The 72,089-nt window shown below is 37.5% G+C and overlaps 1 protein-coding gene across 1 annotated transcript; it reads left to right on the top strand.

Annotated features, from left to right (window-relative positions):
* Positions 1-37,595: 37,595 nt before the first annotated feature.
* Positions 37,596-40,599, top strand: LOC143558477 (nuclear-pore anchor-like; the record flags this gene model as incomplete). The annotated part of the gene is given in 3 exon segments (XM_077047309.1): positions 37,596-37,613; positions 37,763-40,328; positions 40,331-40,599. Coding segments are annotated over 3 exon segments (2,853 nt in total), but the record flags the coding sequence as incomplete, so codon positions are not given.
* Positions 40,600-72,089: the final 31,490 nt, after the last annotated feature.

The following is a 72,089-nucleotide window of genomic DNA, read 5'->3' as shown; positions in this document are numbered from 1 at the left end:
ATCATCAGTTATAATCAAACCATAAAATAAAGTTTCAAAACCATGAAAACGTTTACGAGTAATTAAATGCGGAAGCGTAAAAATCTTTAATCAAAAGTTGCGTCACGCAGGACGACTTAAAACCAACGATAACCGTTAAAAATAAGTTTGCAGGACAAAAGCGTTTTCAATCAATGCATGTTCCTAAACCGCGCGCCCGCCTCGGATACCTGAGAATAACATACTAAAAGTGTCAACACAAGGTTGGTGAGTTCACAAGTTATATAAAAATAAATCGTTTAGCGTTTGCGTTCAGCGTTACAGCGTTACAGCGTTTTGCGTTAAGCGTTTTGCGTAACAACGTTACGGCGTTTAGCGTTACCAGATAGTGTTATGTCAAATTATATATCGATAGGTAGCTAGTCTATACAACAAGTATTACTAAGTGTTCGACACCGAAGCTGACTCGTTTAGTAAGTGCCTTGTCACCAGGTCCTCCAGACCATGGTACGTGTTAGCCAAAATTACACCCGCTCGACCTCCAGTCGAGTTTAGCGTTGGGTGGGGTTTGTCAAACCCAGTAGTACTACTCAACAGTGACTCGCTATTCTAAATATTAACCGGTTCAATGTGTAGGACTTCAAATATTTCGTTTGCCACTTAGCCTTTACAAGTGATATATAATTTATAACAAAATCTTAAATGCGTTGTCGAGTATGTTATCTCCCCCAAGTGAAAAACGTTTGAAAACAGTTTAAAGAGGGGAAAGTGAAACTCACAGTTTGCGAAGAATTTCCCAAAATAAATCACCAAGATGCGCGTCACCGAAAAACTCTCTCTAACGTTCTAAAACAACAAAGAGATTTTTCTAAGTGTCGGAATATTATCGAGTCTCTAGACCCGGCACATAATACCTATGCACATAACATGTTTCGTGTTTCGTTTGTGAATCGTGTGTGACATTAACAAGTGTTTTTGTGACACATCACATGTGTAAGCAATCATATACGTGTCATGTATTTATAACGTACATTACTAGCAATTATTCCCCGTAAGGGCATTTTGGTCAACAAATAACAATTAACTAGCCATTATTCCCCATAAGGGCATTTTGGTCAAATTATGACAATCATCTTGCAATCATTCCCCTCAAGGGCAATTTGGTCAAAACATGATAATAAATTAGCAAGTATCATATTTCATGCATTTTCACAAAACTCAGCAGCTAGTTTCACCGAGACAGAAATCCTACTAGAAAGATTGTACTATTTCACCGATCATAGCGTCTCAATTAATTTACCAAAAATCATCACAGAAGCACATATGTCTTAGGTTTCCAGAACATATTTTATTACATTTTTATTCCTCATAGTTTTCTCACAATCATCAAATCATTACAGAAAACTCATAACAGTCAAATTTATGCGCAACAGAATGTTATTTGCAATTCCCATTAAACGAAAAATCCAATAAATGCAAGACCACTTGGGTTTGGTTTCTAACTCAATGAGTCAACTTCCAGAAGTGGAACCAACCCAATTGGTCTCGTAGTTCATGAGATATAACATTTACAACATAACCTAACAGCAGGTCTAACAGCTCAGCTTTGCACAACGTTTTTGTAAAATCATAAAAGTTAACTTCTACTTGTCCAAAAATTACAAGTTTATATTCTTTAGAAACTAGACTCAGCCTAGTTTACTGTAGTACCAACAATCTCAACCAATTTTCATGTTTACACTTCGTTACAGTCACTTAAACATCAAATACACATTCTGTCCAGAAACTGTTTGCATCCAAACTCAATATATTAACAACCTATGAACTATCATGCATTCATATGACCCTCTAGACTCCATAAACACCATCCATGCACATCAATTACATATTACATACTTGATTAGGGTTTGTGTTTGAACTCAAATCAAAGACACAACAATCAACATGCAACAAGATTCAATCTAGTTATCAAATCATCATTCAATCAACCACAATCATATTAGCTATACACACTCATAAAATCGGCTGCTAGGGTTTGTTATTAACCCAACAAACATCAAAATCAAGCAACAAGAATGTAAAGGATGATCAATTATACCTTCCTAGCACCTAGTTCTTCAATCAAACACTTGATTTGAGGATTGTATGTGTGCATAAAGTGGACGGCAGCCGTGAGGGATGGGGTGAAGGGTTCCGATCGGGATCTTGGGTTAATAATAATAATAATAGTTAGGGTTAAGTTAATGATATATTTATAGACATACAAGTTACACTCAAGTCCCTCTACTTTCAAGTGTTGTTTTTCTAACTTAACTAACTTAGTTCTTGTTTCTTGTCTAGCATTACACACAATATAATCAAGTAACACATATGTTATCACATAATTATCACATAATTATTATGTTGACGTTTTTCGTTTATTCCTCAATCGTTTGCATCAACTTGTTTGCGTTTCGGTGCAATTCCCAAAAGACTACACATGTAGTAAGTGTTAAGCGTCATTTAAACCCTAGTTTAAATGTAATGAAGTGTGCGTTATAGATTCAATGATCTTAAGTTTGAATTGACGGAGTTGAGTTAACGGAGTTAACCTGAAATTGACGATTGTCACATAGACATGGGTTCCCGATACTTAGTTGTCTCGGGAAAGTCGACCATAAATCTAGAAAACTTGATTTTATTTCTTGAAAACAATTTATTTCTTGGCAACTCATCGCTTGAAGAGCAGTCCTTAGGAATCCAAGCACAAACTTGTTCCTTGGTTTTGACAATTTTGGACTTTTGTTTTCCGAATTTTAAAATTGTTTTTGGTGAATCCTCAGACTTTTCAGTCTTATGATCCTTTTTGATTTTATCCTTTTTAGTTTTCCAAAATAATTTTCTCTTGCGTTTTACTTTATTTACTTTGGATCTCACATCCAATTCACTGGCTTCACTATCAGCTTGATAAGTCCTTGAATCTGGGCTACTAAAAACAATTTTTGGGGACTGACTAAGCTGCCTTTGAATATCAAGTTTTTGCTTGAACCAGTTCTTGCAATGTCTTGCAAGGTGAGAAGAATGACCACAAACAAAACAACATTTTCTCCTACTAGCACTATAGAACTCGTCAGAACTATAAAAAGGTTGGTGTGGTGGGAAAGGTGATTCGTGGAAAGGAACATGATTATAAAACACATTTGATGATTGACCCCAATCATCAAAAACATTCGTGTAATAATGACCATAGTAGTTATCAAAACAGTTGTATGACTGAGGATTTTGTGATTGATTAGTTGTTTGAGAAAATGATATTTTATTTGGTGGCACGTATTTACATGAAGTACTCTGTTGATTATCATTTTCAAACACTTTTCTTTTATTTGAATTATCCTCAGTCTCACAACTTGATAATGAACAACTAGTTATGTTCACCTCAACAGGCCTTTCCACCGACCCACTTTCTTCTACACAAACTGCTGAAGAAGATGAACTACTATTAGAACTAACTGAAGGATTAATTGGATCAACTGTTTTGGGAATAGCAGTAACAAATGTTTTTAGTTTTGGCACGTGACCAATGCCATAGAACATTTCGTCCTCAGGTGGGGAATTAAAGCTAAAGTGAGGAAGGCTAGTATAGTTGTATTTAATTGGAGGAGGAACTTTGGTACTATCATAGCCTATTCCTGTTTTTATATTTAACCCCATATGTTCCCCAATTATTTTATTCAGCTTCTCAGATGCTAACTCAAAGTTTTCTATGGTAATTTTTCTTTGGGCTAACTCATGTCCTAAGTTGACAATTTTAGCGTTTAGCTCAACTACATGTCTTTTATGATGTTCAACTAACTTTTCAACAATAACAACTTTTCCCTAAGTTTAGCGATGTCATTACCATGAGTTTTAATCCTAGTAGCATAGATCTTTTCAGCCTTTTTATATTCATCATTCTGACAGTTGATGCTATGTATTTGATCTAGAATTTTAGCATTGTGATTTCTATGGTGTAGGACTTAATCAATACAATCCTGTGTGCAAAGTTTGTGTACCTCGGGAATGCGAGAGGCATGTGTAAGTATTCCAGCAGTGGAGCTTGAGGAGGTGCTTGCTTGACTACTACCACCTGCAGTACACTTGGGGATGATACGACTTGCTTGACTACTTACACCCGCAACACTTGTCTCATCTCTATTTTCTTTGCACCAAAACTTGATGGTAGAAGTCAACTCTGAGAGTGTTAAGGTATCCAGGTTTGTCGTTCTCTTGATGGTAATCACACTGCTATTCCATGCGTAAGGCAGTGAATCCAATAACTTCATGTTGATCTCAGACAACTTAGGGATGATACCGATACTTCTCAATTTAGTAACGAGTAACTCAAATCTGTTGATGAGAGAGGCGATCGATTCTCCTTAAGTATGTTTAAACATGTTGAATTCTTCTTTTAACATTTCCTTTTAGCCTTCCTCCATGTTGAGACTTCCTTCAAGCTTAGAATTGCAAGTCATTTTTTTTTGGGTCAAAGTCAACGACCAAAAAGTTAAAGTCAACGGGTTAAATTCAAACTCGATTACTTTGAGTTAAACTCAACTCAATTAGTTTGAGTTAAACTCAAACTCGATTCAATTAGTTTGAGTTAAACTGAAACTCGATTAGTTTGAGTTTAACAGAAACTTGATTAGTTTAACTCAAACTGAAACTCGATTAGTATGAGTTTAACTGAAAGTTGATTAGTTTAACTCAAACTGAAACTCAATTAGTATGAGTTAAACTCAAACTCGATTACTTAAACTCGATACTTTTGACTCGAATATTTTTGACTCGAACACTTTGACTCGAATACTTTTGACTCGAACACTTTGACTCGAACACTTAGACTCGAATACTTTGACTCCAATACACTTTGACTCGAACACTTAGGCTCGAATACTTTGAGTTAAACTGAACCAAACTGAACTCAATTAATTTGACTCAATATGAAACTCAACCAGTTTGACTCAAAGTCAAACTCGATAAGATATTTTTTTTAACGGTTCAAAGTCAATGGTCAAAAACTGCTCAAAAACTAAGTACAATGTATTCTAATGTAAATTATATTCTAATGTAACAATGTTTCAATTAGAATGCAATTGACTTAGAATAAAAAGGACATCCAAAGGATTGTAATTGAGTGAAAAAACAATTTCCTAAGTTAAATGTATTTTAAATGGAAGAAAATAGAATACAAATGACTTAGAATATTTTAGACTACAAATTGTAATTGAATGGGAAAGTTTTAGATTACAATTGTAATTGAATGAGATGAATGTAAGGGAGTCTGAAATTGTAAGCGAATGAGCAATTGTAAGCGAGTGAGCAATTGTAAGTGAATGGGATTGTAATCGAGTGGGATTGTAAGCGAGTCTTGATGTGAGATAGTGATGATTGTAAGCGAGTGGGATTGTAAGCGAGTGTGATTGTAAGCGAGTGTGATTGTAAGCGAGTGTGATTGTAAGCGAGTGTGATTGTAGCGATTGGGAATTGTAATCGAGTGGAATGTAAGCGAATGAAATGCAAGCGAATGGAATGTAAGCGAGTGGAATGTAAGCGAGTGAAATGTAAGCGAATGCGATGATGTAAGCGACTAAAGATTGTAAGCGAGTGAAATGTAAGCGAATGACACACTTGTAATCGAATATGAGATTGTAAATGAGTTACAATTTGTATTCGAAATTTTTCAAAAGTATTCAACTCCAAACAAGGAAAGTCCCCAGCTTACTTTCCATCACCTTTCTCAAACACACATACTTGCATGTATAACACAACTTTTCAAGAATACTTTCACATGCATCCAACCACAAACACAACCTTTTGAGATTCAAACACCAAAAATACTAACTTTTCAACCAAAATTTATCATCTTTAACATGAACACACTTTATTTTCTTGAAAACTTGAAGAACACATGAACCCGAAACCCACTTATTTTCTTGAAAATTCCGTCTTTTCACACACAAAACCAAAATCCAATGTTGTGACCCAAGATCTACAACTAGTAGAGCCTGAAAGCTCTGATACCAATTGTAGGTCTCGTGACCGGATCAAACAACACAACAAACTAAGAACTAGTTGTTTTTGGATCAACCTCTCAACTAGTTGGCGGAAACAACTAGTTAGGACCGAGATCTCAGATCGTGTGATGGTGTTATGTTTGCCGAAAGTTAGAAGGAGGGAGGGAGAGTTTAAGTGCTAGGATAGTATATTTGCAAAGGGTTTATTTTCAAAGGTTGTTGGAGAAATGGGTTAAGTGACCCTTTATATAGGGTCCCCCATTTCTCCAAGTCTACATAACATGATACAAAATAAACGTACTGAGGTACGTATTACACCGACTTTTAGCGAAAATAAAGACATACACAATCCTAAAACTAATATAGAATATTGGTCCTACATAGAAAAATGCAATTATGCCAAATATTAATAATACTGAACAATACCCCAAAATAAGAGGGGATCGGAATATATAGAAAACAAACATATATTAATTACAAGTTACATGAAGATTTAAAATAAATACATCATAAGTAACAAACCCCCCCCCCCCAAGTAAAACGGAGTTGGAGAAATTTGTAATCGAGGCCGAAAATATTCAAATTGCGGCCGCGGAAGAATGTTTATAAATATGTTGGGTGAAGCCGTCCCGAAGCAACAGGCTCGTGAATAAAATGATAATCTAAGTCTATGTGCTTAGCCCGTTTATGGGAGGCCGGGTTTTGAGTTACAAATAGGGCACTCTGGTTGTCACAAAATAAAGTTGGGAGTTTGGGAGGAAGAGCATGAAGCTCCCGAAGTAAGTGAGTGATCCAAATGATTTCAGCTGCAACATTTGCCATGACATGGTATCCCTACTTGCAACTAGACCGTTTCTTGGCACTAGAAGAAACAAGGTTCCCACCAAAAAAAATAGAATAAATTGAGCACGAGTTTCAAGGCACCGATCCTAATCCGCATTGTGAGTACCTGAGGAGTCGAAAGGTGGTTTGATGAAGTGGAGTCCATACGTTAACATACCTTTCACATAGAGAAAAATTCGTTTAACTTGCTGAAAGTGAGTGATAGTTGGAGCCTGTAGGTATTGACTTACTTGGTTCACCGTATAATAAAATATCCGGACAGAAGGGAGGGGAGGAATTAGGATCTAAAAGAGGTGCATAATACCATATCAATAATATTGAACTCAATACCCCAAAACAAGAGGGGGTCGGAATATATAGAAAACAAATATTAATTACTAGTTACACGAAGAGTTGAAATAAATACATCATAAACATACAAGATTATTGAGCTAACTAATTTATGTTAACCGTAAATACCCTCTGGAATCAAGTCTTCAATTAACAAAGGATTGAAGTCAACCTTACTGAATATAGAAGGTATTGGAGCCCTAAGAGTCTTTTAAATTCAAGACCGGTTCATGAATTGGTAGCTTATATAAGTTTCTCAGTTGGCGCAACAAGCTGGTTCATGGAAACACCAAAGGAATGCCATATGCAGGTTGTAAAACAAATCCTAAGGTATGCAAAAGGGACATCTAACTACGGACTAATGTACAACAGAAAAGGGGGAATGAAGAGATAGCCAATGTTTTAAAAAACAGCTTTTACTCGCACCCGTCGGCTATACCGTTTGAATAGTTTACCTTGTAATTTCATATAATGCACTTTAACTAAAAAATAACTCAAAAGTACATGATTCAATAATAAAAAATAATCCATAACAAAAAAATAATCCAAAAGCACTTGACTTATAAACAAAGTTTTAAAAGCATCAATAGCTATTTACTATTGTGTTCACATTACTCATAAGCTTCGATAGCATGTCTTTGGATCACCTGGAAGGCGGTTATAATCGCTAGGGTAAAAGTTTTATTTATTTTTTAATTTTATTTTAGTAAACTGTAAAAAATCACTTGTGCTAATATCAATATTTTAGAAAAGATCGATAGTTCGAAACCAGGCTCAAAATACCAGGCCCGTGTACGAAACCCGGATACATGTTCTCAATAGGCTAGTTTGAACTGGTTTATAAAACATTGGAGTTATATCTTCTTGTATCATGGAGTTCTCATAAATAAAAGACGGCTGCTCTTTCATGTTAAGTAGAGTTTATTGAAGCAACGTTAATAGTATGGCAAGCTGTTATGAACATTTATGCAAGCTGAATTGGCATCCCAAGTCAAGAGACAGAAACAGGCCCAACTAACAAGCCCGGTCAAGTAGGCCAATAAAGTGAACGGATATAAGCAAAGAAAGAAAAAGAACAGAGCATGAATGAATCTTGTTAGAATGTTTGACTTCTTCTTCCCATCCCATACTTTGTGAATTTGTTCTCCCATCAATCTTGTTAGAATGTTTGACTTCTTCCCATCCCATACTCTGTGAATTTGTTCTCCCATAATCTATGAATTTGTATCACCTTTGATTTTTCTATCTTGTAACCGCTCGGTTAAGACAATAGATATTTGGTTAATTCAATAACAGTTAATTTACTAATTCTCGTTGTTAAATTACCATTCACTTCACAAGCCTTTTGGTTAAAGAAGTTTATTTAAGGGTTGACATTTAACAAATATAGAAGAAACATTGGGTTTTAATCCACCTTTTTTAATCCCTTGTTTTGGGCTTGATCAAAATTATAGTGCTTTATGCTTCTGTTGTTATTGGGTCAAACTTTATGAATGTAATGGGTCAAATGATGTTATGGGATGGTTGTAAACTAAAAGCCCAAGTCTATGTGATTTGCATAAGATTTATAGTATCTTTGAATATGAATCTTGTTCATTAAATTGCGTGTTAAGTATGTTTGCAAGCAATCAATTTAATATTGAATTATTTTATAGTTTCTTGCGATGAATGAACCAATGGGTTCTACAAAGACAAAAGAAGTTATGGATACGTTGACATTGAAAGGGAGATTAGATATGAACAAGCTGCAGATGTATGCAAGTTGGGTTATAACCCGATGAGCGATCAGATGCATATCACCGGAACTCATGATAAATTGCAAAACCAAAAAAACTAATAATATATGATCAATAGATTTCTTATTGAACTAAATTGTATTACAAACTGATCAACAACAGTATAATATATACCTAATATATACCTGCCGGAAAGTTATGCTTCCCATTGATACAATACAAATTACATAGTAACTGATCGGAATTAAACACAACATTTCCCAAAAACATGAATAATTAAAGAGTGTCTCCAAATCCATATAGTGACACTAAAAGTAGATTTATGAGGCCTTGTTTCCACTTCATTGAGATTTGTTGTATTTCCGGATGTCACAAAACTAGAGCTCTCCATAGGATTTCTTTGAGTAACCGCATGTCTAAACCAAGAAACAAAAAAGTTTTGGATAAGCTCATTAACAGTCAGATAACAAGATAACAGACAACACTACCTTTTTGAATAAATAGGTTAATTGGACTCACCTCACAAAATCAAGTTCCATTTACATACTTTAATAGCATGTCTTGTAAAATGCCAGTGCTTAAACGCCCACACTCGGCATCCTGTTACAGAAGTACATAAAATTTAACCCCGTTAATGAAAAATCCAATCACGATATAGAATATGAAGCTTTTAGAAATATTACTATATGGATACTGGTTGATTAAACTTGTAATTAATGAATACCATACTGCCAGCGTGAATATAAGATATTTGTCACAGGGACGAAATATAACAGTTTGATAAAAAAGCAACACTCACCTGAAAGCTTTTAGCAGCTTCATCAAGCAACGGTTTGTTTTCTTTAAAGCTGGCATGCTTGCCACGAACAATACGCCACTCAGCGTCACAATTTGTTGCATAATTTCCCATCAGAGAATCCGGGATCTTTTGTGGTCCTGAAGCAACCAAAACCTTGGCAGCATGATTGAGTTTCCCGCATTCGGAAGAGTAGAACCAACTGCCAGGTGACAATGCCTATAACACAAAGGATATTAATATTAAAACTCAAGACTAACTCATTATCACATGAGTATTTACTGAATATTATAAAATTATCCTACCTTCAGATCGCCTTTGCCATGCGCCCTCAAGCAGCCAATGTGAAATTCTATTTCACATTGATCACACACGATGACTTCCCCACCATCGGTGGGCGGACACAAACGCTGGTGCAACAGTCGTCAAAGCAGGACAGGCCCTCGCTTTTGGAGGACGACCACTTCGCTTCGACGAAGCAGCCACCTGAAATACATAAAACATTATTTCAATCAACTAGCTAAAGAATTGGACGAAGCCAACAAATCGCTGACAAAAAACCCAACTAAACTTAATTCAGTTTAGGGGAGTAAGTAGAATAACAATTAACTTGAATATTTAGTAGTTAACCTACGGTTTTTGGCGCCAATCACCATGTTAACCACTAAATCTTTATGTATTTATGCGTTCCTAACTTTACAAATTGTTGTACAATCACGCCGTTAAATCTGATCGTTTTTTATCTATCATTGGGTGTTATAAATGAGAGAATTTGTGGATTATCTTCCGCGGCCCCTAACAGTCTATTATCTCCTTAATAGCAATGAAAAATATAAAAAGCAGATAAGATACTTCGATTTTATGTAAAAAAATATACACATATTTCTGGTTACCCAAACGGGATAAAAATGTTCTTTCCATAAAAATATTTAAACACAAGTTAATCCCAAAAATCGCCTCCCAGTTTTAGACTCAATCTTATAATTGTTATATCCTTAATTACTCAAAAGTTAAAAAATTTAAATCTTGCTCAAAATTTCATCTTACTCTTCAAAAATTAAATAAAAAACCTTGTTTTCACTAGATCTAAGTGATGAATAAAGAGCTGAATTTATTAACAGTTACCGAAGGAGATGTCTAATTCTGAAATCCTATGAACAATCACCGATCGTTCTTCAAAACCCTGCAAGATGATACCGATTCTAAGTTAGCATGTGATCATGGTCATGAAAAAACGAATAAAACAAGCAGTTTCTAATCACAACTCTGAACAATAACAAGATAAAAAAAATGACCAAAAGAATTTAAAATCAATTACCACTAGCCGATTTTGTGAGATCATCAGGAAGCCTGTTTTCATTACACATGGATGATGAAGCAGCTGATCGATCTAGGTATTCTTAGGGCTGCGGCCGTCTATTGAATATTGTCTGACAATGAGATTGAGAATAGCATGCAAGGGTTTTATAATATGATATTCACATTATTTTTTCAATCTAGCCCCTCCTTGTATATTTTAAAAGAGTTAATATTATGCTCGCCCAAGTCCCACTAAAGAATACACAAATGGTATACATTAAATATACATGGGTTGTTAATTTATTCCAAGACATATTTTTGTGTAACATCACGACTTTTGAAGGTCGTTATACAATCGGGCTAAACCTAGCTTGGGTTCATTTACAAAGCAAGTTGGCTGGACTCGATTAAATACGAGTTTTTCAAGCAAACTTTAAGCGAGTCACGAGCTTTCTGAACAACACTAACCACGGTGAATGTTTTATCCCAAATGTACTAAATAAGCTGTTAGTCACATGTACAGTTCCTCCTTAGCAAAGGGATTGGTAGGGGCAAGATATCCATGTCTACGTCTATAAAATTTTACCAAATTTAAGTATCCCATTGCATATATATACATTAAAAGTTTACAAAATTAATAAATTCAATAAATAATGAATCAATACCTTGGCATTATTTGGATAAGCCCTTCTCCACAATGGTTATAAGCAATAGTCACTTGCGTTAGTTTATCTCTAGTATAAGAGTCACTATGTCCCAACAACATAACCTCATTATGATGTGTGAAGTAATACAGATGTTGGAGAAAGTTGTTGAACGGTTAAGAGAAGATGTCAAAAAGGGTAATGAAGAAGTCAAAATTGAAAAGGCAAAGAATCAAAAAACTGATATGGAAAAATAAAAATGGCAGATGACTTGGAAAAACATAAACAGGCTTTAGAAACAATCTCAGATGAAACTGAAAAACTGAAGCATGAGGGTGACTCGTTTGATGACTTGGCTGCTGATTGTCTTCATGCTGTGGAATGTTTTAAACACGTGGAAAGTCAATTATCACGTGCCGCCACAAACGAGGTCGTTACTACTACTACTACTACCATAGCATCGGCAGTACCGCCAGCTCAAGTTGCATCAAAACTGTAAGTCCCGAATCTGGATCACTACAATTATGATATCAATATAACAAGTATAGGTGCGGAATACCTATACTCGGTGATTCAAGAACACGTATTAACACAAGATGGTGACACAACATTGCTTCAAAACACACGTATATTAGCAAATACGTTTGGTGCTTAAGCACTTACAATGTATACGAATGTGAAAATAAACAACTAGTCAAAACCAACAACTTTAACCCAATACACAATATGACATATATATTGGTAAACCAACACTGGCCCAAATGTAAAAAGCCCACCGAGAGCACAAATGTGTTCTCGGTTTACATAGAACCCGCACCCAAGCCCATTATAACTCTATTAAGTACAAACCACATAAACTTGCCCAACAATCTCCCCTTTGGTTTGTAGCTTTATCTTTAATCATGCTCCATGTAGTCTATGTCAGCATCCTTCAACACTCCAGCCCAAAATTTGTTGTTGATGATAGACGCGACCATGCTCGTGTATTCTTTGGCGGCTGCTTCAAAAAGTGGATCAGCTGTAATCTGAAACATGCTGAGAGTCTTGATATCCTTTTCTCCAAATTTCAACAAATCCTTAGAGTCAACGAACCGGTATTGACCTTTCCCTTTTTGTAGCTTGATAATGACCGTGGCAGTGAAAGAGTCATAGAACCAGAATCTCATGTTCTCCAATGTACCATCAGGAATAGCATCGGGTACAGGAATATAAGTAGCTTTCTTTGTGGGAGGCCACATCACATTCACCATTGTTTTCCCAGTCGTTGGATCCAAGACACCTTTTAAGAAAGATTCAGCAGTTGTCATGTTTGGAAAGCCTTGATCAACTTGACGTTTTAGAAAATTCCAGAAATCTATTCCTCTTTTGTCATTAGATGGATTGGTGAATGGAGAATTGATTAGATCACTCAAATCCACTTTAGTCCTGGAACCAAAGTCTTTCATCTTCTTATAGTACTCAGTTGCTCCTGACTTTCTCTTAACCCACCACATACTCTTGTCTGCATCGAAACCCCAAGATAGAACTCCAGATCGATCACCGTATTTGTCAGAGAATCCCTTTTGAAACGTAACAACAAACCTGTCTGGGTGATCCATTGATACAACATTCGGATCTGAGTTCTTTATCACCAGCAGTTTCTTCTTTCCTTTTTCAAGTAGTTTCTTCTGAAATCTGCCTGATTTCTCTTTGGTGACCGGTGGTGCATCCAGGTATTGCTTTAGAGACTCTGATTCCTCTTGTCGACTAATACCAATGTTGTTGATTGGACGAACAGTAGAATCTTTGTCTTGATCAACAGTGGGAGTTTGATATACTACATCTTCATTACTCTTGAACTCATCTCCAAATTTTTGAAATAGCTTTTGTTGGAGATCGAGATACATTGCTGTTAAACCTCCCATGCCAGACTGCAACTCTTTAATCTTGGAGTCTTTGTCTGAGTTGCTAGCCTCAAGTTCCTGAATACGGACATCTTTAATCACCGAATCCAGCTCGAGTTCAAAGAGTCGTCGTTGCAGTGGCTGAACATCTACAGGGGCATTCTCAAGAACCACACCTTTTCCCTTGTTCTGAAAGTAGCTCTCCTGCATAGCAAGGATTTGGGCAACCTTATCTGAAGTACCTGAGCTTGATTGACCCTGAATAGATGGGCCGGATGAACCAGAGGGAATATCTTAAGGGTTTGAGCATGGAATTTCTATCTCAAAATCAAAATCACTAGACAACAAATCCTGGAAAGATGGTTCAGCAATAGGTGCATTTGGTTCAGCTTGCGTTTCTTGAGCATACGATTCTGGTCGATCAGTGTGTTGTTGTGGGCTAGTGGTTGAATTTGGTGCTGGTGTGGGTGTTGGTGTTGGTGTTGGTGTTGGTGTTGGTGTTGGTGTAATAGTGGTTGTTTCGACTTCACTATCCAACTCGCTAGATCTCAAATCATCCCTTTTTCATTTACGATAGATGAGATCAGCAGCTGGTTCTTCAACATAGTCTTCCTCAATGTTTTCAGTAACTGTCTGAGGAGGCTTCAGAGCAGTTGACTGAAATAAAACTTTAGCAGCTTCAAGGGCTTTCAACTTTTCATCATCAGTAAGAGTGTTTGACTGACGGTGTTCTTCTTCACAGCACGTGGTTGAGCGGGTGCCACGTGCTTGTCAGCAACCTGAGCTATAACAGGCTCAGCTTCAGTCTCAGCAAATCGGCCGAATTTTACCCGAGCTTTTAAGCCCCTATAAACCACTTTGGCTCCCTTCCTCGACTGCTTCATCAACCTAAAGGAGTTGGGTCCATAGACTTCATGTCCAAGGTCTCAACAGATTTAACCAGGTCGGTGTAGTGAGAATCAAAGATCATCTATAAGAACCTTGGATACATTAGGAACATCTCCTTCTTCTTTGCTCTTAGGTTGCTCATAATTTCATTGAAAACGAATTTGGAATAATTGTAATTCCAATCCATGATCAGAGCAGCAATAGCAGACATCTGAGTGTGGCTGATCTCATCTGATCCTCCCTTTCTTCCTGAGATACATGTAAAGAACGTGTGCAATAGGTATCTCCAGTATGGGTGAAACAACTTCTTGATTGCTGGAGGATAGGTACCTTCGTAACCCATTCTTGTAAGAACCTCAGTAACTTCAGCAGCAGAGTACTCTGTTGGGTAGTCGAGTTGAACCCCAAACAAAAGCACTTCTCTGATGATGGCCTCAGTAACAACGACTGGCTTCTTCTGTACTTTGGAATCAATTGACATGACTCCGTCTGGCCCTCGTGGATTAATTTTTGCATTGTTCCAAAAATCGGTAACCATCTTCTTGCAAATGACAGGGTTCTCTCGAAGAGCCTGGGAGATCCTGCACGTGTTGAGTCCGACTATCATCGACTTGAATTCCTTGTGAACCATAGTTGGATCATACAAATGACCAGCTATGTTATGCGTATCAACAAACTTTAACGGATTCTGATCAGCCATTTCTGCACCAAACGTATCAAGTTAGACAATATATAGAACAAGTTTGATAAAATTCTTACAAGAATTTTGGGCTAGAGATTTAAAGTAGGCCCAGATAAGAGTCAATTGAGATCCCACAAGGATCCATTAGTTGGCCAATAAAACAACCCAGTAGTATTGGCCCAACAGTGAGTAATAAGTCCAGCAGGAGAGATCTCGGTCAATAGGGAGAGTTCTCGGTCAACGAATGTCAACGAAGTCAACCGAGAACCAACTAGGGTTCTCGGTCAACATTTAATCGAGAACGGGGTTCTCGGTCAAGTCTTTGACCGAGAACGTAAGTTCTCTGTCAAGACAAGGGGTTCTCGGTCAACGAAAGTCAACCGAGAACTCCTTGACAGCTGGGGACAGAGAACCCTTGGGTTCCACCTTGGGAAACGTGCAATCATCTTCAAGCCACCGAGATCTCTACAAAACCTCCATTAAACCTGCAATTAGTCAACAATAATCAACCGAAAACACTTAATTAACCCCTAAGATGTCCATCAAAACCCTTAAATACTCATGAATCAACTTTTAACTTATTAACCCATCCATGAAGTTAGTTCATGGCAACATCAAGTGAGCCTCTATGAACACCTAGATCTCATATTACCTGTGAATCAAACAAGTAAACACTAATAGATGATTAGTGAAGATGATTCAATTTTTGGCTAAGGCACTTGTGAGAGAAAAGGTAAGGTTTTTCTTTTAATCTGATGAGGGTAGTAAATATGATAAAAGAAAACTTGAGAGTATTTATATTGTTACCGAGACAGGCCGAAAACCCTTAATGGGCTCAACTCAGTGTGCAGCCCAAGTAAAAGCAAACCCAAACAATAAGGTGACCCAAAAACCTTCAAAGCCCAAATTGAGAATAAACTCAATTTATACAAACGTTTCGAGGAGAGTAATTTTGAGAATTAAATAAATAAATCAATAAAATAGGCAATACAAAACAAAATAAACTTAACCAAAAACAAGAAAAATAAAGCCACATTAATATACATAATAACTCCCTTGAAATTTTAAAAACGGGATCAAATTTCAGTTTTTAGTAACAACACCGCCCTTTTATGAAAAGATCCGAACATGGAATCATATCGTTTAAGAGGTTGTCAAAAGGATTCATGTTCAGCATTATTATGACATAAAGAGACAGGTTGATAGCAGGTATACCAAACTTAGCATGATTTTCATTGCATCAGTGATATGATTAGGGTTCAGTTTAGCATAAAGCTTAGATGGACATCACTCATGGACCTGTGATGCCTCCTATCTCTTCTCAAAGCGTATCTGGCTTTCCCCATATCACCCCAATTTGACTCCAACCCCCTAGTGCTTGATCAAAAGATTTTATATAAAAGCAAGCTTAGGCTTTAAGGTTGAACGTTGGAATTAGTGACAGTAAACTGACAAGCCTTTCATTCGAGACATGACAGGACTTACTTGTCCCTTTAAGCCTTGTTTATAAAATATTTTTAATAGTTTTAATAGCAAGAAGTAAACGCAATCACTATTTTTTTTTGCTTCAATAGTAATAGAAATAAAAGCTTGACGATACAATATTTTTGGTGATCAAGACACTAACGGGCTCGTGTATGACTGGGTAATTGCTTTTATGCCTGTCATTCGGAGAGATGGGAGACATGCACATGTCTTCAAAATGACTCTCCACATTAAGTTTAGCAAATTTAGTTTATATCACTTTAACTTTTACGCATCATGGAAAGCTACCATACTCATCAATGACTGTTCTAGAGCCCTTTAAGCTTAATGACTTCACCCGTTAAGCACACAGAAACGATTTATCTATCATTTTCCAAAGGTTGGATCGATTCTCATTTTGAAAAAAAGTTTAGGCTTCTAAAAAAACATTTAACTGAATAGTAATATCACTTCCCAGTGAGTTAAGAAAAACACACGTGTTAAGAATTCAGTCACCCCGGTCACTTTAAGCCTTCAGGTAAATGGCTATCCATTGTAACCACAGGTGGTTAACCGGACCAAGCATGCATGAAAACACATGTCCTTCCAGCTCAGAGTTACCGACATAATTTTAAGTGAAAGAATACGAAACACAAAACACATCATAGTCGCCCCGAGTGCTTTCAGTTGTTAGGTAAATGGCTATCCTGTGAAACTACAAGTAGAACACCGGACCAACCATATACAAGTATATGTCCTTAAAACTTAAGCAATCGACATAATTTTAAGCGAGAATGAATCAGGAAAAGCAATTTTTTTAATTTTTTTAATAATAAAAACGCACACACACTTTTTTTGTCTTTTTTTAATAATAAAAACGCACACACACTATTTTTGTCTTTTTGAATTCCCCCCCCTAACTTTGTGCAAGACTAAACAAATATGTACAAATTTATACCCAAAAAGACTCAATCCTCAAAACGAAACATTTTAAGAAACCCACAAGCACATTAAATTTTGTCGTTCTGATCGGTTTTGTAAATAAGTCTGCCACATTGTTGTCGGTGTGGACTTGTTCAAGATGAATCAATTTCCGATCGAAACAGTCACGAATAAAATAAATTTTAATATCGATGTGCTTGGTTTTACAGTGTTGAACATGGTTTTTCACAATAGCAATGGCCGCATCATTATCACATAAAATAGGGGTGTCAAGAAATTCCAAATTGTAATCCAGCAACTGGTTTTGCATCCAGATAACCTGAGAACAGCAAGCAGATGCAGCAACATACTCTGCTTCGGCGGTCGAGGTGGACACTGTTTGTTGTTTCTTACACTGCCATGAAATAAGGCGATCTCCAAGAAATTGACAACCAGCTGACGTGGATTTCCTGTCTATGTCATCTCCACCATAATTGCTATCAGCAAAAGCATAAAAATCAAATTCTGATTGTTTGGGATACCAAAGACCTAGCTTTGGTTGTCTCTTCAGATATCTAAAAATACGTTTAACAGCAATTAAATGATAGAGTTTAGGGTTAGCCTGGAAGCGAGCACATTGACAGACGGCAAACATGATGTCAGGACGGCTAGCTGTGAGATACATCAGAGACCCGATCATCGATCGATAGTACGTTTGATCTACGGGACTCCCTTCAGGATCAGATGACAGTAGCGGTCTCTCTGCCATTGGAGTGTTATCACTCTTGGAATCTTGAAGTTCAAACTTTGCCAGCATATCTTAAACATACTTTCCTTGATGCAATAAAATTCCTGTTGGACTTTGGCGAACCTGTAAACCAAGAAATGTTGTCATTTCACCCAACGAGCTCATTTCAAATCTTTTCTTCATTACACCCTCAAATTCTTTGCACAAATCATCACTGGTGGATCCGAAGATGATGTCATCAACATAGATCTGGACCAGAATCAAATATTTTTCGACAGTTTTTCAGAACAATGTTTGATCAATTGTTCCACGCTTGTAACCATGATCAAGAAGGTGTGCGGTCAGTGTAGCATACCACGCCCGAGGAGCCTGATGTAGCCCATACAAGGCCTTGTCTAGCTTGTAGACATGATTTGGTTTCTTAGAATGAACGAAACCCGGTGGCTGATCGACATAAATCTCCTCTTTGACCTCACCATATAAGAACGCGGTCTTGACATCCATCTGATATACTGTGAACCCCATATATGATGCATAGGCCAGGACAATTCTAATTGCCTCAAGTCTTGCCACTGGAGCATAGACCTCTGTGTAATCTAACCCTTCAACCTGACGAAACCCGCGAACTACCAGTCGTGCCTTGTTTCAAACAATAACCCCGGTGTCATCTTGCTTGTTTCTAAAAACCCATCTTGTATTGAGAGCTTTCTTTCCTTCCGGCAGTTTAACCAATCTCCATACCTTTAACTTATCAAACTGATTCAGTTCTTCATGCATAGCATCAACCCAACTAGGTTCTTGAAGAGCCATCTCAACATTCTTTGGCTCGATTTGAGAAATGAAACAGGAAAACATACAGCTGTTTATGTGTCTGGTCTGACTTCTGGTTGACACACCTGCTTTAATGGGACCTATGATGTTTTCAATCGGATGATTTTTCTGGATTCTTGATGGAATTAAATGATCGGAAACATCACTGTTAGGTTGAAGATTTGTCACATTCTCACCGGAATCAGTAAGAGGATTCTTCCAGCCAGATGTCGCCATACTATGAGAGTACAAAGTGCCAGCAACGTATTCGTCTGGAATGGCGTTGGGAAACCGTGTGCTCCCGAATATCTGACGGACGGAACTCTCCCCCTCAACATTGGCAGTATCTTCAGACGAGTTTGGTGAACAATCGGTCTCTGAAAATTGTTTGGGCTGATTTTCAGTTGTGGCCGAAGCACTGCTTAACTCAGCAACATCATCATCCAGTAACGGAGAGATATGAGACAGTGCCTGGGAACTATCTTTTGTAACTTCCACTGTGGGACCACCTTGAGAGTTTGTGTTGATGACCGGAAATACATTGAATGGTTTGAAGAATTCATTGTAATCAAATAACCAGTCAGGGCCAACACGAGCGTCTGTCTCATTTTCTTCTAACCAACAAACTTCATAGGATTCAAGAATCTGTGTAGTTGACTTGTTGTAGACCATGTAGGTTGTATTACCTGCATAACCGACAAAGTAGCATTCATCAGCCGCGGCTCCGAACTTCGGAGTAGATTCAAGATTCAACAAAGTGCATGGACAGCCAAACGCTCTAAAATGTGCAACGGTGGGTTGGTGACCATAAACAATCTCATATGGAGTTTTCATCTTGGACTTGTTGATGATAACCCGATTCTGAACATAACATGCTGTATTGATAGCTTCTGCCCCGAAGAACAATGGCATTTAGAGTCGCACAACATCGTTCTTGCTGCCTCGATTAGAGTTCTGTTTCTTCTTTCAGCTACACCATTTTTTTGAGGCGTCCGTGGGGCGCTGTACTGACGAAGCACCCCCTTTTCTGAACAAAAATGATTCAAGACTGCATTCTTGAACTCTATACCATTGTCGCAACGAATTCCTTTCAGCTTTAGATTCAGTTGATTCTCCATTAACACCACAAACTTCTTGATCAGATCTGCAGTTTCACTCTTATTTGACAAGAAAAATACCCATGTAAAACGTGAGTAATCATCAGTAATAATCAGACAATAAAAGCTACGAGACAAACTTAAGACATGAACCGGCCCAAAGAGGTCCATATGAAGTAACTGAAAAACTGACGAGATGGTATTAATTAACTTAGGCTTATGAGATTTTCGATGGTGTTTACCCAAAGCACAAGACACACTTTTCAATAGTTACAAAATCCTTGATTGGTAAACCACGCACCAGATTATTTTTTGCAAGACGATTCAGGTTTTTAGTATTAGCATGACCAAGTCGACGATGCCAAAGCATTGCATTATGTTCTGGCACTTTTGAAAACAAGCAGGTTATTTCTTCAGGAACATTTTTGTTCATGTCGATCACATACGCATTATCTTTTCGTTGTGATGGAACAAGAATCCAGTCCTTTGGTATGATTATACCAGGTTTTAAAATCAAATACTCTTTCTTTGTAAAATGAGTTGAAAAATCTTTGTCACAGATTTGTGACACGCTCAGCAAACTGTGCTTTAGTTCTGGAACGAATTTAACATTTTCAAATTTAAGAACACCATTAATTACAGTACCCTTTTGAGTGATCTTCCCCTTTTCTTCTCCTGCAAAGGACACATACCCACCGTTAAAGGTTTGAATGTCGTGTAGTTGGGCTATGTCTCCTGTTATGTGCCTAGAACAGCCACTATCAACATACCAAGGTCTGATGATATTCCTCCATAGCTGTCCCTTCACAAAACGCGGGATTAGTTAGTTTTTGGTACCTAGTCCATACTTACACAGGGTGACCCTGATTCATCTACAGTTGTCACGGATTTCCATGACATATCCTTTTGATCATCAAAGATAGATTTTGTTAAAGCTTTCCCCGGAGATTTAGGCAACCATCTATGTCTGTGAGACTTGGAGTTATATGTATGAATGGTTGTCGTAACCTCCGGTGATTTGGATGTGGGAGGAGACGAATCCGCCCTTTTCTCCTGTTTGGGTTTAGTCTTAGTGTTTATATTCGAATTTGAATTTGAGACATCTTTTCTGACCATTCTTTTGGACATGTTAGGTTTGGTCTGATGAGGACTAAACCTGCCAGATTTGTTTCGATTCTAATCATCGTCAAAGGAACTAGCTGGATAATGCCTGAACCCTTGCCTGCATGCATTATGAGGCACATATGGCATATTCCTTTGATAAAATCAGTAGTAAGGAATGTACGGACGATATGGACAATTTCTGGCAATATGACCAGGAATGCCACAGTTAAAACATGTCTGACGTTTTATGAAAAATTCATTCTGGGCAACTCCTTGTCTGGACTAGTTGTGTGGACCAGTCTTCTTAGATTTGCGAGAATTCATGTTCCAATTTTGAACTTATCACCTTGTTTGTTATTAGAGCATCCCTCCTTAACAAACTTAGGTGCAGCATATTTTTCTGATGTTTTTGAATTTTTTGAAATTTTAGTTTTATTAGAAACCACACTATTAGAGTTTAAAGATTCAATCGAATCAACCACACAAGTATCCTTGCTCTTTAAAACAGAGCCCACACAAACAGTCGGAATAACATAATTCAAAACAGGAAGTTCTATAGAAACATTAGAAACAAAACTATTATCAAAATCAAAGCTAGGGTCGTCATCGTCATCAATCCACTCCTTCACAATTACTTTTTCTGCACATGAAGTAGACACATTAGAGTCGTTCATATTTAAAGTGGACGGACCAGCACTCGCAGAGCTAGTCCCATTACCTTTGTCTTGTTTACCATACTTCATGTCCTTTATTTTCTCTTCATGTTCCTTGGTGACAGGAGTAGGGACATAATTATTGTAAGGTGGGGGAACTTGACTGTATCATATTCCCTCACCTTCATTTTCTTTCCACCACAGTTGGTTTTCAATCATTGAATTGACTACTTTACTGGAACCCTCAAATTTTTTGAAGTCTAGTTCGGCCCTTTTAAATTTACTAGTTAGATTTAAGATTTCTAACTTGGAAGCTTCTAGTTGAGCAGTTAACTCAGCAATTTCTTGTTTGGCATCTAGATAGTGACAGCCTTTTATACTAAGATCAGACTTAAGTTTTTTAAAATCCTTGTTCTGAGCTTCTATTTTGTCTAGAAAACCCTTTTCATTCTTTTTAAGTCTAAAATTTTCTGATTTTATTCTTTCCATATCTCTACTTAGGCTATCATTATGAAGCTTATACATTTCTATTTTCTCACCACAATTTAAAGAACATGGTTGAAAAGGTACCTCAGACGAATCCGGAGAAGTGAACGCCATGTATGCAAACTGGAGCTCCTTGACCTTCTAATCAGCAGTGTTTTCCTCTTCAGAGTCTTCAACAGTTGCGAAATTTGCAGTCTGATTTCCAATGTTAAGCGCAGCCATCTGACCTTCCCACGAAAATGTTTGAGCAACCATACCTCTTTCACCATTACCCGAACTACCTCCAGCTTCACCCCAAGCATTCCCAACTGGAACCAAAGCCCTTTCCGTATTCCCATCATTAGCTGGATTAGTGCATTCACGAGCTAAATGACCCGACTCGTGACAGTTGTAGCACATGCGAGTCTCTTTGTTAAAGCCCACCTTTTGATTATTTGGCATGTTCCAGTTATTTCTACCCGTCCTCTTAGTAAACTTCTTTGCACGGAAAACTGCCATGGCAATTTGCCACGAGATGTCCATTTCTTCAACGTCATCGGGATGAATTTGATCTAGTTCAGCAGTAACCACCGGTTGAACCAAGTGCCCGGCTAGAAAAGCATGATAACAATTCATAAATCCCGCCATTAGAGCAATATTCTCTTGAGTTTCTTTAGGTATGGTGGGAATCTGACTGAAGTTTAGACTGGGAATAGTTTTACCAGAGTCATTTGAGGACTGAACAGACTTGGTGAAAAATGTTGGGGCTGGTTTAGGCGAATTTGATGATGATGATTGACCTAAGGTAGATGAGAAAATTTGGAAGTTTCCTTGAGGTGGTTGTTGGGTATGCTTGAAAAGTGAGAAACTATCTTGAGACATAAGAGCACTGTTAGAAGCTACGTTGTATCCAGCAGCACTGTAAGAACTAGCATGATTTATTTCCCGCTGTTTATCATCCATGTCACAAGCTTTAATAGTGGCTATCATTTCAGTCATGCCCATTCTGTTGAGATCCTTTGTCTTTTTTATAACCGCAACGTTCATGTCCCAACTTTTCGGCAGAGAATTGACCAACTTATTGTTTATTTCTAATGTTTGCAGATAAATTCCTGCAGTTCTCATTTTAGTCACAAGAGATATGAATCTTTGAAGTTGAGCTTCCAATGTTTCTCCCAAAACATGATTAAACATATTAAACTTTTGTCTCAGCAGATCTTGACGGCTTCTCTTCATGTCTTCATTTCCCTCATAGACCTCTATCAGTGCAGCCCACAACTCTTTAGCAGACTAAAGTTCTCTAAACTGAAGGGAAATCTCAGGTGAAAGTGCCATGGTTAGAGTGGAAAGAGTTCTCTCATCTTCTTCAACTTTAGGAGAGTCATCATCATCATATTGAACAACTGGTTTCACAAGAACCTCATCAGAACCATCCTTTTGATAGGTGATCCTTTGAGGTCCCCTTACAATACTTTTCCAAATTTTTGAATCTTTCATCTTGGCATAGTGTTCAAAACGAAATTCCCATTCACTGAACCCCTCATGGGACAACAAGCGGGGTATACGAGTGGCAGTTGCCATGATGGAGTCACGTTCCTGATGAAGTGACGAGTTGGTTGAGTTACTGTTGGTGCATTTTGTGACCGTCGCTATGCAATTCAGACCAGCGGAGACGCCATAGGCGAAGTTAGAACAACTTCGCCTTAGGCGAAGTTAGAACAACTTCGCCAACGGCGAAGTTAGGACAACTTCACCTTAGGCGAAGTTATCACAACTTCGCCATAGGCGAAGTTATGAACAACTTCGCCTACTGACGCCTACTGAAGTTTATATATATATATATATATATATATATACGTGTGTCTTGTTTAGGTTAAGAATCCAGAAATCAGAGTATTGTGTGATAAGATTAATTAGCTAGAGAGAAACCGAGAGAGTGAGCCGTGTGGGACGGCCTGAGGTAGAGCTCACCTCTGGTCGGTCGTGTCATTTGTTTTCATGTTTGGTATGTAAGTGTTTTGATTATCATATAAGAATCTGCGGATTTGATTATCCCGTTCTTGTATTTGTTCGTGTATTTGTTCGTGTACGTGTTTGTGTTCTTCATCTTGTACACCATTAACGAGTCTAGGAGGATTCCGCACTCCTAGACCTCGTGCGGATCTCGTATCGATCGGCGACGCCCCAGGGGGGACCTACATGTGGTATCAGAGCCATAGGCTCTTATGCTATGGTTCGAGATCTGCGTTTTGGTGTTTCTGGCACGTTTCTGTGCGTTTCTGGCCGAACAGAGCCGCAGGCGAAGTTATTGTTCATCAGGCGAAGTTGCCGTCACTGTTCGTAGGGTTTCAGCGAAGATATAAGGTCTGGCGAAGTTATGGACAGGCGAAGTTATAGCCATGCGAAGTTATGAACAGGCGAAGTTGACTTTAGGCGAAGTTAAAAAAAAAAAAAAAAAAAGGAGTATTTGGAGTTTTCGTCTGTATGGCCAGGTGTACACGATTATTGTGAGACCGAAGACGTTGTTCCGTCAACGAGTGAAACTTGTTATCTCTTGGTCTTACGTGTGAACAAATACGTGTCAACTCTGGATATGGAGTTGAGTTTGTGAATGGGATATTAATTGAAACTGGATATTGACACATATTTGGGTGTTTGTGGGCAATGAAATTGTTGTTCGAGGTTGACCAGCTGAAGAAAGTCAAATTGAACTGAACGTTTTCGTCATTACTGGATTGCGGTCAGAGCATATTATTTATGTTATTTTCAAGGCGTTCGAGAATTGGATCCTGAAACGTGATGCTTATTTATTAGAGTGAAAATTCTGGAACAAGTTGGATTTAATCGGGAACTAAAGTGTTTATGTTCTTGATCGTTATCCCTGGTGATTGAAGATGCTTCGGATTAATTAATGGTCATGTGTTAGATTCTGTCAAGGTGGTTTTGTGATGAAATTGATCACTTGATGTTGAGTAGTTGAAGATTAAACCTTATCGTATGCCGACGAGTTGGTGAAGTTGTGGAGGAAGCCCAACTTCACGTGTTGGTGAAGTCAGATGGACTCACGTGATTGGTTGAGATGATCTATTGGCACAAGGATGCATGCATTTCAAAGACCTCAATCATTATAGTCGGAGAAGCTTACACTGAATGGGAGATCTGATATGGAAGACGCTGGGTGATTGGTAGATTTGTGAAGCTACAGGACAGTTTCAGACACGGCTGGTTGAAGGGCAAACAGAAGATCATCAGTTAAGAGGGAGTCTGTTGGTGCATGTTTTTGTAACAGACGATATTTCGTGTTTGTTAGAATTGAGAGCAACGGTCAAAGGGGAGTCTGTTGGTGCATTTTGTGACCGTCGCTATGCAATTCTGACCAGCGGAACGCCACAGGCGAAGTTAGAACAACTTCGCCATAGGCGAAGTTAGCACAACTTCTGCCATAGGCGAAGTTATATCAACTTCGCCATAGGCGAAGTTGTAACAACTTCGCCTACAGGCCCAAGTCCGTGAAGTTTATATATATATATATGTGTGTCGTGTTTAGGGTTAGAAATCCAGAAATCAGAGTATTGTGTGATAAGATTAATTAGCTAGAGAGAAACCGAGAGAGTGAGCCGTGTGGGACGGCCCGAGGTAGAGCTCACCTCGGGTCGGTCGAGTCATTTGTTTTCATGTTTGGTATGTAAGTGTTTTGATTATTATATAAGAATCTGCAGATTTGATTATCCCGTTCTTGTATTTGTTCGTGTATTTGTTCGTGTACGTGTTTGTGTTCTTCATCTTGTACACCATTTCTACTTGTAGAATATGCGGATAGCCATTAACCAGATGACTGAAAGTGACCGGGGCGGTTTATGATGTGTTTTCATTCTTTCGCTTAAAATTAGTCGATCATACTTAGTTAGAAGGACACGTACTAGTATGTGGTCGGTCCAGCTGATCCATTGGATCTTAGGGATAGCCGTTTACCTGAAGACTTTGTTTTGGTTGGGGCGATTGATGTTAAAATTTTTCTTTTTGGGAAATGAAATTATTTTTCAAGTCTACTACTTCGTAAGAAGTTACTTTACTATGTTTAACAGAAAATTGATCCAACCTTGGAAAATGATAGATATACTGCTTTGGTGTGTTTAACTAGTGAAGTTATTAGGCTTAAAAGGCTTTAGAACAGTCATTGTATGTCATGGTAGCTTTTTATGGTGCGTAAAAGTAGATGTGATACAAACTAAATCTACTCGATTTTACGTGGAAACTCCTTAAGAGTTTTGCATGTCTTCATATATATCTTTCCGAATGATAGGCAGAAAAGCGATTACCCAGTCATACACGAGCCCATAAATGTTCTGATTCCCGTAAAGATAGTGTGTGAAGAAACTGCAGTAATCCAGATTCGGGACTTGCAGTTGTTTACTACTCTAAAGTCTATGTATATGTTTATCGTAAAAAAAAAAAAAAAAAAAAAAAAAAAAAAAAAAAAACTTATGAGTTATTGAAACATTCTACAGCTGACAATGTCAAGACTTCTCAATCATGGAGTAAGAAAGAGAACGGGAAGCAGATGAAGAGTACTTACAAACTTAACCAGACAATATGGGTCGAAGTCAATTCGGGGTGACTTGGGAAAAGCCAAATACGCTTTGAGAATAGATAGGAGGCATCATAATCTCTGAGTTGTTGCCCACTTAAATTTTGAGGCATAATTGAACCTAACTCGTATCACAGAAATGATGAAAACCATTTTAAGTTATTTACCTGCCTACAACCTGTTTCTTTATGTCATAATACAGCTAAACACGGATCTATGTGACAGTCACGTAATTAGTATGATTCATGTTCGGATCTTTTCTAAAACGTAGTAGTCCCTTGTAAAGACTGAAATTTGATCCCTTAAACTTTAATTGTTAAAAGTTTTCTTTTTATGTAGTTGTATGCTTTTATATCTGGTTACTTGGACTTGATCGTGTTATTTTATTCTTAAAGGGAAGTTTAAAACTTAATTGCAAAATGTTCAAACTATAGGGGTTTATTTAGTAAAATCGGCGAACTTGTGATTAACTTCGCCTGCCCTAGGCGAAGTTATCCACAACTTCGCGTGTGTAACTCCGCCCCTATATAAAGGAATTTTTAAGGTCAACAGTTTCATTATTTTCAAACTCAGCGAACTTATCCTCCGTATTTATCGGCGAACTTATCCAGTTTTCCGGCGAACTTGTCGTTTATTCCGATTCCTTGTTCTTTTTCTCAGTTTCCGTTACGATTCAAGGTTCGTGGTGTCATTATATCGTATAATCATTGCTCTCCGATGTTAATCAGTGGTCGTTTTGACCCGGTTATGGACCTCCGACCGTCGGATGTTTGAATTTCAAAACTTGTCTCTAAGTGGTCATGAACGAACTTATCGTCCATATTGTCTTAACATCATGTGTTTCGGAACCCTCAATCGTCAAACTAACCTAAAACATCAGATTTTTCGAAGTTTGAATCTGCTTACTGTCGCCGATTCAGATTCAGGCAAACTTAGGGGTTGGGCGAAGTTATCCGTAACTTCGCCTGAGGTTTAACTTCGGCTGAGGCTTAACTTCGCCTGAGGCGATGTTGTGGTAAGGAGAAGTTATCATTAACTTCGCCTGGACCTTTTTACTTATTAGTTATTAGACGAACTTAAAGATGAAGCGAAGTTTTTCCCAACTTCGCCCCACCTTTAACTTCACCTATACAGATTTCATCACAACTTCGCTCATGGTAACAAGCGAACTTGTGTTATGCCTTAACGTTTATCTAACTTGGTTCGTTTGTTGCAGATATGGCTGCTGTTGCTGGTGCTGGAGGTGCTGGTGGCGATGACGGGGGAGATAACCAGAGACAATTCTTCCCTGGGCACAACATGTACATTACCTTAGACCCAGATGCGAGTGGTGTGGAGGATTACCGCGAGATTATTACATTCCTCCTTCGCTCGCGGATATTCCACGCGATCACAACTACTCTGCCGATATCCTTACCCAATATTGAGGATTTTTAGCAGACGGTGGAATACGATTGCCGCGTTGAGCCCCCGGTTATGCGAGCAACCGTCAACAATCAAGAAGTTCAGTTCTCGTCTGAACAAATTCGGGTGGCTTTACGTTTTAGAGAGGAGACTAGGGATGACCCTACAGAGTTTGTTGCTCCGTTCCGTGATGGAGCATTTCTACGAATGGGCTATTCTGGTCCATTGGGCGATACACAACGGAGGAAGGGTTTCCTACTTGATCAGTGGCGCTTCCTCATGCACGTAATGATTGTCTGCATGTCTGGGAGGAAGGCGGGCACTGATGGTATGGGTGCGACCATGCAGTCAGCAATGACTGCTCTGACTTATAACAAACGTTATAGCTTTAGTCAGATGGTCTTTTATGAGATCGATAGACAGAGGAGAGCGATGGCTCGTGAAAGGTTCATCATGTATCCAAGATTCATTCAGATGATCTTGAATCATGTTGCTCCCACGTTGCCTCATCGACGTCCAATAAGATACGTGGAGAGTGTGAGCAAACGTATCTTCGCTCAATGCCGAACATCCAGCGCGAGGAGCAAGCCTGAACTGCGTCCAAGGCATACTCCACTCTTTGGGTACTTAATAAACCAGGGGTATGTGCCAGCTCGTGGGGATGAGTTCAGAGACCCGGCACCACAACAGGCAGGAGCATCTCAAGCTATATGTGTTGCTCCTGTTGTGTCACCGGAGGAGGAAGTGGACCTTGATGCAGAATTCGGAGGTCAAGGATTCTTCGATATGGATCGGGTGGATCCAGAGGAGAACGTTCAGATCCCAGTTGACCGTGTCTCGACTGTGCGTGTTACTAGAGCAGCTACGACGGTGGCTGACTCAGATCTTGATGATGTTATGGATGAGGCGAGAAGGATGTTGGTGGCTCAAGAGAGGACGTTTGGGAAGAGAAAGAGGACAGATGATGTTAGTGTGTCAGAAGAAGAAGAAGAGGATATTCACAAGTTGATTAGACGTTCAAGACGGGAAAGGACAGGTGCAGGTATGGGAGCTGGAGAGACTTCAAGAGTTGTACGTTTCGCTCCGCCCGCACTGTCAGGTATGTCGATTGTTCCTACATCACTACAGGTCACAAGTTTAAGCGCCACCGATGTACCCGTGGTGGCTACAACATCATCTGTTGGCCTCCCGTCTATCACACTCCAGCTGACGACTCCAGATATCGTATCGTTGCCGCCTCCAACGCTTACTCCGTCGGAGGTTGTTGCACAATTTGTTGAGTCGACAGTCGTTGCAACTGCAGGGTTGTCGGTCACGATACCACCTGCGGTTACGTCCACAGCTGCTTCTGATGTCCCGGTTTCATCGGAAATCCCTCCTCAGTACACTCACGATTTATCGCATATGAGGTTCGATTTCGATGCAACCCTATCAGACTCGGAAAGAATAGCCGCACTGGAACGGGTCGTGGCAGAGCAGTCAAGGGTGAATCTTATCCAGACCCAGTCTATTCAGCGCCTAGTAGCAGAAAATCAACTACTGTCGTCCCTCCTGGTTGAACATGGGAAAATTATAGATGCTATGAAGGAGTTCTTGGCATCTCAGGGGGAGATGAGCTGTAAAGGCGACGAGCTCAGGACAAAGAAGAGGAATGACAGAGACGATGATCCCAATGCATCGAAAGGTGCAGGTGGTGAGTTGCCAAGAACTACTCAAGCTCTTGGGACTTCAACAGCTCAGGGGGAGTCTGCAAGCGCAGCTGGCGGTTCTGGTGGTGATGAGGTGGTGATGGTTGATGACGAGGAGATGGGAGATGATGTGATTGATGCTTTGAAAGAATTAGATGATGATGTGTTGTTTGATGATGATGTGCTGCCAATTGAGGAGATTGAGAAGATTGGCGCACAGATTGTGATTGAAGAAGATGTTGAAGAAGGTGAAATAGTAGAAGAGAATGTGGTGCATGACATTCCAGGTGTGGAGAAAGCAGATATGGGTAATGAGACAGTAATCGATGAGACTGAATGGGAAGAGCAGCCTAGGTGGAAGGAAGGCTTGGCTCAGTGGTTCGTCAAAACGAAGAAACCGGCGGTCCCTACAATGTTTAAGAAGAGTTACAATATTAAAGGTTATGCTGAAGCGAAGAAAGGGATTATTTGCTGGATCTATGATGAGTAGTTGAAGCTCTTTGTGATTAAACGGTATGACGGCGTTCAGTATTTTAAAAGAATGTTAAGGTCGTTGAATACACTGCCGGAATGTGAAGTGAAAGACTTAGCCAGATTGGGGTTAATCAATCGAAATGACGATAATATGGCTAGAGTCATTGGGAAAATTGTATGGAAAGAGAGTATAAAAGAGAAGAAGTTTGAGCTGTTGAAACCGCAGAAGGGAAAACTTGTTGAAGATAAAGAAAGGGGAATGAGAGCAGATGGCAAGCCATGGATGGTGATGAAATACAAACCGATCCGATGCATTAAGGAGGTTCCAATGAAAATTATACCTCAAGATGTGTTGAAGAATCTTAAATGGTGGTATGTTGATTGCCAGACTGCTGAAGCCGTGATGGAAGATGAAGACGAACAAGAAGTGCTGAGGGTGTATGATTCGATGCATCTTGTTAATTTATCGAAAGCTGATCTGCAGGTGTTAAATGAAAAGAAGATATTTTATATTCCTGCTTGGAAAGACGAAGCGAGGAAATATCAGCGAGTAGTCACGGTATGTGTGAGAGAAGGAGTACATGCATGAAGACAAAGAGATTGAAGGTTACAAGACACGTGCTTGAAGATCAAGACATGAAGCTACTGCCAAGGGGAAGTCTGTTGGTGCATTTTTTTGTAACAGATGATCTTTCGTGTTTGTTAGAATTGAGAGCAACGGTCAAAGGGGAGTCTGTTGGTGCATTTTGTGACCGTCGCTATGCAATTCTGACCAGCGGAACGCCACAGGCGAAGTTAGAACAATTTCGCCATAGGCGAAGTTATAACAACTTCGCCATAGGCGAAGTTAGCACAACTTCTGCCATAGGCGAAGTTATATCAACTTCGCCATAGGCGAAGTTGTAACAACTTCGCCTACAGGCCCAAGCCCGTGAAGTTTATATATATATATGTGTGTCGTGTTTAGGGTTAGAAATCCAGAAATCAGAGTATTGTGTGATAAGTTTAATTAGCTAGAGAGAAACCGAGAGAGTGAGCCGTGTGGGACGGCCCGAGGTAGAGCTCACCTCGGGTCGGCCGTGTCATTTGTTTTCATGTTTGGTATGTAAGTGTTTGATTATTATATAAGAATCTGCAGATTTGATTATCCCGTTCTTGTATTTGTTCGTGTATTTGTTCGTGTACGTGTTTGTGTTCTTCATCTTTACACCAATAAACGAGTCTAGGAGGATTCCGCACTCCTAGACCTCGTGCGGATCTCGTATCGATCGGCGACGCCCCGGGGGGACTTACATGTGGTATCAGAGCCTTAGGCTCTTATGCTATGGTTCGAGATCGGCGTTTTGGTGTTTCTGGCACGTTTTTGTGCGTTTCTGGCCGAACAGCGCCGCAAGCGAAGTTATGGGATTCAGGCGAAGTTGCCGTCACTGTTCGTAGGGTTTCAGCGAAGATATAAGGTCTGGCGAAGTTATGGACAGGCGAAGTTATAGCCAGGCGAAGTTGACTTCTCGGCGAAGTTAAAAAAAAAAAAAAGTATTTGGAGTTTTCGTCTGTATGGCCAGGTGTACACGATTATTGTGAGACCGAAGACGTTGTTCCGTCAACGAGTGAAACTTGTTATCTCTTGGTCTTACGTGTGAACAAATACTTGTCAACTCTGGATATGGAGTTGAGTTTGTGAATGGGATATTGATTGAAACTGGATATTGACACATATTTGGGTGTTTGTGGGCAATGAAATTGTTGTTCGAGGTTGACCAGCTGAAGAAAGTCAAATTGAACTGAAGGTTTTCGTCATTACTGGATTGCGATCAGAGCATATTATTTATGTTATTTTCAAGGCGTTCGAGAATTGGATCCTGAAACGTGATGATTATTTATTAGAGTGAAAATTCTGGAACAAGTTGGATTTAATCGGGAATTAAAGTGTTTATGTTCTTGATCGTTATCCCTGGTGATTGAAGATGCTTCAGATTAATTAATGGTCATGTGTTAAATTCTGTCAAGGTGGTTTTGTGATGAAATTGATCACTTGATGTTGAGTAGTTGAAGATTAAACCTTATCGTATGCCGACGAGTTGGTGAAGTTGTGGAGGATGCCCAACTTCACGTGTTGGTGAAGTCAGATGGACTCACGTGATTGGTTGAGATGATCTATTGGCACAAGGATGCATGCATTTCAAAGACCTCAATCATTATAGTCGGAGAAGCTTACACTGAAGGGGAGATCTGATATGGAAGACGCTGGGTGATTGGTAGATTTGTGAAGCTACACGACAGTTTCAGACACGGCTGGTTGTTGAGCAAACAGAAGATCATCAGTTAAGAGGGAGTCTGTTGGTGCATGTTTTGTAACAGATGATCTTTTGTGTTTGTTAGAATTGAGAGCAACGGTCAAAGGGGAGACTGTTGGTGCATTTTGTGACCGTCGCTATGCAATTCAGACCAGCGGAGACGCCATAGGTGAAGTTAGAACAACTTCGCCAACGGCGAAGTTAGGACAACTTCACCTTAGGCGAAGTTATCACAACTTCGCCATAGGCGAAGTTATGAACAACTTCGCCTACTGACGCCTACTGAAGTTTATATATATATATATACGTGTGTCTTGTTTAGGTTAAGAATCCAGAAATCAGAGTATTGTGTGATAAGATTAATTAGCTAGAGAGAAACCGAGAGAGTGAGCCGTGTGGGACGGCCCGAGGTAGAGCTCACCTCGGGTCGGTCGTGTCATTTGTTTTCATGTTTGGTATGTAAGTGTTTTGATTATTATATAAGAATCTGCAGATTTGATTATCCCGTTCTTGTATTTGTTCGTGTATTTGTTCGTGTACGTGTTTGTGTTCTTCATCTTGTACACCATTAACGAGTCTAGGAGGATTCCGCACTCCTAGACCTCGTGCGGATCTCGTATCGATCGGCGACCCCCCAGGGGGGGACCTACAGTTACTAGTGTTAGTTAACTGAGCCATTTCAATTAAGTCCAACTAAATTAAGTCCAATTATCCAAGTCCAAGGAGAACAGGCCCAAACCAACAGACTGGGCCCAAAACACTAAGGATGACCGAGAACAGGTTAACCGAGAACACTGAGGTTGGCCAAAACGTGACCGAAAACTCAAGTTGTAACTAAGCGTTGACCGAGAACGCTGGTGTTGTCCAATCCTTGACCGAGAACTGTTGAAGGCCGAGAACTACTTGACCGAAAACAACCAGTGGCCGAAAGCAAAGTGTGACAGAGATCAAAAACAACTGAGAGCTCAATTTCTTCGCCAGGAACTCTGTTTTTAAGCCGAAAACACCGAGAAAAGGTTTGACCAGTGGATTTTGGCAACAATTTAATCCCTATTTTAGTGGGATTCAAACTGTTTCCAAAAATAAGTCAATCTTTGGCCAAAATATCTCCTATTCTTCTTCTCCGATCACACACTCACCGGAAAAACAAAAAGGCCACCGTAAAAACTATTCTCGAATCTTTGATATCACAATAACGAGCCTGAATAAGGTCTAAGGCTCTGATACCAATTTTAAGTCCCGAATCTGGATCACTACAATTATGATATCAATATAACAAGTATAGGTGCGGAATACCTATACTCATTGATTCAAGAACACGTATTAACACAAGATGGTGACACAAGATTGCTTCAAAACACACGTATATTAGCAAATACGTCTGGTGCATAAGCACTTACAATGATACAAATGTGAAAATAAACAACTAGTCAAAACCAACAACTTTAACCCTATACACAATATGACATATATATATAGGTAAACCAACACTGGCCGAAATGTAAAAAGCCCATCGAGAGCACAAACGTGTTCTCGGTTTACATAGAACCCCGCACCCAAGCCCATTATAACTCTATTAAGTACAAACCACATAAACTTGGCCCAACAAAAACCAATGGTTGAACCTCGAAAACTTGCACCCAAAGGTGAAGGACTCACAATTGCAGCCAGTAACAGGTAATTAATCTTACGATTGTACCGCATATAAATCATATTTACACTTTGTATACTCCTATTACTAAACTTATGTTATTAACTGTCTAATACATGTGAAGATGGAAGTGATCATGATGGAGAAACGGGTTCATCAGATGAAGACGAAATTACTGAAGAACCTGAGTTAACTATGGAGGACAATGAAGGCAAAAATGAGGAAGAAGGTGTAACTGAGGTAGAAGAGACCGCTTCCGAGAATTCAATAGATAAGTTCAAGGATGATGGAAATGATGAATGGAACCATGGCTGTAGAGTCTGTTGCTGTTGTTAGTGGCATATCCACATCAGCGGGCCCCACAGAAGTAAAACCACAGGAAGCGGTTGTTGATACGGGTTTGCTCATCACTGATAGAGAAGGAGATATCTGAAAGGCCGTTTCGAGGTCAACCTTCATCACCTGTCACTAGGGGCCGTGGAAGGAGTCCACGTGGTCGAACCCGTGGTGGACGCACTGGCCGTGGTCGTTGTCAGACACCTGGTTCTCACGGTATGTGAAATTTGTTCCTATTAGTTTTTTGCAATGTCATTAGATCTTTATATTTTTATAGAGTAGTAAACTATAATTTTCACATTTTTCTGTTTGATAAGAAAACTTATGTAACGACTGCTTAAGGAACCTTTAGGAATGTGATGAACGCTGTGGCCCCATGTATGATGTTGACTCATGTGATTAATCCATTGTCAGGTACTAATATGTATGTGTCTGTATATATGTGTGTATATATATAGGGTAAGAATCCTAAGAGAACCATTTGAAAATCGAGAACTTTGAGAACCATTTTAGACCACTAAAAAATCTCTAAAAAATATTTAAAAAAATTATAAAACAAAAAAAAAACACAAATTTTTAAAAAGTAAAAAAACCAAAATTCTTATATTTCATTCCGGTTTCATAAAATAAACCTTCGTATTATACACGTGTATAATTTATTTAATATCTAGTTACGTAGTGTACGCATATGTGCATTATTATTTACCTAAAATTGTACATATGCATATAAAAAAACATGTATGTACATATTTTAGATATATGTATAATTTAGCTAAACCAAGACGCTTTTTTTATGAAACCGGGATGATAAATAAGAATTTTGGTTTTTTTAGTTTTCTCATTTTTGCGCTTTTTTTTTATTTTGTGATTATTTTTTTATTTTTGGGTTTTTTATGATCAAAAATGGTTCTTATGACTCTCAATTTTCAAATGGTTCTCACATGGTGTCGATCCTCTATATATATATATATATATATATATTTATTGTGTTTATATACTCTGTTTCATTTCTGTTAGATGTATAACTTTATTAAGCATTTTGAATACAGAAAGGTGGGCCATACATATATGAAAGTAAAATTTTGTAATAAAGCTAAAGAAGTTGATTTTACTCTTTTGGATAGAGGTATGTTTTGGAGATTTTTCCATCCAGACATTTTGTTTTATATACATTTGCTAATAATAATATATTTAATACATATATTTTTTGAATGTGGAAATTAACAGGTGGAGTTGTTACAAGCTTAAATCTAAAATTTTGTTGGACTGGCAAGGATTTCTGCTGATTTCAAAGCCAGTCATCTGCATGCATATAATAACTTTCTGAGTACATCTACTGTTTTGTTTTGACGCCTCGATGACTAATTTTTGGTATGAATCATGGCGTTTTTAGTGGGAGCTGAAGTATATGGAATTAATTGCCACGTTAGTTTTTCTTTTTTGTAACACTTGCAATTAAAACTTGTTACTTGCTAGTTACATATTTCCAATCATGAGTATATTCTTGAAGTTTTGGGTAATCTGTTGATAGAGATCCTCGGCATATTTGATCATAGCTGGTGGCATCTCGATCGAGAAGATTATTGTATTTTAATTTTATATGTTATAATATATTTTATATATAATTGAATAAACTAATAATATTACATATAACATCTTTATATATAATTATATTAATTATGATTAAAGGGTATAATTTTAACTTAGTTAATTATAAAATTTCGAGTTTCATAATCGACCTAGTTCATTAACTTAAACGCATTCGTATTCTCTTTGTTCCTTTTAGGCTTTATTGTCAACTCGTGATATCCGCATTCTTAATACTCTATATCACCTTTGTTCGTCTTTTGAGGTGAGTTTCACATTCCCCTATTTTACCGTTTCAATGTTTTGGGGACATATGCGAAAACATATTTCTCATATATATTTATACACAAAACTGCAACTGTTGTCTTATGTGCTAATAAATTTTATACCATACTTGTTACGTGCTTATGTGCTCATTGTGAATCGCATTCGGAGAGGTCCAGCATAATCTCATAAATAGTATGATCATACGCCAGTCGTTATAGCCTTTGTGCTTCTCGACATCTCATTTATATTTGCTCATTGGTTAATTTGTTTATCTCATATGACTTGTTGCACTATCTATTTTTATATATATTATATGTACACAAAAACTGGTGTGTTGCTCACTCAACCTTGTGTTGACAAAACTACTCTATTTTAACGCATATGCAGGTCACCGTGTGATGTGAAGTTAATTCAAGTTGAAGATCACTTAAGGAATAATGTTAGAGAAATTTAACGAGAATTATGTTTTTTTTTATTTATGTTTGTTTGATGCACTATTTGTTTTTGTTTGGATAATGTCTTTGAATATTTGGTTTTAATCGAATTTATTAAGTAGATATTGAAATTTCTAGTATTGCATGATAGTAACCTTGAGAGCTGTGACAATCAGCTCACGCCCCAGCATTTCCGCCATAGGTTGGGGTGTGACAGTTATGTACATATTGACTGTCATTTTTTTTGACAAGATGGCAGGTGGCTAGTAAATGACCATGTTCTTATTATGTGTTCTTGTGTTGACTCTTTTTGTTAGCTTGGTTTTTAGCAAAAGTCCGCTAACCAAGCTTGGCAAAACGGTTGTGTCGGGTAATGTGTTCTTGTGTTGACTCTTTTTGTTTGTTGGTTCATTTTAATGGTTTCGATCTTTAAAAGTTTAACGTCAAGCAATAATTTATGTCCCATATATATTTGTCTTTTTGTACATCTATATCTACATGGTAAATGAGAAAAGTGTACTTAAAAATGAACAGAGTAGTATTCATGCATTTTTTTCAGTTTACATGAGTTACCTTCTATGACCCTTGAATCACATTTAAAGTTGGAATGGTGCTGAAGAACTTTTTTTGTTTGTAAAGCTTCCGATTTGATTGCTTTTGTTTAGATTGGTAAAGATGGGGAGATTGAACGGCTTTCACTGGAAGCGTCAGAGCTTCAAAAGTCCAAAAGTCAACTGCTACAGCTGCTGGAACATAAAGATTTGGAGATTAATGAGAAGAATTCTAGCATCAAGGGTTATCTTGACAAGATTGTTTCTTTGACCAACAGTGCTTCTTCTAAAGATTCACGAATTTTTGAACTGGAAGCTGCACATGCACGTGCTCATACTTCTTTAGCTCGTTTGACTCAAGAGAAAGAATTAGTTGAGAGACATAATCTTTGGCTTAATGATGAGTTGACTACCAAAGTCAACAGTCAATTGGAGTTAAGAAAGGCACATAATGAACTAGAGGCAGATTTGTCATCTAAGCTTGCAGATCTGGAACGAAAGTACAATGAAACTGCTAGCTCGTTGAAGTGGAAGGATGATAAAGTCAAGGAACTCGAGTCAAAGCTTGAAGCCTTGCAGGCTGAGATATGCTTATCTAAAGATTCTGCTGCAGCAACTGAGGAGCGATTGTCTACTGAGCTGTCCACCGTAAACAAACTTGTTGAACTCTACAAAGAGAATTCAGATGAGTTGTCCAAGAAGTCTGGAGAGCTTGAAGGTGTTATCAAGGCTTTGGAGACGCATGCAAGTCAAGTTGAAAAAGATTATAAAGAGTGCCTCTCTAAAGAAACATTTGAAAGAATACAATTTAAAACTGAAGTTTCCCGCGTGAAAGAAAAACTTGAAAAGTGTGAAAAAGAATTGGAAACTTACAGGCATTCAGACCATCTTAATCTTCTTCAGATGAGCAGTTTTAACACTAAAGCATATGGCGGCGACCCTGTCAGTGTGAACAACACGAATGAAGATAATAATAAGCTAATGGTTGTTCCCAGTATTCCAGCAGATGTTTCAGGTACAGCACTAGCTGCTTCTCTTCTTCGTGATGGTTGGAGTTTGGTTAAAATGTACGAGAAATACCAAGAAGCTGTTGATGCTTTTAGACATGAGCAATTGGGAAGAAAACATTCAGAATCGGTACTAGAACGTGTTTTGCATGAACTAGAAGAGAAAGCTGATGTTATATTGGATGAACGTGTAGAACATGAAAGAATGCTTGAAGCATATGATACATTGAATGAAAAATTGCAGCATTCTCTTTCTGAACAATCTGTTTCTGAGAGAACCATTCAGGAGTTAAAGGCTGAATTAAAGAAACATGAACGCGACTACAATATAGCCCAAAAAGAAAACAACGATCTTCAAAAACAAGTGACTATTTTACTGAAAGAATGTCGTGACATACAACTTCGTAGTGGATCTGTTAATCATGATTCTGTTGTTGAAGTTCAGATGGATGTTGGTTTGGATTCTGATGATGTTTTCTCTGACCGAATGCTGACTTTCAAGGATATAAACGGGTCGGTTGAGCAGAATGTACAGCTTCGGGGTCTAGTTCGTCTGCTAACTGAGCAAATTGAGACTAAGGAAGCTGAGTTGAGGGAGAATTTCGGGAAGGAATTTCAAAAACATTCTAAAGAAACTGCTTCTAAAGTTGATGCAGTATTGACCAGAGCAGAAGAACAAACACAAATGATTGACTCACTTCACTCTTCTGTTGCTATGTACAAGAAATTATATGAAGAAGAACATAAAAGCCATGTTCCTCAACTACAATCTTCAGACCCCACACCAGTTGACCGAAGCAACAATGCTCCACTACTTCTTGAAGCTTCTCATGATTCTTCTTCAAAAGCGGCACAAGAAAAGGCTTATGAAAGGATAAAGCTTTTAGAAGAAGAGATTACAGGGTTACGAAGCGAGATCGTTACGTTAAAGTCACAATGTGATAAGTTAACTTTAGAGTCAACTTTTTCTCGTGAGAAACTTGACAGATTTATGAAAGATTTTGGCCATCAACGGGAAGAAATGAATGGTGTTATAGCAAGAAATGTTGAATTCTCACAGTTGATAGTTGATTACCAAAGGAAGATACGTGAAGCTTCAGAATCTTTGCATATTGCAGAAGACTTGTCACGCAAGCTAAACATGGAGGTTTCCGTTTTAAAAAGTGAAAAGGAAATATCAATAAATTCTGAAAAAAGAGCATTTGAGGAGGTCCGTAGTATGCCAGAAAGAGTTCATCAGTTGCAAGCTACTTTGAGCACAATTCAAAGTGCTGAAGAGGTGCAGGAAGAATCTAGAAGTGCTCAACGTTTAAGTCAAGAGGATTATGTGAAAAGAGCAGAACGGGATTGGGCCGAGTCTAAGAAAGAGCTTCAAAAAGAACGTGATAATGTTCGCCATCTAACACTTGAGCATGAATCATCTATGCGGGGGTCTATGCAAAGAATTGAGAAATTGGGAAAAGAACTAGCTAATGCATTGCATGCTGTTGCTGATGCTAATTCTCGGGCTTCTGCTGCTTTAGAACGTTTATCTCAATTTGAGAAAATGAAGAGTTCTGAGGTAAATGATGAAAATGCTCTTACCTTGGAAGGCGATGTGGCTGTGCTGAAGGACGAGATCATGAAATTGAAAGTAGAAGCTCAATCTGACAAAGACCATATGTTGCAGTATAAGAGTTAGCCCAGGTGAATGAAGCTGCATTAAAAGAAATGGAAATTCGACATGAACATTTTAAATCTGAGGCGGAAAAGGTGAAAAAAATATTAGAAGATGAAATTATCTCTTTAAAAGAACAGGTTAAGCAGCTTCAAGATGGCTATATCTTGAAGGAAAAAGAAGCAGCTTCTGCTGCTGTATCACAAGAACAAGCTCTTGCATCTTCGTTTTCTGAAATTTCTAAATTTAAAGAAGATGTAACTGCAAAAGTGTTGCTTATAGAAGGTCTACAGGTGGAGTTGTTACAAGCTTGAATCTAAAATTTTGTTAGACTGGCAAGGATTTATGCTAATTTCAAAGTCAGTCATCTGCATGCATATAACTTTCTGAGTACATCTACTGTTTTGTTTTGACGCCTCGATGACTAATTTTTGGTATGAATCATGGCATTTTTGGTGGGAGCTGAAGTATATGGAATTAATTGGCACGTTAATTTTTCTTTTTGGTAACACGTGCATTTAAAATTTGTTACTAGTTACATATCTCCAATCCTGAGTATATTCTTGAAGTTTTGGGTCATCTGTTGATAGAGATCCTTGGCATATTTGATCATAGCTAGCGGTATCTTGATCGAGAAGATTATGTGCATATTGACCGTCATGTTTCTGGCAAGATGGCAGGTGGCTAGTAAATGACCAAGTTCTTATTATGTGTTCTCGTGTTGGCTCTTTTTGTTTGCTTGGTTTTTAGCAAAAATCCGCCAACAAAGCTTGGCAAAATGGTTGGGTCAGGTAATGGGTCAAAATGAGTTTGGGTTAGAGCCAGCTGATTTAAAATAAGTCCAATTTTATCGGGTCAAAACATGTTTTACTAAAAACAAAGCCCCAAAAGGTTTACCGAAGACTATGGTAGGAAAACCTGTTGAATAACGTTGTGTTAATTGTTTTAAAAGGTTTGGCCGCTGGATTGGACAGTCTCCGACTTTGGATAATCGATGTTGAATAATCGATTTTTCCATGTTAGAATATTCGACCCAAGTATCAAGAACGAGCAAGTGGTTATGAAACTAAAAGTGGTAAATCAAGGGAGACAATTAAGAAGTTGTTAGGAGGGATATGAAGGCATGTCTGGACGCCAAAGATGATTTATATATTTTGTAAATGATTTAAACTAAATGTATATACTATCCAATTATATACAAATTATTATATATATTAAAAATAGGATTCACTCCTCCTCACAATTACAGTATTCAATTTACTATTCAATTTTTTAATATTATATTTATTACAATCATTAAATTACTAGTCTATAAATAAAATTGAGGCATTTATTTCATTTTTTTTAACTAATTATATTATTTATACAAACTATATATATTTAAATATTCTTGGATAAGTGTCAGTTTTACATATTTATTTGTCGGTTAAACGTTTTCTTAAACTTTGTTTTTGTATTTTTTTACAATTCGTCTTTACAGTGACTGAAGCTTTTTCATGATCTAAAAATATCCCATTGTCGCATTGTTTTATATCCGCGTCTCGACGTTTGATAACGCGTCTTTAAAATATTTTTTAGGCTTGCTTATGTTTACGAATTTATATTGATACTAACTGAATTTGCGTTGGTTAGTAGCAGTAACGTGCCGTGGTTTTTTTGTTCTACATGTGATGATTTGTTGTAATTTGGCATTGACGAGTTTATTTCTTTTGTTTAGCTCCGATGTCATAACCTGATACAAGTTGACTTCGTGTCGACTCACAGCGCAATCGTGGTTTAACGTTTTCATGTATGTTTTTTTGTTCGATTTAATTGTAACACCCCGACCGATGGCGGATTATACATCGGGGCGCCACGTATTGTTTCATTACTCGTGACACTATTTGGGTGTCAATATTTAATAAATACATTTTCATTGCGCACGCGCAGAACACAAATCGTATAGTAACATAAATCACATATCATAACTCAAAATATTCAACTAACATAATTTGTCTTGTTACATTTTATTCTAGGTCCAAAGAAAAAAGAAAACATCCTACGTGTCCTTGAGATTTCCAAAAGCAGCTACAGCAAACCTGAACATGTGTTAAAATAAAACGTCAACACTTGCGTGTCGGTGAGAAATCAAGTTTAATAGATATAAATAGATAATAACAAACACTGCGCGCAACATGTGCATAACTGGGGTTTAACATAGGGTGTAATCAGATTGTGATCAAGCCTAAATAGATCATAGCTCATAGTTCAATCCGTGCTCCCAATCGAGCACAAAAACAAGAAAACATACGTGCATGTGTAACAAAACAAGAAAACCGTAAACGATAGGTCTCCCGTGTTCATCTAATGGATCCATGAAAACTTCGGAATAGGCCGAACAAAGCGGTTAATGATTCACACATACAAATAAACAGCCAAGTAAACGTCCATAAAACATGGGGTTTTGCGCACATAAGTTTCATAAACAAGTTTAAGACTCAAGTTGTACGAACACATGAACATCCCAAAACGTTAAAAATAAAAGGGGATTAAGTACGAGATTACTCACCTGAAAACGGTGCGTTGAAAGATAAAGCAAGAACCAACTTTTAAACAAGCACAAGTTAACCTATAAATAAGAGGTTATTGGTTTAACGATTGGTTTTTATGCCTTGAATATATGCAGTAAGTATCGATTTTTGTTAGTTAAACAAATTAAAACAAAATATATATATTTATATTTACCGAGATTCTGGGCAGAACAGAAGAGAAGACGGAGGCAAAGAGAGGAGGGCGATGCAGAGGAACTACGGTAGAGAGCAAAAGGGAGAGAGAGATTTGAGGAGTGTTTAAGTGTAGTGTGTGTAGTGTTAATAAACAAGAACTTAGCTTAAATTTATAGGAAAAACCCAAGGGAACACAATCCCTTGAAAAGGGGAAAAAGATCATATCAAATCAAGCAAAAGATATTAAAAAGCACAAGAAAACAAAAGCAAAAGATATCAAAAGATATGCCGGCAGCTGCAGGGGGATGGGGAAAGGCTGACAGGTTACAGGTAAAGCATGGGAGGTGTCAGATAAAACACTGATCAAGACATGCAAAAGAAGATTTCAAAAGATTATGTCAGTCACTTTTTCTGTCAACCAATAGGATCGGTGCGCATGCTGCGCCGAAAGTGGCTTTTCGTACAGATGTCGGAACTGACCTAAAGTGCTCTTACAAAAGATAAGATATTTCAAAAGCATACAAGCCGACTTAAACTGAAGAAAAGACTTAAGGTCTAGCGCGAGAAGACTCGAGCGCGCGCGAGGGCGAAGGCAGACAGAGAACAATCCTTAGCGCGCCGCGGGAAGAACTACAATCCTTAGCGCGTCGCGGGAAGAACTACAATTCTTAGCGCGTCGCGGGAAGAACTACAATTCTTAGCGCGCCGCGGGAAGAACTACAATCCGTAGCGCGTCGCGGGAAGAACTACAATTCTTAGCGCGCCGCTGGAAGAACTACCATTCTTAGCGCGCTGCGGGAACAGTTTGCCTCGCGTATCGCAGGGACAGTTGGTCTTCACGCAGGCTTCCTTGTAAGGAGTCTGGCGCGTGGAGCTGCGCAGACATCCTTAGGCGGGAAGAACCAAAGGACAAGCAAAGAGTTAAGAGAAAAAGGGTTTCAAGGCTTTAAGGGTTAAGCAGAGGGGCGGGACGGCGACAAGAGAGAAAAGAGACGGGACGGCGACAAGAGAGAGAAAGAGGCGGGACGGCGGAAAGAAATTATTATTATTAGTAAGTAAATATAAAAATATATAAATATATATATATAATTTATTAATGTTAAATTTACAAAGATTAATAATCAAATTTTAAATCATAAAAAGAATCGGATTCGAAAACGGGTACCTGGGTCGGGTCGGATTGGGCAGTTGTCACAGTCTCCCCTACTTTAAGAAATTTCGTCCCGAAATTTATCTCGAAGTAGGTTGCGCAGAGAAAAGGTGCGGGTACTTGATCTTCATCTGATCTTCCCTTTCCCAAGTGAACTCGGCTCCGCGCTTGGACTGCCAACGAACTTTGATAATAGGGATGCGACTGCGCTTGGTTTGCTTTACCTCGCGATCCATAATCTCAACAGGCTTCTCAACGAAATGCATAGACTCATCAACTTGAACTTCATCAAGTGGTATGTGGAGGTTCTCGTCAGCTAAACATTTCTTGAGATTGGATACATGGAAAGTTGGATGCACATTGCTGAGCGCGGGCGGCAGGTCCAGTTTGTAGGCAACTTTTCCCACCCTCGCAAGAATCTTGAATGGACCAACATAACGAGGTGCAAGCTTACCTTTCTTCCCAAAGCGGACAACACCCTTCCAGGGCGACACTTTGAGGAGAACAAGATCACCAACTAGAAATTCGAGAGGCTTCCGCCTGCGATCTGCGTAACTCTTTTGTCGGCTTCTGGCAGTCAGCAGATGATCACGGATCTTGGCGATTTTATCGGTTGTCTCTTGAACTAGTTCGGGTCCTGTGATTTGAACTTCACCCACTTCGTTCCAACAAATCGGCGAGCGGCACTTTCGACCGTAAAGTGCTTCAAATGGGGCCATACCGATTCTGGAATGATAGCTGTTATTATAAGAGAACTCGATCAGAGGTAGGTGTGAATCCCAATTGCCTCCAAAATCAAGAACACAAGATCGAAGCATATCCTCAAGGGTTTGGATGGTTCGCTCAGACTGTCCGTCAGTCTGAGGATGATATGCAGTACTCATGTCCAAACGAGTTCCTAACGCAGATTGGAGAGATTTCCAAAAGCGAGATATAAAACGGCCATCGCGATCGGATATGATGCTCAAGGGAGTACCATGACGGCAGACAATTTCTTTGACATAAAGATGCGCAAGTTGTTCAACACGGTAGGTTTCACGAATGGGCAGAAAGTGAGCAGACTTGGTCAATCGATCCACTATTACCCAAATGCTATCATGTTTGCTTGCGGTCAAGGGTAACTTGGTGATAAAGTCCATTGCTATACTTTCCCATTTCCACGTAGGGATTTCAGGTTGTTCGAGCAAACCAGATGGGCGTTGATGTTCAGCTTTTACCTTAGAACAAGTTAGGCATTTAGCTACTAACACAGCAGTATCCTTTTTCATACCAGGCCACCAATAAGAAAGGCGCAAATCTTTGTACATTTTGTCAGCACCAGGATGAACGGAATACCGAGTTTTGTGCGCTTCACTCAGTATGACAGAGCGAAGATTCTCATCATTGGGGATCCAGATGCGATTGAGATAACAGAGAATTCCATTCAGGTTAGGGACTAGATGTGCTTCTGCACCACACGCTAACTCGGCGCGTAGGTTGCCTTTGCTGATCGATGCGCGCTGCGCGTCGCGAATGCGCGATTCAAGATCGTTTTGTATCGGCGCGAAATGAAGCTGCGTGCGCGGCAAGATACAGTTGAGTTGGCTGGGTTTGCGGCTGAGCGCATCGGCTACCACATTAGCCTTTCCAGGGTGATATCGGATCTCACAATCGTAATCGCTGATGAGTTCGTTCCATCGGCGTTGTCTCATGTTAAGTTCCTTTTGATCAAAAATGTGCTGAAGGCTTTTATGGTCTGTATAAATGATACACTTAGTCCCATAGAGGTAGTGTCTCCAGATTTTTAAGGCAAATACAACTGCACCAAGTTCGAGGTCGTGAGTCGTATAATTCTTTTCATGAATTTTGAGTTGCCTAGACGCGTAAGCGATAACCTTGCCTCGTTGCATAAGTACACAACCGAGACCTTGGTTGGAGGCATCACAATAAACGACGAAGTCATCAGTACCCTCAGGTAACGCTAGAACAGGAGCTTCGCACAACAATTGCTTGAGCGTTTGAAAGGCTTCTTCTTGCTTAGCGCCCCAAATATACGGTTTGCCTTTGTGCGTTAATGCTGTTAAAGGCAAGGCGATTTTTGAGAAGTTCGAGATGAATCGCCGGTAGTAACCAGCTAAGCCCAAAAAGGAACGGATTTCGGTAGGAGTGGACGGTGTAATCCAGTTCTTGATTGCTTCAATTTTGGATGGGTCGACATGAATACCCATCTTGTTTACAACATGACCAAGAAACTGTACTTCATCCGACCAAAACTCACACTTGGAGAGTTTGGCATAGAGTTGTTCGGTTCGAAGCTTTTGCAACACCAACTGAAGATGTTGTTCATGCTCGGCCTTGGTTTTGGAATACACCAGAACGTCATCGATAAACACGATCACGAATCGGTCCAAGAAAGATCTACACACCCGGTTCATTAGATCCATGAAGACAGCGGGTGCGTTGGTTAAACCGAAGGGCATGACCAAGAATTCAAAATGACCGTAACGGGTTCGAAAAGCAGTTTTGGGAATATCCTCTTCGCAGATACGCAACTGGTGATAGCCAGAACGGAGATCGATTTTGGAGAAACAAGAGGCACCTTGGAGTTGATCAAAGAGGTCGTCAATACGCGGTAAGGGATACCGGTTCTTAATGGTGAGCTTGTTCAGCTCGCGGTAATCGATACACATGCGAAACGATCCGTCTTTCTTTTTAACGAACAACACCGGAGCACCCCAAGGCGAAGAGCTAGGGCGAATGAATCCTTTATCGGTCAACTCTTGAAGTTGACTTGCTAATTCTTGCATTTCAGCGGGTGCAAGTCGATAAGGAGATTTGGCTACGGGGGATGCACCAGGGACAAGATCAATACGAAACTCGACTTCCCGAGCGGGAGGTAAACCAGAAAGATCATCGGGGAAGACTTCAGGAAAGTCACGCATGATGGGAATCTCAGAAAGTTTCTTCTTTCCTTCATCGGGTTTGACCACATGAGCTAAGAACGCGACACATTTCTTCCGCAAAAGTCTTCGAGCTTCAGAGCATGACATAAGTTTAAGACCGTTAGATGGTTTCTCGCCGTAGATATGAAGATCTTGACCATTTTTCCGAGGAATGCGAATCAACTTCTTGGCGCAGATTACTTCGGCGCGATTTTGCGAGAGCCAGTCCATTCCAATAATCACATCAAAACTTCCAAGAGGCATGGGAATGAGGTCGATTAGAAAATCATGTTCATTAAGGTTAAGCGTGCAATCTTTGATCACGGAGTTTATTAAAATAGTTTCACCATTAGCCAATTCAACTGAAAAGTTTTCGTTTAAGTTTACTCGCGGTCGTGCAAGTTTTTGTTCAAATGCGCGAGAAATAAAACTTCTATCGGCGCCAGTATCGAAAAGTATGGATGCATATTGTCCGTTAAGTAAAAATGTACCATTAACCACGTCATTATTCGCTTGCGCTTGGTGCGCGGTTATATTAAAAGCTCGTCCGCGCGTCACTTGGTTTGAAATTTGGTTAACCGGATTAGCTTGCGTAATTTGTACTTGCAGTCTCGGGCACGCGTTCCGGAAATGACTGGGGTCACCGCAGTTATAGCACGACCTGGGTCGTGGATTAGGGTATGTTGGTTGTGGGTTTAGCGGGTAAGTTGGTGGTGTTTGCGCGATTGGGTTGGCGGGAAGGACTCTACAGTTCTCAGCAGTGTGACCAGTACGGCCACATCGGTTACATTGTCGACACGGGACTTGAGTTGGATGGTGAAGTCTACAGGTTGGGCAAAAGGGTTGGTTTCCTGTGTAAGGTTTCTTAGTTGACGGGGCAGGGAGTGCGGGATTGGTTAAGGCATAGTTATGGACTACAGGGGGTGTTGGGTAGGTTGACAGTGGGTTAGGAGCGTATACTGGAGGTTGGTAGGCGGGTTGCTGGACAACGAGCGGGTTGGTAAGCGCGTAGGCTTGATGTTTGCGCCTGCGCTTGAGGTTGTTACGGTTTGAGGGTTCTGGCTTGGTTTCTGTTGGTTCTGGGACAGTCTTGGTGAGTTTGGTCTTCTCGGCTCCCCGCAGGAACAGAGTTCCTGCCCTGACATGGTTGTCGCTGAGCACAGCGGCCAACTCGATGGCGTCAGAGAGGGTTGCTGGGTTCCTGGCCCATACAGAATCTTGAATTTCCATGGGGAGACCCCCAAGAAACTTCTCGATGGCTCGGCGGGAAGGGGTAACTAGGTGTGGGACAAGCAAACTTAGTTCGTGGAAGCGCATAGCGTACTCGCGCGCTTCGCCACTGTACTGCTTCAAGTTCCAAAATTCCTCCTCAAGGCGCTTTATTTCGTTGGGAGGGCAGAATTCTCTAGTCAAAAGTTCCTTGAATTCCTCCCAGAGCATGCTAGAAGCAGCCTCTGCGCCACGCGCGTGAGCTACTCCGTTCCACCAAGTAAGCGCCCTTGATTCTAGGACACTTGAGGCGTATAAGGTTCGTCGGTCTGGAGGGCATTGGGTATGGAGGAAGGTGTTTTCAATTTTCTCGAGCCATTGGAGCATCACGGTGGCTCCTTCAAGCCCTGTGAATTTCGGAGGGTTACCCGCATTAAAGGATTTAATATTGTACCCGGAGGGGTTGGTATTATTTTGGTTTAAGGCTTGGGCTATTGCGGCGGCCATTTCCTGGGAACGTTGCTGCCTACGTCTGCGCGAGGCTTCTCTCCTCTGATAACGAGCTGATAGCGGAGGCATTCTATAAAAGTTTTAATTTTTGTTAATATCTTGGTATGGGAAATCGTTTTAGCGCAAAGTATATCGTCGTAAAGCTTGTTTCGCGGAGTTAAATGCTATCAAGTTTTGAAGTAAAATATGAATTTAAATGCAAACTTAATACAGGTAATGAATTCGAATTGAAAATCGACAATTCATGTATCACCATGACTTTTCAAATCTTCAATTTAAAATACACGAGTAAATGAGCATTGAAGGTTGACAATTCATGTATCACCATGACTTTTCAATTCTTCAATTTAAAATATCGAGTAAATGAACATTGAAGATTGACAATTCATGTGTCACCATGACTTTTCAAATCTTCAATTTAAAATATAAAGTTAATGGTAATTGAAAATCAACTATTCATGTACCACCATGACTTCTCGGATTTTCAATCCCCACAACAAACGAATATGTAAGTAAAGAAATAAATTGAAATTTAATAAAAATCGAAAGATCGCGAATAAAACATGAAATCATGTGCTGCGTATGCGCGAGCATATTTTATAAATATCGAGTAAATAACAATTAGCGCGCAATCATGAGATATTTCTCATGCGCGAGAAGGGACTCTTAGGTATTCTAGGTCGTTACGTCTAACCACCTATCCTAAAGTCACGGAGCTCTGATACCAATCTGTAACACCCCGACCGATGGCGGATTATACATCGGGGCGCCACGTATTGTTTCATTACTCGTGACACTATTTGGGTGTCAATATTTAATAAATACATTTTCATTGCGCACGCGCAGAACACAAATCGTATAGTAACATAAATCACATATCATAACTCAAAATATTCAACTAACATAATTTGTCATGTTACATTTTATTCTAGGTCCAAAGAAAAAAGAAAACATCCTACGTGTCCTTGAGATTTCCAAAAGCAGCTACAGCAAACCTGAACATGTGTTAAAATAAAACGTCAACACTTGCGTGTCGGTGAGAAATCAAGTTTAATAGATATAAATAGATAATAACAAACACTGCGCGCAACATGTGCATAACTGGGGTTTAACATAGGGTGTAATCAGATTGTGATCAAGCCTAAATAGATCATAGCTCATAGTTCAATCCGTGCTCCCAATCGAGCACAAAAACAAGAAAACATACGTGCATGTGTAACAAAACAAGAAAACCGTAAACGATAGGTCTCCCGTGTTCATCTAATGGATCCATGAAAACTTCGGAATAGGCCGAACAAAGCGGTTAATGATTCACACATACAAATAAACAGCCAAGTAAACGTCCATAAAACATGGGGTTTTGCGCACATAAGTTTCATAAACAAGTTTAAGACTCAAGTTGTACGAACACATGAACATCCCAAAACGTTAAAAATAAAAGGGGATTAAGTACGAGATTACTCACCTGAAAACGGTGCGTTGAAAGATAATGCAAGAACCAACTTTTAAACAAGCACAAGTTAACCTATAAATAAGAGGTTATTGGTTTAACGATTGGTTTTTATGCCTTGAATATATGCAGTAAGTATCGATTTTTGTTAGTTAAACAAATTAAAACAAAATATATATATTTATATTTACCGAGATTCTGGGCAGAACAGAAGAGAAGACGGAGGCAAAGAGAGGAGGGCGATGCAGAGGAACTACGGCAGAGAGCAAAAGGGAGAGAGAGATTTGAGGAGTGTTTAAGTGTAGTGTGTGTAGTGTTAATAAACAAGAACTTAGCTTAAATTTATAGGAAAAACCCAAGGGAACACAATCCCTTGAAAAGGGGAAAAAGATCATATCAAATCAAGCAAAAGATATTAAAAAGCACAAGAAAACAAAAGCAAAAGATATCAAAAGATATGCCGGCAGCTGCAGGGGGATGGGGAAAGGCTGACAGGTTACAGGTAAAGCATGGGAGGTGTCAGATAAAACACTGATCAAGACATGCAAAAGAAGATTTCAAAAGATTATGTCAGTCACTTTTTCTGTCAACCAATAGGATCGGTGCGCATGCTGCGCCGAAAGTGGCTTTTCGTACAGATGTCGGAACTGACCTAAAGTGCTCTTACAAAAGATAAGATATTTCAAAAGCATACAAGCCGACTTAAACTGAAGAAAAGACTTAAGGTCTAGCGCGAGAAGACTCGAGCGCGCGCGAGGGCGAAGGCAGACAGAGAACAATCCTTAGCGCGCCGCGGGAAGAACTACAATCCTTAGCGCGTCGCGGGAAGAACTACAATTCTTAGCGCGTCGCGGGAAGAACTACAATTCTTAGCGCGCCGCGGGAAGAACTACAATCCGTAGCGCGTCGCGGGAAGAACTACAATTCTTAGCGCGCCGCTGGAAGAACTACCATTCTTAGCGCGCTGCGGGAACAGTTTGCCTCGCGTATCGCAGGGACAGTTGGTCTTCACGCAGGCTTCCTTGTAAGGAGTCTGGCGCGTGGAGCTGCGCAGACATCCTTAGGCGGGAAGAACCAAAGGACAAGCAAAGAGTTAAGAGAAAAAGGGTTTCAAGGCTTTAAGGGTTAAGCAGAGGGGCGGGACGGCGACAAGAGAGAAAAGAGACGGGACGGCGACAAGAGAGAGAAAGAGGCGGGACGGCGGAAAGAAATTATTATTATTAGTAAGTAAATATAAAAATATATAAATATATATATATAATTTATTAATGTTAAATTTACAAAGATTAATAATCAAATTTTAAATCATAAAAAGAATCGGATTCGAAAACGGGTACCTGGGTCGGGTCGGATTGGGCAGTTGTCACATTAATGGTCTCGCCGCGAAGCGCGGGATTAAATATTTTAAAATTTAATAATTTACAGTTCTGTAGTTTTAGTTAGCGGATAATTTGAGGAACTTAAAACATTTTGGTGATGTTATAATCATGGGTTAAAGACTTCGAACTATTTATTCTTAAAAAGTGTTAGTAGTTTTGATTAGTAGTTAACATAATTTGTACTCCACCATATATATGGTAACAATTCGTTCATTGAATTATTTACATGTTCTTGTTTCAAGTTTTGAAATTGTTTCAATACTCATAAAATCTTTTGTTCAAATCAAGTCATTAAAATTTTATTTTTGAAATTATATTTTACATGGATAGCAGGTTACGTAAGCTTTTTTTTAATTTTTTTTAAATAGTTTGACATTGGAAAATATTTTTTAAAACATTGACAAAGTTAGGACATGCTTGTAATTGAGTTTAAAAAATGCTTATTGGCTTATTGGTGTTTTCAAAAAACCAAAAAGTTTAAATGTGTTTGGCAATCATAAAAAACATGGCTTTTCAAAATGGCTTTTTGAAAAGTCATAAGCATTTTTCAAACTCAATCCCAAACATGCTCTTAGTAAAAATTGAGAAAATAAAATTTTAAATTGTGAAAAATTGCAATATATATATAAAGATTCTTTTTTTTTTTACAATTTTGTAGATTTTTTTTACTCTTTTCCTTTTTTTTGCAATTTTTCGCAATATAAAAATTATTGTTCTCGATCAGTTTTTAAAAAATATTTTGCAATGTCAAACTATTTAAAAATAATAAAAACATACATAACATGCTATCTAGATAAAATATCTATGATTAGAACAAAAAGGAAATCTTAGTGACCTGATTGGAGTGACTTGATTTGAACAATTCCATAACTTGGTTACTCTTATTTAAAGTAATATTTTATATAAATAATAAATATAAATGTCTATCAAAAAGTCTTACGCGTCACTCTCTGGTTGCTTCTGACCCTCTCAATCTATCAGATTCCTTGATTTGTAATTTGAGGTTTCTCATGCGTTTGACCCGAATTCGCGGGCATGAACCTCACCAAACCCCGATACTCCCTAAATAGGTTATAACAACTCATTTATTTGTCAAAACCCTCTCATCATCAAACAATAATTTTCGTGGGTCATGGTCTCATCAAACCCGGATAACCCTTAAATACGCCATAACATCCTATTTATTTGTGAAATCTTTTCATCATCAAACCCTAATTTAATTTCTCTCATCTAAATATTCTCCGTTTCCGGTCTATCCTTTCCATAATTGGTCAACTTCTGATTACTACACACCATCGTCAACCTTCCCTCTCATGCATCAACCACCGTCGTCACCTACATCAACCGCCCCTTTTACAAAAGATAAATATTTGTGTTCATGTTTGTTCGTTAAAAAAATCAACATGTTCGTTTTCGTATATGTTCATTTGTTAAAAATCTAAAAGACCTACACATCTCTATTGAAAGAGCTCAAACGCTAAAAAAATATAATGAACACAACACAAACTAATATATAGATTTAAATCAAAACAAAACTACGTTAAAAATTAAAATAAATCATTACAAAATATAAAATAGCAAAATGATTAAAAAACATTAACCTAAATAAACTATGTAACACAGGTGACTCAAACTAGTAAAGTTATAATTCAGTATGATCATACAACTAACAATTATATAACATCATTAATTATGTTTATTTTATTAAAACTAGTAAATGTTTTTTTGTGTATTTTATAAATAGATTTAGACGTAAACATAAATTTTTTCTCAATAATTAATGCGCAATAAAAGCGTGAATATAATCGAATTAACTATAGTTGATTGATATTTAAATATAATTTTTTTGACGGCTACCCCTACAACAATTTATGCCAACAATTCTATACTTCTTGCCCAAGTCTTAGAAGCAAGTACCTATATCAAATGGGTTAGTCTTACATTGACAACTGACATTTTATGTAATTTAAAAACAATGCAAACACTTTAGTATGTAATATGTAAATTAGAATTAATGTAGAGCTATTAGTTTTTAATTTTGATCTATTTTAAAAGCTGTGTGGGTAAATCTTTTCATTAGATAGATCTTTTCTAAAAGACTCATTATGTAACGTTAATTAGTTTAAAATAACATTTATGTATGTTTAATAAATTAATATAATATATACAAGATATAATAACTAATTCTAAAGATATACACATAGGTAAAATATGTGTACAAACAAAAGTATTTATTTATGTATTCTTTTAGTTGCTAGCTAGCTTTACACATAAAAAAATATAATAAATACATATAATTCTTAAATTTCGATGTAATTTTTATTACACCCATAAAAATGAGCATTATAATTTCCTTTAAATTTAATATCATAATGCTATATAATTTTTTTTTATTATAAAAAATAATATGTTATGTGATTATTGTCACACCCCAACCTACGACGGAAATATCGGGGCGTGAACTGATTGTCACAGATCTCAAGGTTATTATCATGCATTATTAAAAGTTTCGATATCTATTTATTAAATTTCCAAATAACAATCATCTTTACAAAAATCCAAATAAACGAAGGTACATATATCAATCAATAACAATAAGTCTCATTAAGTTTTCTTCTAGCATAAATCCTTAAGTTATCTTGTACTTCACATCAAACGATAACCTGCATATGCCTTGAAAATAATATAGTTTTGTCAACACAAGGTTGAGTGAGCAACACACCAGTTCAAAGTATAAATAAAATATGTATTTGCAACAAGTCATATGAGAATAACAAAATAACCAAATGAGCAAGTATAACTGAGATGTCGAGAAGCACAAAGTTATAACGACTGGCGTATGATCATATTAGACTGAGAATATGTTGGACCTCTCCGAATGCGAAAGCATACAAAGCAAATAAGCACATAAACAAGTAAGGTATAAGTTGTTAATACATAAGACAAAGTTACAGTTTTAAGTATAAGTATATAATGAGAAATATATTTACGCATATGTCCCCAAAACATTGAAAGCGGTAAAATAGAGGAATGTGGTACTCACCTCGAAGATGAACAACTGTGATTAAGATAACAAGAGGATGGGAAAAGTCACGCATTGACAATAAAACCTAAAAGGAACAAAGAGAAGTACGGATACACTAAGTATATAAACTAGATAGATTCATGAAAGCTCGATAATTAAGTTAATATTATACCCTTTTAATCATAATTAATTTGATAATTATTCGCTTATTAAATTATATACATTATAATATTTTATCATATAGATTCATCTTTTAAAGTATCATTAGTTTGTTAAATTAAACTATTCAAATATTTTATCATATAAAATACATCTTAAAACATTGTTAGTTTTATAAATATAGTTATATATAAAGTTTGCTTATAATATATATATTAAAACATAAATATTAATTTATTATATATATAGATATGTATATATACATATATGTCTACATATACGCATATACACGACAAAAGATGCGAGAAACAATTGTTATATTGTCGGTTTTCATTAAAATAATTTTAATTAATTAATATGATTAATAGCATGTTTAAAATAAACAAAAAAAATGCTTAAAATACGGGGTTGCGGGGGATCGAACCCGCCACCTGCATCCCATGACTCAAAGACTTAACCAGCTGGGCTATCTTAGCGACGTGCGATAATAACCAGAACTGATTTAATATAAACAGAACCCGATTAATCAGAATTGATTATGAACCCTAGCAAACTGATTTGATCCAATCCGAAGAATTTAAATCAAATCAGCCATAGGGCTTTTGATCAGTACCATCCCGCGATCAAAACCATATATCAGATTACTTGTAACGATGATCAGACGTAGTGTAACGAGGTTCAACAGTGGCCGGCGGCGAGGTGGTTATGAACGATGATAAAAATGGCTAAACTAATCCAATTAAATATGGGGCTAATGATTATTAGGGTTAGGAGATCGTATCTGCTCGATTAATTGATATAATACAACCAATTTCGTGTTCTACAAGGTTAGACGAGTGTCGGTTTGGTTAAAGATAGAAAAACGAATCAAATTTGATATTGTTTACTTGTTTAAAATGTCGGTTAGGCCGCAATTAATAGTTATAAACTATTACTAGATCAAAACTTCAATTACACAAAGATTTGCTAACCTAATTTGGTGTTTATTAACTTCGGGTACAAGAAAAACCCGATTAGAAAAGGGTATGAGCAAATGGATGATCCAGATAAAGAGATGAGTTATAAATCTGGATATTAGAATTATATATTATTTATATTTTAGTCCCTAGGGAAAGCAGGTGGGAACACATTTGGATAAAAGTTTGAGTTTTGGGTTAAAATTGTCAAAATATAAAAGTGATAAACATATTATATATAAATCTATAAACAAATAATATTATAATAATAAATTACACTTGATAAACACGATAAACTTCCCGAACATCGGAATGGGTCGGGTATTTAATAAAAATATTGATTCGAAAACCCGAGTTGTTACAATTATCAGTATGTTTCTCGCCAAATTACTTGGGCATCTCTCTATTGTGTGTCTGTGTATACACACACATTCATCTTGATATATAAGTTTCGTAATCATGCATATGGCACATCAACTGGTTTGCTCATCAACCAGGTAGTTATGGGTTTAAGTCACGTGTAGTGAAGATGCAATGATTTTAGAAGTAGAGTATATGTAGAGTAGAGAGTGTGTTCACAAGTACAAAATAAAGTAGAAAAGATGGCCTCTTCAAAAAAAAATGTTAGTATTTTCTTTCTTATTATATGTGATGACATAGTGAAAAAAGGTGCATTAGTTAAATGGTTATACTTTTGTAGTTAGACTAATTATCAATAAAATTTCTTTTAAATTTAAGTAGTTTCTATAATATCAGTTAACAAGTTTGCTAAATTATTTGGTTTATTTTTTTATTATGGTACTCTTATACTTATTTTGTCTATTGGAATAGTGCATTTAGCTAATGGCATCAACATATTGAATAAAACATTGCATTTTCAATGATGAAAGATCAAATTATTTAAGCAACAAATAATTTAAAACAATCATTAAAAAAGAACTTTATGTAAAGGATTTAATAACCAAGTTTGTTAAACAGTTATATAAAGATGTGTGATAGTGTGAATAATAATATATAGCTAACAATATCATTTAAATTACACACTTTTACAATATTACATCATATTGAATTATTTTATTACATGGCCTTTATTACACCACTATTTGGGTAGACTTATGGGACAAAATCTTATAAATTGAGTGCTACTTCCCACAATCATTATCAAGTTTTTAAGAAAACATCCTCTAGAGTATCTCTTTTCCCAAGGTGTTCAATATTTCTCAAAGAAAAACATCAACACCATATCAACACACTCTTTCTTCTTCTCCTATTTTCAATTTACGTAAATGGGTGTCTCGTTCACTATTTCAAAGAAGGGAAAGAGGTACAGGCCTCAACCGGTAGAGGAGGTTAACACCAATGAACAAGCTCAAGATTTTCATAGTGATAATGGAGAACCTTCAACTCAAGGCCAGGACCAGAACCAGAACCAGAACCAGAACCAGAACCAGAACCAGAACCAGGTGCGTTTTCTCATTCTCTAGCATATGATTATAATGGATTCATTTAAAGAAATGGAAAAATGGCTATTTTAATCTAATTTGTGTTTACTTGTTTATGGTTCATCCTTTTCTTTATAATTTGCCTTTATTAGGCACATCAATGATTCATCAATCTTCTTTTTAATATACATCTTAACAACTACATGCTATAATAGTATTTAACTTTATGCATAATAAACATGTTTATGATATAAAGCATAGTGATACTCTCTAATAAAATCACAGAAGATCAATAGGTATAATGCTAGCATGTTTTGGGATAGAATATAATCTCTAAATGGATTAATCATGTATTACATTTTATATATTACAATATTTATTTATTTATTTTAGTAACAAACACGTAAATGTTCACATTTATATAAAGACGGTCAAATATAAATGTTCAGATAAAAATAGCAGAAAGAAGGTTTTTTCGTGAAAAAGAGAGGCTATTTTCATCACGACACGCAAAATAAAATTAATGTGTATACATATATTTTCATTTTCGGTATTTTTAGTCAACCAATGACGTTATCCGTATTTATTAGCTTCTAGTTACACCAAAATCCTATTATAATCATCTTCGCTCCTAACTATTAAATATGTAACTAACACATCATCTACTAACAATCTTGTGTTGAAATCAATTAGATCGAGCAACAAAAATAACACCGATATTTTGTGTCACGAGTTCTTCAATATTATTAAGAAAGAAAACCACCACAAAATACAATCTCTAAATTGATTGCAATACATTTTCTTTATTACAATAATTATTTATTTATAACGTAAATGTTCACATTTATATATAGACGGTCGAATTAAATGTTCACATAAAAATAGCGAAATAAAAGGTTTTTTTTTGATGAATAAGAGAAGCTTATTTTCATCACGACACACAAAATCAATGCGTGTACATTTTTCTTCGAGAATTTTAGTCAACATATGGCGTTACATCTGTATTCATTAGCTTTTAGTTATGAAAAAACATATTATTTAATTTTGTTTACATGATACTTCTCTTCTTTTTATATATATTTTTATTTCTATATACGCAGTTGTGCGTATAGTTTAGACTTAATAGTTAATTTTGCTATTCAAAAAGGCTAGCAACACAGCTTGTTGTCCGTTTGCATTCTATTTCGATTTAAACACGTATTTACTATTCCCCTTGATATGTTGCCAATATATATATAGTTAGTGAAGACAAGCCAATTATTAAACATCAAAACACTATTATGGTCATCTTCGCTCGTAACTAATTGAACATGTAATTGGCACATCGTCTACTAACAGTTTTGTGTTGGATTTAATTAGATCGAGCAATACCGATATTTTTATGGTAACACACGTCTCTTTCAATTTTATTAAGAACTGAAACAACACAAAATTCAATGACATACGCACTTATCTATAATAACCCAAACGCTTTCTACTCCAACTCTAATTCATAATAATACTCAAATATATAATTAATAAACTCTATCTATAATTCTAACAATTAGAACTACACACCATATCGGCCCATCATTATCTTTTCTCTTTATTTTGATTTATTAACTCTTCCCATAACTTTATCTTTGACCCTCTTCTTTCACGGTTTAAACATTTAGCCCCTTTACTTGTTAATCATTAGGATTAACCCTACATCATGTTGTTGTATGCCATGAAACAATGTCTTTGATGTTTTTCTTTTACAACAAATGGCAATCACATCTTGAAGAAAACAAATCTTGTTAATTTGCAAGTCCAATGGTACAGTTCGGTTCTTGTATTAATAGTTAACATCACTTCTTTTTTGCAGGGTAATCCTACCATACATGCATCATCTGCTATGACCAAATCACAGGCTTTATTCAAATCAACACTAAAACATCTGGAAGGTGATGCAACATTTTTTGTTGTTAAAATTTTATGAGGAGCTCTTTGTATTTTAATATTTCATCTACCCTGCAGAACTTGGACCTTCATTCTCGTTGAATTTATTTGACGATGGCTTCACAATTGGAGATACCAAGGCGGCAAGCAATGTAATCAAAATACAACCTCTTGTTTGGATACATCATATTATAGTTTTGTTTTTAAGTTAAAAAATGTGCACACACACACATTAATTCCTCAACAAAATATTATGAACAGTTGTTAATTTTTTGCAGATCTTTCCTGATGCAGAGAACTTAATTCCATATTGCATTGATACAGACTTAATTTTAAATGTTAGTACTTCATTACAAGTTTAATCAATCAATTTTCGTAGTAATACTTTTAGAAGCTTCATATTTCTATTCATGATCGTTTTTTTCATTAACGAGGTTAAACTTTATGTATTTATGTAACAGGATGTTGAGTGTGGGCATTTACCGACTGGGATTTTACAAGACATGTCGTTAAAGTATGTGAATGGAACAGTTCTTTGTGAGGTTAGTTAATCCAATTTTATAAGTGCAAGAATAAGCTAAAAGAAAGTGAAATATATATAATGGGCACTAGAAGTGGTATATCACTCCTTTATGAGTCTTTACCTAATAAAAAGAAGAGCAAACAATTCATCAATTTGACAAAAGTTCTTGTGCTTTTTATTTATCCACGGGATCTTGTGACACAATTATGTTAGTCACATTGGATTTAGAATATATTCACACTTACTCTACAGTGTATATGGTCTAAATTATTTTGCCGTCTCAAAATTAAGTGACCCAAATTGCGGTGTCTAGCTCTTGTAGTATACCATAGGGAATTGATAATCTTTCTCATGCACACAACACACCTAGAGTAGTAGCTTACTAGAGATGCTATACAAATGAAAATCACTGTATTTGTTAGTACATTACTTATACATCACAGACTGCCCTTACTCTGCATACAAAAGACACTAGACATCAAACTACAAGCAAGAGATCTTAGTTTCTTTATTAGCATGTATATAAACTAAACAATTCGGATACTTCTATTTGTATTTTATGTGACAAATTCGATGTAATCGGAATTATTAGTGGCCGGTTGTTGGTAGTTATTAACAGTGTAAACATCAACTGTTAACAGTTGGTCATTGGTGCGCGCCAAGAATAAATGCTGATTAATGGCCTAACTATGATGATTTTAAGGGTGTTTCTGGCTTCAATTTCCAGCACCAAGATTAATCTATAAACTTTTGATTAATCCATTACATTTGTTCTCCACAATCGAAACCAAAGTTTGATATTGTTTGATACAAATATCAAACTTTATTGATCTTTGATCTCGTTTTCACCATCCATTTAATTAATCTACACGTTACTCCTTCCAATATTTTGCTCACGTGAAGCCCTTTTGATCTAATGCAGTTTCAGAAAGAGTTAACATTTGCTTTTTGTGCAGGTCCGGGACTACCGTCTTATAGTCCAATTCCCTGTCATTTATACAATCCCCTTGAAAATGGGGTTGATATCATCGAGGACATGTCATCAATGTCCGAAAATTTTTCGTATAGTGACACATTGGTAGTATATCATGTTGGTGATTATTTCCCCAACAGACCAGTATATTCTTTCTATCAAAACTATGCAATTGGTGGTTATGATTATCTGACCTTTTCATTTCTTTCATTTCAGAAATTTAAATCCACCGTTCTTAGATTCTTGCATCCTCACCTAAACTTGGATCCAACCCCAACGCTGGAGTTCGGCAGCGATGAAACTATTCCTAAGGTAACAATAAATGCTGAATATTTTTAACTACTTAGAATATCCATCTTCTTCCAAATGCTATATTTTGTAGCTTTGTTAATTTGTAGATTGATTTGGGAATTGACAAGGAATTAAGGAAGAGGAAAAGGAGGAGTGTGTTGACTAATGTCAATTCTGTCCTAGACAGATTTCTCAGTATTGATACGGTGACTAGGAGTGAGCCAAAATAAAAGCTTATTTATCCGAAACAGTACTATTATTTTGTTTGTTATGTGACTGTAAATGAGCTTATACAAGGAACTTTTTTTCTCGATTTAGACATGTGGTTCCTCAAAGAAATCCCGTGGAGAGCACTAGTTTTGTGACACCCGGTTACTCAACGAATCTGATAAGTACTCGTCTCAGTGAAATGGAAACGGATCACTTATGAAGCTAGTTTTACTGTTGATATTATTTTTCATGTTTTTGTAACATAATCAAACTTGAGTTGGAGTTTATGTGTTCATAGTTGATGTCATGAGTTTCAGATGACTTGAAATATTAGTGTGTTTGGTTTTGTATGGTATGACATGATTTTAAGCTAGAATAGATCGTATTTTTTAATTTTTTTACGTGCTTATGGATCGAGACTGCAGCCATATAACAGTCATGTGTGTTTGTAGTTTGGTTAATATTAGAATTGTTAAAAACTAGTTAGTTTCACCAAAATTAGTTTATATTGAAAGCAATTCCATGATCGAACCCGTACAAAGAAACTAAAACCGAATATGAGTAAAAACATAAACTACCTTACAAATTATTACGCTACAACAACGGTAGGGCAAGAATACCAAAAATACCAAAAGCAACTCAAATCAAAACAGAAACCTATCAAGTTTAGTTCTGTTATGTTGTTCGTCCGAGGTACTCAGTAACAAAATGATAGTTATTATTTTACGATACCTTTAATTATGATAAAAAAAATTATATATATAAGAAGGGTCGGCCCAAGCGTTTTGGGAACCTATAGCGAATAACAAATTCAGGGCCTTTTTAAAAATGTTTTTATTTGACCATCCAATAAACTTATAGCTTCAAACCAATTTATACACTAGGTGATGTAGGTCCCAAAAGACCATATGAACGGTTGAACATAAATAAAAACATAAAGATAAGATATAGATGAACGATTTCGTTGTGGGTTAAAATATTGATATATTAAACCAAAGAACCGACCCACACACCCAAAGTGAGCTCCCCTTGGGTGGATGATTTACACCATGGAAAACACACACATAAATAGAAATACAAGTCCCTATTTATAACTAAACATACCATATTCTAGAAGTTTAATCCCATTGAAGCTAATTGCGCGTCCCCAAGCTCTTGTTTCGTGTCTGGTTTTCACATCGGCTTTAATTATTAACTTGACCATATTATATATAACAGGTTTTGTAATTTGATATCGCAAGTCCCAAATATTGCCTTACAATCACCCCCTTGACTTATGATATCAAAACATCATCGAATCGTGTCTCGCATCTTCACGAATCAACCCGGTAAAGCCGAAGCCTCTTCAATCACCCTATCCACTTAATTCATTCATGAAGGAGTTATCTCTTCTTTATCCATCTCGGAGCTTCAAGTAGTATTGGTTCAGAAGAACTATCGGGGACAACGATCAAATAACAAAGCTTATTATTTCCCCTTTTAAGCGCCTTTTAAAAAAAATATGGATATACTCTTTGAACATGGTCCAACAATGACGAAAACCCGATCAATTTTGACTTTCTTCAGTTTGGTCAACCCTGAACAATAATTATTTATTGGCCAAAAATCGTTCCATATAATAGCCCAAATAAATGAGCCAACATAAGCATTCTAGCTGCCAAAAAAAAAAAATAACAACAACCCAAGATGAGTTATTACCTTCTAGCCATACACACATACTAGGCCCAAGAAGTTCAAGCTCATTTCTCATTATAAGTTTGATTAGGATATAAAAAGGAAAAAAACTTTTACTTCACACCAATTACACAAGTAGCCGCTGCAAGCCGTCACCCTCCATTTCCGGCTGTCGGAAAACCGGTTCCAGCGGCCGGCCGCTGGAAAATCGAGTTCTTGCCACCGTCCGCCACCCTCTATCCTTCTTCCTCATAGCTCCTCGAACACCATTTCACGACCACCCTTCACTGCATCTCAACCAAAAGAAAATAGATATGGGTCGCAGAAAAAGCGCGGCGTTGAAAAAATGAGATTACGGTAATCGATTTTTTCTGCCGTCGCTCCCACTTATGTCGTCCTTTCTTTTCTTCTCCGGCTTCCATAGCTAGGGCCACCTCTTCTTTCTTATTTCTTTCTCACCGGAAAAATTTTGGCCGGAAACTTGTTTCGATTCGAATCGAGTTCGATTCGATTCGGATGGACTCGAATCAAATCGAGTTTGATTTGATTCGTTTTGAACGTTTTTTTTAATAAGTTGAAACCCGGACAACCACCATTTACCACCGCTAGCAGTTACCGTTACTGGCAAACCCGTTGGTCACATCTTCATCCAACAGTTATCGACACCCGTGTATCGGAAATCGTCGCTGGAAAGAACCGTAGGGTCGCCAAATTTTTGGCGTATATCAGAACGGTCCCAAAGCGCCCGACTCGGGCATTGGTAGATCCCGAACATCCAGATCTACAAGATCTACAAGGAGAAGCTTCAAACATGCTTGCTTCCAACTTTAGTTCTAGATCTAGAAAATTTATTTTCAAACTTCAACGGGTCTTTAACGACACGGTTCAGGTAATCGGGGAAATAGAACCTGAATATCAAGAGCAAAGTTGAATCCTAAGATTCGACCCGCTCTAATACCAATTGTAGGACCCAAAACGACCATACAATTAGTTTTGCTCTTGATACAAATTGTCGAGATGGGTGCAGTAAATCAAACGACCTAACATAAATAAAAACATAATGGAAAATTGGTTTTAAATAATCCAAACTATGCCCTATTGGTAAATATCTGCCCAAACTTTACACTTGCCTGTTGGCAGTCCCAACTATTTGTGTATTTGTTTTTAACGGGCCGCGACTAACGGATGTTAACTTCGTTAGTTTTTGTTTGACGTGGTCATCCCAGCTGTCAAAAATCATCTTACGTGGAACGATACGTGGCGGCTGACTGTGTGTTAAGGTTTATGTATAAAATTAATATAAGTATTATTTTCTCTCTCTCTCCATCACAATCGGCCACCACCAACACCACCACCCACACCATCTGTGACCGCCACCACCCACTCCCATACAAACTACTAACCACGTGAGCACCACCATTTTATCTCCTACAAACTACTAACCACGTTGCAACCTCCACCTCCGTACAGAACCACCAAAGCCGCTACCAACGATTCTATTATAGGGTTTCGATTAGAAGTGGGTTGTTGGTGGCGGTGTGTAACAACAGTGGTGAATACCCTGTTTCCGAGCACCCTAATTCAAACTTCACGGAGCCCTAATCAGATTTCAATGACCGAAGTTCAACCTTCACGAAGCCTTAGTCGAATTTTGAAGACCGAATTGAATGTTCATAAGCCCTAATCTGATTTTGAAGCTCTAAATCATAAACACCCAAATCTCACTATTTTGGCACGAAACCCTAACGGGAAATACACAAATAGTTTAGCTATAAATAAAGTTCGGACTCATATTTACCAATAGGGCATAGTTTGGATTATTAAAAACCAATTTTCCAAACATAAATATAAGATATAGATTAACGATCTCGTTATCGGTTAAAATATTAATATATAAAACAAAGAACCAACCCACCCTTGGTGAGCTCTCCTTGGGTGGATGATTTAAACCATGAAAACACACACATAAATAGAAATACAAGTCTTTATTTATAGCTAAACATAACTTATTGTAGAAGCTTTATCCCATTGAAGCTAAACGTGCGTCCCGAAGCTCTCGTTTTGTGTCCGGTTTTCACGTCAGCTTAAATTATTAACTTGACAATAAAATATATAACATGTTTCGTAATTTGATATCGCAAGTCACAAATATTGCCCTTACAGGTGAATATTTTCTTACTAAATAACTTATAAACTATATTTTGACCTTAAATGGGCCGGTTCGTATTTGAAAAACAAAGTTATTAAAAAATAGATGTTTGTATGCATAAATTTTATTAGCACACTTGAAAACCACTACTTACTACACCTTAAAAGAAGCTGACTTTTTTAAACTTAGTGGCAGATAGCATATGCGATAAGTCTAAATTATTATTGGAAAAAAGGTTTCCGTGGGATTCGAACATACATTACAATATTCAGATTGTTGAAATATACAACTGGCAAAGTCATGATTTGTTGAAAATCCAGAAAAGATATAATATATATAATTGTAATATTTTTAAGAGAAAATTAATGTTTTTGTGTTTTCGTCACCGCGGCTCTAAGGGCGGAGTCACATTGAGTCTCAAAAAAGAAATTGAACTGGTTGAATCCCGTGGTTTCAAAAGTCAATTGGATGAGTCCCTCCGTCATCTTTTTCCGTTATTAACACCATTAAAATGATGGGCAAAGGGGTCTTTTCATACAATAAAATAAAATCCCACGACCATGAAACTTATATACTTTCACTTTTGTATCACCTTCAACACACAAAAAACCTATATCCATTATCTACTAGCAAACACGTAGTTAAAGACGGCCCGACACAAACAAACAAACCCTTCACAAAACTCTAATTTTCACAATCTCTTCAAATCCGACCAAACCTATCTCCGATTCACGTTTTCCAACAAAACCCATCTCACTTATGGCTTTCAATCCCCTAAATCTCGATTGCTATATGTACGAGTGGACGTGGCTGTCATGATTGAAGTCAATAGCATCAGCGAGGTGTGCGCCTAAGTGTCACTACTCGAGTACAACAACATCGAAGGTATGATTCAAGCTTGGTTGGTGTATATATAGGGACAGTTGAATTGGAATCAGAAGAGGTATACTTTGCGGCGTCGTTTGGTTGGCGTTGAGATTTAGCAGTGTTTTACAGCCGCGTTGATTGGAATCGAATTATTGTTCCAGGTTGGATGGAATCGTGGTGGTGGTGGTGGTGGTGAAGGTGATTGTGGTGCAAGAAGACAACTATGGAAACCGTAGGATTTTATTTTATTGTGTGAAAATACACCTTTGCCCATCATTTTAACGGTGTTAATAACGAAAAGATGACAGAGGGACTCATCCGTTCCATTTTTGGAACCATGGGATTCAACAAGTTCAATTTTTTTTTACTCAATGTGACTTCGCCCTCAGACCAGACCACACAGGGACAAAAATAGTAATTTTCTCTATTTTTAAAAGGGGCCAAAGTCATAGCTTTGGAATGAAGTTGGGCCGACTATGTTTATAAATACAACTCTGCTTTTAATAAAAAAAATTATGTAATATTGTAGAGAAAAAAAGGTAAACATTGAAACACATTTAGAAGAAAAAAGATAAGGAAGGAAAATTCTTACAGAAAAAATAAAATGTAGTGATAATTAAATGGTGTAAACTTGTATATTAATTATTTATAGTAACGGATAAAATTGATTTAATAAAAAGTGGTATTCGATTGGTCCATGGAATAGAATCGATGCTACATAAAGAATCTCATTTCATCAAAACCATATTTTCCCACCCTCCATTTTTTCTCATTGCTCTTTCATTGACAACACCACTTGACAACAACAAGCACCACCACCGCCACTACCATTGATGCTGCCGCCACCACCTAACCACCGCCATCACTTGACCGCCCGCCACCACTCCACCACTGCTTGACCACTGCTATCACTAGACCCACCATCATCACCATCTCCTCTGCATGTCCATCACCACCACCTCGTGACCACCACAGTCTCCGCCGCCACCACCACCACCACCACCTAACCACAACCACTTCCACTGCCACTGTTTGACCACTACCACTGTCTCCACTACCACCACCGGTCCACCACCTTTATTACCATAGTCACTGTCTGACCACCACCATCACAGGCGCCACCACCACTTTCACCATCGCCACCAACGTCTCTCTCGCCAACGCCGCCGCCACCACCGTCGCCATTTCATTTCTTTTCAATTTTTGTGTTTTTTTATAGTTATCAAACAACATAAAGTAATAGTTTATTTCATTCCTATAATTTAACTAAACAAGACAAACGAAGGAATGATGATAATCCATTTCATTCCTTTATTCATTTCATTCTTTCTTCCATGACATTTTTGCTCCTTTCCCCGTTACTCTCAACTAACAGACCTTGATAGCAATCCATAAACATGTTTTAAATTTCAAAATCCTGTAAGGGTTTGTCTCGGATACAATATATGTGATTATAAATAAGGGTTCAGGTTTCTCTATGGACATGCCAATTTTGCAAAAAAACTCCCGGACCATAGCCACAATATCACCACTGCCCACCGTCATCGTTGTGTCACTGTCGCTAGTTGTTGCGATCTCTGATTGCCGCATCCGTTTCTCGAACTACTTGAGATTGCCACCTATGTTTCTCGAGCTACTAAATTTTTAATTGATTTGGTCTTTAGGTAGAGGTGAATCGAATGTGTTCGATTTGGGTCTCGTGCAATTGGATCTTGCGACAACGACATGTTAGTTGATCTCTTGGTGTTTCGAATTGGTTAATAGTTGTTGCTCCGAAATGGAATATTTTTAATGAAACACCCTATGCTTGGTTATGTTTTTTTTTTATTTCGGTGTACATCTTGACTCCTAATGGGCGATCAAAAACATGATTGGATCTGTTCGTAAACACAGTTTTGCTATAAAAATTAAAAATACCTATATACTCACATTGACAAATTTTAGGAGTCATTTAAATTTATATCACTCCACATATACATTTCATTAAGATCTTAGATTCACATACCGACATCCTTGGCCCAATTTAAATCTAGTGGGACTTTTACATAATTTGTGACTCTCATTGTATCATTATATTTCCACTAAGGGTCTACACATTCAACTTGGAGTATGTTTGGGATTAAGTTTGAAAATAACTTATTGACTTATTGGTTTTTCAAAAAGCCAATAATTTAAAAAAGTGTTTGTCAAACAAAAAAGTCTCTTATTTTAGCCTTTTCAAAGGATTAAAAAAGTTGTTTCAAAATGTCAAAAATCTTGGCTTTTCGAAAAGGTTAATAAGTCAATAAGCTGTTTTCAAATTCAATCCCAAACAGGCCCTTGAATTTGCATACAACGCTATGACATAATACAATTACCATTAGGATCGTGAATCTAGTCATGGTTGAGGGGTAGCCCGTGCTATCATAAACTTATACAAGGCTTTATTGCCTCAGTTGAGGTTTCATTTCATGATCAACAAAAACCCATTCATTAATCCTGGACCACATTAACAACCTACTATCAATAACTAATTATTAAACAAACCGGAAAGGCTCGTAAGATCCTTAAAAAGATAGTCATATGAGAATGCGATTATATCAAATATCAATAATATTGAACTAAAATAATAATAACCATACCCAGTAGATATTCCACCTATAGCAATAGCAATGTCTGGGAGGGCGGGATGTAGGCAATCCGTACCTCCATCTCAAAGAATAAAGAGGTTGCTACAAGCAAGACCCGGAATCGAAAACCATATGCATGGGACCAAGTAAAAGAAACACCAAGTTCAACACTAAACCTTTATACCATAAAGAAGAAAACATGCAGCAATAATAAATAAATAAATAAATATGTAATATTAAAAATAATTAAAGTAGTCGTAATAAAATAGATAAATAAAAATAGTGATATTAGTAATGAATACTAAATATATGTTATAAAATACTAATTAGTAATTTATCATTTATCACTCGAAACAAGGTAAAGAAAAATCCCTTTATGATAGAACTCTAATCAAAACTATACATTTCTCTTAAATTTGATTACCTTAATCTTACGTCTCCAATAATTCTTATCTTCAACCATGTCCTCGGAGAGGTGCAAATCTATCAAATCATGCTTAATCCTCTCGGCCAAGTCAATTTGGGACGTCCTCTATCCCTCTTCCCTCAATAATAATAGTTTTTATGGATTGAACAGGAGCCGTCGTCTCTCTTTTCTTCATATGTCCAAACCATCTCAACCTCTCTTCTTTTATCTTAATAGATATGTTAGTCACCCCTAATGTCTAGCTTACGCGCGCGCATGTGACTTCTTAATAACAGTCAGTTCCATATAATATCACAGGTCTAATAAAATTTACCTTTTAGGGTCTAATAAAATTTACCTTTTAGACTGTTTGGGAATCTCATGTCGCACAAAACTCTTGTAGCTGCCCTCCATTTACTCCAATCTACTTGGACACGGTGGGCTACGTCACTATCTATTTCCCATAATTTGGACAAACGATCCTAGGTACTTGAACTTCGTTACTTGCGGGACCACTTGGTATTCGATGGTGATCTGGATCTCCTCATCATCATTTACCCCGCCAAAGTCACAATGTCGGTCATAGAGCGACAAGTCCATAAACCTTTCCTTTCTAAAGCTGCTGGCACTCCTCTAGCTGCATGTTCAGATATTGAAGAGGTGAACAATCTTGTGTGCCCACACGTCCACCTTAGCATTCTCATCTCTGCTACCTCTAGCTTATGCGCATGTGGCTTCTAATAGCCCAACATTCAATTCCATATAACATCTAATGTCTAACTAAAATTTACCTTCTAGACTGGTTGCTCCTGTCGCACAAAACTCCTATAGTTTCCCTCCATTTACTCCATCCTACCAGGAAACGTGGGCCACGTCACTATCAATTTCCCTGTCACTCTGGACAAACGATCCTCGTTACTTCAACTTCGTTACATGCGGAACCACTTGGTATTTGATGGTGATCTGGATCTCCTCATCATCGTTTACCCCGACGAAGTCACCATAGAGATACTCAGTCTTAGAGCGTTTCTCAATTCCCCAAAATAATAAGAGGGGATTGGAATATATATTAAACGAATATTAATTACAAGTTTTATGAAGAGGTGAAATAAATACATCATAACACCCCACCCTCTAGTAAAACGGATGTGGACCAATTTGTAGTTTGTAATCGAGACCGAAAATATTCGAACTGCGGCAGTGAAAGTCTCTTTGTAAATATGTCTGCCACAAGAAGCTTGGTTGGAACATAGGTAGTGTGAAGCGGTCCCGAGGCAACGACCTCACGAATATAATGACAATCCAAGTCTAGGTTCTTAGCCCACTTATGGGAGACTAGGTTTTGAGTTAAATAGGCACTCTGGTTGTCACAAAGTAAAGCTGGGCATTCGGGAGGAAGAGCATGAAGCTCCCGAAGTAAGTGAGCGATCCAAATGATTTCAGCTGCAACATTTTCCATGGCACGATATTCCGACTCGCAACTGAACCGAGACACGGTAGGTTGTTTCTTAGCACTCCAAGAAAGGTTCCCACCAGGAAAAAGAGTACCCATAAGTTGACCGAGGAGTTTCAAGGAATCGAGTCAAGTCCACATTAGAGTACATGGGGAGTCAAATTGAAGGTGGTCTGGTGAAGTGGAGTCCGTACGTTAACGTACCTTTTACATAGAGAAGAATTTATTTAACTTGCTAAAAGTGAGTGATAGTTGGAGCCTATAGGTATGTATTGACTTACTTGGTTCACAACATAAGAAATATCCGGACGGTAGGGAGGGAGAGAAATTAGGATCTAAAAAGGCATATGATAACATATCAATAATACGCTACAAATAAAAAGTCATTTAATGGCACACAAAAAGTGTCACAAGAAATCAAAGAAGTGCCACTAAAGAACCTTTATGAATGAGTGGCACACAAAAAAAGTGCCACTAGAAGCGCTACCACTAAGCCTTTTAGCGGCATTTTTTTCTTCTGTCACTAAAAATTTTGGACTTTTAGTGACACTTTTTTTCGTATGACAGTAAAAATATTTTGGACTTTTAGTAGCATTTTTTTTCGTATGCCAAAAAAACATTTTGGATTTTCGGTGGCACTTTCTTATCTGCCACTACAAACGGTTAGGCTTTAGTGACACTTTTTTCGTATGCCATTAAAAACATGTTGGACTTTTAGTGACATTTTTTTGTGCTACAGACTTTGGTGGCTCTTTTTTTTTGTCTACCACTACAAACATTTGGGCTTAATGACGCTTTTTTTCTACTACCACTAAAAGCATTTTGAATAGAGATGTTATATCTTTACCACAATTAAAAAGTTATATCACATTACAAACACATACCAAATATCTAATAACTATCAAATCAAGACAAAATATCAAACGTTTAAAAATAAAGTAACAAATATGTGAATAAAAACTGAAAACTACATCACGCTCATTAACCTTTTTCACCATCTTTAATCTTTATGCGAGGTACCTGAGAGAACAATAAATACTTTTTCACTATGTAAACAATATGGAAACTAACTTGTGTAACGAACAAACATAAATGAGCGTAAATGAACAAACATAAACGAATGTCCATGAACAAAACGTGTGTCCATGTTTGTTCACTAAATTGAATGAACAAAAAAAGTTTGTTCATGTTCATTTGCTTATTAAACAAACAAACATAAACGAACTTCCCACCGAACAATTCATTAAAAAACATGAAAATAAACAAAGGAAGATTAATAGTTATGAATTAGTACATGATTAGCATACCTCTATAATGTTATGGTTTCAGACTCAAGTTGAGCAGCTCTTTCTTTTGCTAAATTCAGTTGTAGTCTCTATGTTCTTAAGTTGAAGACATGTAAGTTTCCAAATAAGTTTGATAAAACATAATGCGGGTGATAAATAAAAATATAATTTGATAACTTTAGTTTATACCCATCATGGTAGTCGAAATTTGAATAAAAACAAAACACTATACATTTTGATAATTTCAAAATTTCATTAGTCTATATCATTGGTAAAATTTTTTTAACCCAAAATGTGGAATAACCAAGTTTATTTACAAATCTATTTTTCATAATATAATGCTTAGTTGTGACAGACAATCTATTGTCCATTCAGAATTATATAAGTTTTGTAGACAGCATGAAAGATAACTCTATACCTTTCCAAAAGGCTTCACTATCTGACGAGCCAAGATGCATCTCCTAATTTCTCCTTTATAACTTGATTCGGTAAAAGTACAAAAACCATTTG

Source organism: Bidens hawaiensis, unplaced genomic scaffold (assembly GCF_021521415.1).
Source record: "Bidens hawaiensis isolate Kalapana, Puna unplaced genomic scaffold, B.hawaiensis_p1.1 tig00019491_1, whole genome shotgun sequence".
NCBI classification, from domain to species: Eukaryota; Viridiplantae; Streptophyta; class Magnoliopsida; order Asterales; family Asteraceae; genus Bidens; species Bidens hawaiensis.
This window is presented reverse-complemented; position numbering and strand designations above follow the sequence as displayed.